The sequence below is a fragment of the Staurois parvus genome, unplaced genomic scaffold, assembly GCF_062004578.1.
Source record: "Staurois parvus isolate SC_StPar_1 unplaced genomic scaffold, SC_StPar_1.0 ptg000262l, whole genome shotgun sequence".
NCBI classification, from domain to species: Eukaryota; Metazoa; Chordata; class Amphibia; order Anura; family Ranidae; genus Staurois; species Staurois parvus.
This window is the reverse complement of record NW_028318058.1, coordinates 4,376,412-4,444,188: the sequence shown is the minus strand read 5'-3', so window position 1 is coordinate 4,444,188 and position 67,777 is coordinate 4,376,412. Positions and strand designations below refer to the sequence as shown.

Sequence of the window (67,777 nt, the reverse complement as noted above, 5' to 3'; positions counted from 1 at the left end):
GACTTATGCTCAAGAGAAAATCAATTTTTTGGACATCAACATCTCTAAGGGAATGGGTGGACAGTTACAGAGAGTAGTCTTTTTAGGAAGGAAACTTCCGGCAATACTATTTTGCATGCTGACAGCTTCCATTCAGAACCTTTGAAGAGACCTATTCCATACAGTAAATTTTTGCGCATCAAGCGAAATTGCACAGATGATCATATATTCCAGAGAGAGGCAAATGAGCTTACCAAACGACTACTAGCATGAGGGTATACAAAAACAGGTCTTAAAAAGACCTTTAATCGTGTAAAAAATTTGGATACATCTAAAGACCATCAAAAGACCAACAGGGAGAAAGTTACGGTAATTCTAAAATATTCCAATGACCATACCAAAATAAGAAAGATATTACAAAACCATTGGTCTGTTTTGGCAGAAGACCCAATTATTAGTAAATTAGTGGGTGATAATCCTTCAATCACCTACAAAAGGGCAGGGTCTTTAAACGATTCTTTAGTACAAAGTAAATACAAGGGGGATCAGAGATGTGATTCATGTAAATATGTTGGCACCTTTCCCTGTAGGAAATGTGCACATTGCTCCTTTTTGAGAAAAAAAACAATTTACTCTCCCGAATGGAGAGAAATTTATCTCTAAATATGTTGTTAATTGCCAGACCAAAGAGATAGCATACCTTATGCTATGTGAATGTGGATCTTTTTGCATGGGTAAAACACATCAAGAATTGTGGAAACGCATTTATAAGCATGTTCATGTTATGAAAATAGGTAATCTTTATTTACCTCTGGGAAGGCATTTTGTCAAATTTCACAAATATAGGATGCCAGAGGTGACTTTTTCAGCTCTTGATAGAATACACATTCCTACCAGGGGTGGCGACTGGAACAAAGTACTATTCCAGCAAGAAATACGCTTGATTAGATGCCTTGATGCCACTCGCCCCCCTGGTGTGAATGAGTCTGAAAGTTATAGACCTTTTTTACAGGGCTTTACTTCTGGAAAAACAGATTGAGAATGTGTACTGTAGATTGAGACATACTGTATCTTTAAGAAATATGTAAAGTGATGTGCTGTCCGGATTGTATGATACATTTATTGTCATATTTTTGCAACTTGTTTGTACAGATGTCTCCTATGCAGGAGTTTTTCTTTGTCTTCCTACTGGGGCCATCCTTTATTGTGTGTCCGGCATGGAAAGGGTCTCTCACATCTCTCACATCCATTTCCACAGTGGGGGACCCATTTTTTGTCTTTGTAGAGCAATAGGGGAGGCCTATGTTCTTCCCCCTTGTTCTCATTTGCCTTGTGTGCAGGCCTTATTGTTCCATGTCAGCGACGGTCTCCAAAATTGCTCCCACACGGTCACTGGAAGAGTGTCACTCTGTTGATATTCATGCTTATTTTCTGCACTTCAGTAGTTATTTGTACTACACCTGAGCCCTTACATTTTTGTTGTTTTTTTGGTCTAAATTTTGATGCTTTCCTATGTAGTACTAACTGATGGGAGACAAAAAAAATTAATTGGAATGTTTGTCCCCTTGAACACTCAATAGAAGGGTGTATATATTGATATGATCATTTTCTTTCTCTCTCTCTCTCTCTCTCTCTCTCTCTCTCTCTCTCTCTATTTCTACCAATTTATACATACCATTGGTTTATTCTGATGATATTCTTCTGTATTTTTAGTCCTTCATTATCTATCATTACATAAGTTGTTATATCTATATATACACTTTATTATGACAGGGGTTCTAATGTGGCACCCGTGGTCTTTGCACATCAAAATGATGGCCTCATTTTGGAGGGGATTCGTCTCCTGACATAGTGGAGCTTTGAATATTTGTGGTGGTTATGTAAGTTGTTTACCTCATACAGTTTAATTCAGTACTAAATAGTTATGACAATGTTTGCTAAAATTGATTATTAATTATTATTATAGAGTGGTATCATATCCCTGAAGAAGAATCTGTTAAGCATTCGTTGCATCCCAGGCTGCAGTCATATTTTGAGGTTGCAAGATGGAAATCAGCTATGGGGGATACCCCGGATATATATTGAAACATACCATAATTTGCAAAGTGAATGAGTAGTCTGAATTGCTGTGCAATATATTTGGCAATATGCAATAACCATTTTGTACTTTTGATGACATGTGTAAATAAAATGTTGATTCTCTTTTTATAAAAAAAAAAAGAGTGGTCTCTCTTGTACAATTTAAGGTTGCCTTTAAAATCCCATTAAATGTAAGATATAATTTTTTGTACTCTGGAAATAGGGATGGTGACAATCACACCCTAAGCTACACTGAATTAGCTTAGGGGAGAGTGGGGACAAAGGGAACTTCCATGATGGTTTTACAGGAGGGGAAGTCCTTTATATTTGAACCCTATTCAAACAGCGCAACACACCCTAAAATAATACAATAATGCTCAAAATAGTTGCCTCTAAAACATTGTTTGTTATTTCACAACACCTGTAGCAACATGAATAACAATACAGTGTAGCATGACAAACTAGTATCTCATATAAAAATAAATCAAAAACAATAATTCATTCCCATGAAAAAGTTTCTTACAACACCACTGTGTAATGTGTATAAAATAAATCTTCTCTCTACTTCAGTTCCAACCGTGCCACCACCATTAGGTGAAAAACCTGCTCACCTCACTTTATGACTTCATCAATAGGTCATTATGCGCTCAACATATGTACACACTGGTGTACACCCCTTGTGGTCTTCCTCCAGCTCCTCTCCAGTCACCGCCACAGTATACACTCCTCCAGCCAAGGCTCTCATATAATATGTATTATGGAAAACAGAAGTGTGGAACTATAGTGCTCTCTATTTATAAAATGATTTATTAGCACCCAGATTTTAAATATAATTTTTATCATTTTTTTTTTCATCGTTTTCAATTTTAGCGTGTCCCCAGCTTTGAGGCATCAGGTTTTCCCCACTTCCAGGTCCATAGGTGTCCCAAGATGGCCAACAACTTAACTTTGGGGTTCCGAAGTGATCCAAGATGGCCGATTAAATCACTTCCGTTGGCCAGGAATTGATGTCATTTCTGGGGGTAGGGAAAAAAGATACACGGGTTATTTAAGTGCTCCACATTTGCCAGCTCCCCGTCTACTGAGGAAGCCCAAATCTGGGGCATAACATGTGTAGGTGGAAGGAGCTGAGCCCTAAACATTTTGAATTGATGACCATCTGGGAGAGCAGGATGGTGAGGCATGTAATGAAATGTACATTATATGCTGGCTTGTTTCTTAAATCTTGTAAGTGTTTTTAATCTGGGCACTAATAAATAGTTTTATAAATAGAGAGCACTATGGTTCCACTTTTCTGTTTTCCATAATACAGTTTTCTATGGGAATTGTAGTGTAAAGGGTCCATGAGTCCCATTCTAAGTCTGCTGTCACTGACTATAATCCCCATGATCCTCATCATTCTATATAGAAGTCTATGGGCTTTCCTGGCCATAGCTTTCCCCCTACTGACTGGAGGATATAGTGCAACACAACATCCAGGATAGCAGTATAAAGTGAAAGTAAAACTAAATATAAAGAGGACAATGTCTCCTTCTCCATGCTTCTGTAATCCAGCACCTAGCTACACAGTGTAAAAAATTAAAGACCTTTTCTCAATGAAGGAGAAACGAGGAGGGAGCAGATCCCTGCAGACCATCCTCACTGCTGTTCTGCCTGTTTATAATATTACTACTACTACCACTAATAATAATAATATGTAGGGAAAAAATAAATATATACAGTGAAGGAAATATATATATATATATATATACAGTTGCAAGAAAAATTATGTGAACCCCTTGGGATTACGTGGAGTTTTGCATGAATTGGGCATAAAATGTGCTCTGAACGTCATCTAAGTCACAACAATAGAAGAACACAGTCTGCTGAACATAATACTACACAAACATTAGATGTTGCAATGGTTTAATTGCACATAACATGTAAACATTCACAGTGCAGGGAGGAAAAATTATGTGAGGCCCTAGCTTAATGACTTCTCCCAGAGCTAATTGGAGTCAGGAGTGAGCCAACCTTGACTCCAATCAGTGTGATGATATTGGATGAGTTGCTGACAGCTGTCCTGCCCTTAAAAAACACACACCTGTTTGGGGTTTACTGGTTTCAAGAAGCAATGTCTGATGTGAACCGTGCCTCGCAGAAAAGAGCTCTCAGAAGAACTACGATCAAGAATTGTTGACTTGCATGAAGCTGGAAAGGGTTACAAAAGTATCTCCAAAAGCCTTGATGTTCATCTGTCCACAGTAAGACAGACTGTCTACAAATGGAGAAAGTTTAGCACTGTTGCTACTCTCCCTAGGAGTGGTCGTCCTGTAAAAATGACTGCAAGAGCACAGCGCAGAATGCTGCATGAGGTAAAGAATAATCCCAGAGTGTCAGCTAAAGACCTACAGAAATCTCTGGCACATGCTAACATTTTTGTTGACACATCTACAATAAGGAAAACATTAAACAAGAATGGAGTACATGGGAGGACACCATGGAGGAAGCCATTGCTGTCCAAATAGAATATTGCAGCACGTTTGAAGTTTGCAAAAGAGCACCTGGATGTTCCACACCACTACTGGCAAAATATACTGTAGACAGATGAAACCAAGACTGAGTTGTTTGGGAAGAACACACAACACTATGTGTGGAGAAAAAAAGGCACAGCACACCAACATCAAAACCTCATCCCCACTGTAAAACATGGCGGAGGGAGCATCATGGTTTGGGGCTGCTTTGCTGCCTCAGGGCCTGGACGGATTGTTGTCATTGATGGGAAGATTAATTCCAGAGTTTATCAAGACATTTTGCAGGAAAACGTACGACCATCTGTCCGCCAACTGAAGCTCCGCAGAGGATGGGTGATGCAACAGGACAATGACCCAAAGCATACAAGTAATTCAACAAAACAATGGCTGCAACAGCACAGAATACGCCTTCTGGAGTGGCCCAGTCAGAGTCCTGACCTCAACCCGATTGAAATGCTGTGGCATGACCTTAAGAGAGCGATTCACACCAGACATCCCAAGAATATTGCTACACTGAAACAGTTTTGTGAAGAGGAGTGGTCCAAAATTACTCCAGATCGTTGTGCAGGTCTGATCTGCAACTACAGGAAACGTTTGGTTGAGGTTATTGCTGCCAAAGGAGGGTCAACCAGTTATTAAGTCCAAAGGTTCACATACTTTTTCCTCCCTGCACTGTGAATGTTTACATGGTTTGTGCAATTAAACCATGGCAACATCTAATGTTTGTGTAGTATTATGTTCAGCAGGCTGTGTTCTTCTATTGTTGTGATTTAGATGACGTTCAGAGAACATTTTATGCCCAATTCATGCAAAACTCCACGTAATCCCAAGGGGTTCACATACTTTTTCTTGCAACTGTATATATATATATATATATATATATATATATATCAGATCTCAATGGGGAAAAATATCATGCTGGATGTCTATACTGATATGGACTGGGTAATGTGTTAGGAATGTAAGGATGCCTCATCATTTGATGGAAATGAACATTATCAACCTACAAAGGAATTAATTCTAAGACACCCCGAAAATCAAAGTGAAAAAATGATGCAGCAGGCTAGCCCATTTTGCTGAAATTTCATTGCAGCAATTCAGAATGGTACTCAGTAGTTTGTATGGCCCCCATGAGCTTGTATGCATGCCTGACAATGTCGGGGCATGCTCCCAATGAGATGACAGATGGTGTCCTGGGGTATTTCCTCCCAGATCTGGACCAGGGCATTACTGAGCTCCCAGATAGTCTGAGGTGCCACCTGGTGGCTTTGGATGGACTGAAACATGATATCTATTAGATTTAGGTCAAGCGAACGGGGGGGGCATTCAATGGTGTCAATTCCTTCATCCTCCAGGAACTGCCTGCATACTCTCATTATATAAGGCCAGGCATTGTTGTGCAAGGATTTCTTTCCAATACCTAATGGCAGTCAGGGTGCCATTGTCTACCCTGTAGAGGTCTGTGTGTCCCTCATTGGATATGCCTCCCCAGACCATCACTGACCCACCACCAAAATGGTCATGCTGAACGATGTTACAGGCAGCATAACGTTCTCCAGAGTTTCTCCAGACCCTTTCATGTCTGTCACGTGTGCTCAGGGTGAACATGCTCTCATCTGTGAAAAGCACAGGACGCCAGTGGTGGACCTGCCAATTCTGGTGTTCATTGGAAAATGCCAATCAAGCTCTGTGGTGAGAGGCAGAGAGCACAGGGCCCACTAGAGTACATTGGACCTTCTGGCCACCCTCATGATGTCTGTTTCTGATTGTTTGGTCAGAGACATTCACACCAGTTTCCTGCTGGAGGTCATTTTGTAGGGCTCTAACAGTGCTCAGCCTGTTCCTCCTTGCACAAAGGAGCAAATACAGTTCCTTCTGATGGGTTAAGGACCTTCTATGGCCCTGTCCAACTCTCCTAGAGTAACTGCCTGTCTCTTGGAATCTCCTCCATGCTCTTGAGACAGGGCTGGGAAACACAGCAAACCTTCTGGCAATGGCACCTATTGATGTGCCATCTTGGAGGAATTGGACTGCCTGTGCAATCTCTGTAGGGTCCAGGTATTGCCTCATGCTACCAGTAGTGACACTGACCCTAGCCAAATGCAAAACTAGTGAAAAACAGTCAGAATAGATGAGTAGGGAAACAAATGTCAGTGGCCTCCACCTGTTTTGGAGGTTGTCTCATTGTTGCCCATCAGTGCACCTGTTGTTAATTTCATTAACACCAAAGCAGCTAAAACTGAATATCAACCTCCTCTGCTACTTAACTGACCAGATCAATATCCCAGGAGCTTAATTGACTTGATGCTATACTCTGATTAAAAAGTGTTCCTTTCATTTTTTTGAGCAGTGTATTTAATTTAAGTCAATTTAAATTAATAAATTATGCAATTAATGAATTTTTTTTGCTAACAAATATGCTGATTTTGTAAACAAGCAATAAAACATATAAAGCCTTTAGACATTACAGAATCATTATATTCATTAAAAAAATAATAAATAAGTAATGCTTATAAAAATGTGAGTGCTTCATTTAATTTATAAATAATACTCAAATAAAAACATTAACAAATTCTAAAATGCTACATTTGTCTTTATTGTGTTTGATGACATCAACATGCCAGGTACATGGCTATTCACAAGGTGGCAATATTGTTATGTGTAAGCACTGACTGTCAAAGCATATGTTCATTTTCATGCACCACACCTGGTCATGATACACTGCTTCTAAACCTAGAGCACTAAGTGTGTCAGATTTCACAATCACACAGAGACCTATGTAAAACTGGGCGGACTAATTTGTATGAGACAAGCCTGCCACTGAATATTATACAGTATGCTTTTCAATCTAAGAAAATGAATCCTATCTTAAACAAATACTCTGACCAGGTGACTCCTTCCACAAACAGGAACACAATTTCCAACGCTAATACTAATAGAATTACCTTCTTCACATTTTGTGTTTCGCTTTCTTCCTTTGTAACAAAAATGTAATGAGCTAATAGAAAGTGTCAATATCATTTTATGTGGATAAGATGGTGCTTCTTGAAATCATTTTTGTTATATTGCGCAGAAAGCCTTAATTACTGCTTGAAAATGGAAATACTTCACATTCTTGTTCTACTAATGACTCTGAAAAGCACAAGTGGAGGCTCCGATATAACTGCAGGGATCCCAGAAAATTCAGAAGTAGAGGAAAGAATACATGCCTTTTCTGTGGATTACAGCCTGGTCCAAATCCCTTATGAAATCACTCTATGGATCATCCTCGCTTCCTACGCTAAAATTGGTAAGTTCCTGATATGAGCATGTCCTACGTAACGTTTTTGCCATATTTTACAATGTCTAGCATTCATAACATTAATCATATGCACTGTCAGTATGTATCACACACACATACAACCACGCACACATTACAGTACACAATAGGGTTGATTTACTAAAACTGCAGAGTGTAAAATCTGGTGCAGCTGTGCAAAAAAATGAATCAGCTTCCAGGTTTTTTTTTTTAAAGCTTAAACAAGCTGAAGTTAGAAGCTGATTGACTACACCAATGTTTTTTACAGTAGGATGCTGCATCCAAAGCAGGCATTGTTATAAAGTCCACACATGCTACAATCTGATTGCACAGTTTACTAAAGCCAGCCATACATGGGTCAAATTCCAAAATAATTTTCTTTCAAAAATCTTTTGTAAGAATTGTCATTCGAATTTCGTATCATTAGATCAGGCATGTTGAATTTAAAAAAAAAAACTAATGAATTTCTAATCAATGATGTGAGAATTGTGTGAGAAACGTAGTTGGACAGCACAGTGGCTAAATGGTTAGCACTTCTGCCTGGCAGTACTAGGTTTGTTGGTTCAAACCCCAACCACAGCACCACCTGCCTGGAGTTTGCATGTTCTCCCTGTGCCCAGGGGTGGACTGACCATTTGGAAACTCGGGCACTGCCTGAGGGCCCGGGGTCAGTAGGGGGCCCCATGAGATGCCCCTGGTACCTTTTTTCATAGTTTTTTTTTAGTTTGGGCAAGGACACAGGGGCCCATGATCCCCTATTGCCCGGGGGCCCCATGAGTTGTCAGTCCACCCCTGCCTGTGCGGGGTTCGTCTGGGTACTCCAGTTTCCTCCCACACTCCAAAGATCTGCTCATAGGTTAATTGAATCCTGTCTAAATTGGCCCTAGTATGTGTATGTATGAATGTTAGGGACCTTAGATTGTACACCCCTTGAGGGTTAGGGACTGATGTACAATATATATGTAAAGTGCTGTGTAAATTGACAGTGCTATATAAGTACCTGTAATAATAAATGAAAATGAAATGAGCATGAGCTGTGACCTGGAAAGAAAAGAAAATTCTTGGCCACAAAAATTATTTTCTGTAGCAACATGAGGTGAAATTAAAGGCTTAGAAAAAATATGTATACGAGCGCACCTAATTGCAGCAGCTATACATCAGGTTACCATACACCTTAAAAATACCATAAATCAAAAATGTAGCGCTACAGACCCAAGATATTCCAATGAAGACAGATAGGCAATTCATATGAATAAACAAACATAACAGTTCATAAAAAGGGTGACTTTTAGTGATTTCTTCTCTGTCCTGCACTTCTGGTGCTCAGGCGTTGTGCAAAATAGTGCTGAGAGAATGCACACTCACCAGAACGCCCAGGAAAATGAGCGTTTAGTAATTATATTCCCCTTAGAGACATCAGCCGGTCGGGATAGGATAGTATGCTAGCCTCCCTCTAGAGCTCCTGGAAGTTACTGTGTGATCCCTCGGTAGGTGGCCTGTGGACTTCTCCTTGAGGACCACATACGTTCCTTACCCAGCGATGGCTGCAAATGAATACTCCCCAAGGGAGTCAAAACAAGGACGCCTCCATAGTGTAGTAGGTGATAACAGAGGTTTTTATTGCATAAAGCATCCAAGGTACACAGCGGTGTATACAAAAAACGGACTGACCGTCCAGTGGTAAAGATGGCCGCCGGAGCTCCACGATGCTCCGGCGGCGTGACGTCACGGCGTTCCTGGCTCCTCCTACGCGTTTCGTGCACACGCACGTCGTCTGGGGGGATTTGGCAAAATCCCCCCAGACGTTAGGTTGGAAAACGTTATATGTTTAGATATGTGAATAACAGCAACACAGCGACCAGTTCCCTTGCATTTCACCACAATTGTTAAAGTCGAATCGCACAAATGCAAATTTACTCATGATTCCAAAGTAATTGAAGCCACCATTCTGAATTACTAATTCAAAGGACAGGCATACATTTGGTATGCAATGTGATATATATGCACACCCTTACCCAAGGTTCACACCTAAGCGTTTTCCACAGCGTTTTGCAGAAATGCACTACAATTCATTTAACATGATTTCCTATGGGACACATTCACATCTCCGTGTTTTCAACCGGTGCATTTTTTGGAAAGGGTCAAGGACTTTATTGAATGAAAAAAGTTGAATTTTTTTGTTCTATAGACTTCCATGGAAATGCTGCAGAAAAGCATGTAGTTCGTTTTTGCTGCGTTTTTGCCACGTTTTGAGTTTTAAATCTACCTAGCAACAAGAAAAAATACTAAAAATGCAAAGCGCATCAAAAACACAGCAAAACCACACGTGCAAAAATTAAAAACACAACGCAAAACGCAATGCAGAAACGAGTCAAATGCAAACTGCTTAGGTGTGAACCTAGCCTTAAGAAATGTTTTAAGAAACAGCAGAGCCTCAATATATTTTATACAGCTTACAGGTGACCAGCTGAATGTCATCAGAGGAGAAGAAGATATGGGTTGGCTCATGCAGGAGAGGGATACTTATATTATTTACATTTACATACAGACTGATCTGATGGCCAGATCATCTGTGCACTGCGGTCCTAATTCATTAGCTCCAATGTATTTTGCATGCTTGCTCCTTGTATCATATATCCCTTCCTGTATTATGGGTATTCATATTATATCCTTCCTGTACTGGCTATTTTTTATTTCATTTAAGTCACTTAAAGCACAACTCCAGGCAAAACTGTTCTTACTCATTGAAAGCGCAGAAAGTTTTCATTGTTTTATTGCGGTTTGTGCCTGTGTCAGACCGAATAGGGCAGCCTTTCTTAACTTTTTCAACATTGAGGAGCCCTTGAAATAACCTTCTGGTCTCAAGGAAACCCTGCTAAAAATTATTATATCTACAACTCAGGATACATTAGTGTGATGGTCAGTGGGAAGAATGCTCCTAACATCTGTGGTCATTGGGAAGAAATACCCCCTAAGTTTTTCCGTTTAATTTTGGAGAAACGCACATCAGTCAATTTAACATGATTTCCCATGGGACACGTTCACGTCTCTGCGTTTTCACCTGGTGCGTTTTTTTGGAAAGGAGACGCTGTAGAAAAGCATGTACTGCATTTTTGATACGTTTTTTTTTTCTGTCCAGCAACAAGTTGGGAAAACCCCCCACAAAACACATCAAAAAAAGTCAAAAACGCATGTGGAAAAATACAAAACACACCGCAAATAGCACTGCAGAAACGCATCAAACGCAAACTGCATAGGTGTGAACCTAGCCTTACAGATACATAAAATGATCAATGGTGTCAGTGACAACTTATCTGAGAGGGAGAAATTGCTCATTTCTCTAGGAACCCCTAGCAACCTCTGGAGAATCCCTAGGGTTCCATGGGCCCTGGTTGAGAAACCCTGGAATAGAGGGTAAACAAATCCTGGCTGTCAAAATTTAAACGTTTCATTCAGAAATTATAACATTACTGATACATTGTATTTACTTTGGGGGGTTTTTCAGCTGCAGATCAAATGAGTGACCTTCAATTTGAATATGATATGATATCAATCAGTAAAAAAAAAGAAATAAAATGTGTTCCTATTGATCCCTGTTAATTCTAATAATAAATCAAACTCTCACTAAAAATACCCCCAAGAAAAGTCACACTTTCACCCATTCTTAGCTCTAATCAGCCCTAATTATGCCCATTAGCATTCTTTTTCTGCTGATTTTTTTTTCATTGTATTTATCTGTAATATATGAACTTTTTTTTTTTCGTTTACATACATTTTATTTATTTTTTTAAATACTGTACATAAAAAAAAATGGAAAATAAAATGCAAGACAATATCACCAAAAAAAAGCCTTGCTTGAAAAACAACAATGATAACAATGTTATTGCCAAATCAATAGGCCCCTAGCAGTAATGTAAAAATTACTCTGATGCATAAGGAGTACAGAGGTGTAAGAGCTGAACTGGTTGAACTGATGTTTTATACTGTGCTGTTACTATATGTATACAATCTTGTTTAACCAATAACATTTAATACACAGCAAAAGATACCTAGATCACATTGGTTTGCACACAGCCCCCTCAATACTTACCTGAGCCTCATTGTGATCCAGCGATGTGAATGATAACCTTAACTCTCTGCCTCCTCATTGGCCGAGGAAGCAAGTGGGAGCCATTGGCTCCCGCTGCTGTCAATTACCTCTTGCTGGGGTAATAGGTCTGACAAGGCTTGGAATGTGGGTTGAACAAAACTCAACTTACAATTTCCCTATCTGACTAGAGAATGTGCAGCCTAATTCAGTTCAGCACCCTAAAAGGACAAAAATCATTACTACAAGAGATAACAGGTAAAGCCAGCTCAGAGCAGATTTGAACCAGTGGCTGAATTATACAAAAGGCTGATACACGTAGGGCAAATAGGAGCCGGTATCGGCTTCAACAGAAACCGGCTGACATTCAGTCAGTGTGTGTGGCAGCCTGTCCGACAGAAGTCGGCCTGACGTCTGGCTTCTGTCAAATGGACATGCTGGAGCAGCGAGTAAGATGGGCCAAGATAAGGATCAGGTACACAGGAGGAAGGAACAGGTGGCAAGTTTAGAATCAACATTATAGCTTTCCAGGAAAGAGAGCATGGACACATAGGCTAAAATACTGAGGCACTGAAAGATTCTAGATGAGGAGTTAAATACCCTCCCAGCAGCCAACATCAGGTGAAGACTAATTCTGTGGACCTGCTGACTGCTAGGAAACACCTGCTAAAATCATTTACATAATATTGTTTTGTATTATTCCTAAAGAATATCATTTTATTCCATAGGATTTCATCTGTACCACAAACTGCCAGCAATAATGCCCGAGAGCTGCATTCTGATAGCTATTGGTGTACTACTGGGAGGAATCATTTTTGGGACAGATCACAAAGCACCACCTGCTATGAGAACTGATATTTATTTCCTTTATCTACTGCCTCCAATTGTGCTTGAAGGGGGATATTTTCTACCTACGCGCCCTTTTTTTGAAAACATTGGAACCATTATTTGGTGGTCTGTGATGGGGACGCTTATTAATTCCTTTGGAATTGGTCTTTCTCTATATGCCATCTGTCAGATTGAAGCTTTCGCATTAACTGATATTAATCTGCTACAAAATTTGCTCTTTGGAAGCCTAATATCAGCAGTTGATCCCGTGGCCGTCCTTGCTGTCTTTGAGGAGATATCTGTAAACGAACAGCTATATATGGCAATCTTTGGAGAGTCTTTGCTGAATGATGGCATAACAGTGGTAAGTCATTTGTTTTATTTACCTAAATGGTACACAGACAAACAAGAAAAACATGCAATGACCAATCTTGTCATCTGTATAGATCAGCGGTCTCCAAACTGTGTCCCAGGGGCTAGATGTGGCCCTTTGCTTGCCTTTATCCGGCTCTTGGGAGACTGTTCATCCCACTGAAAGGAGACACTATTCTGCCCTCTGACACCAGCACTGGAACATAATTCATGCCACTGACATCACCAATGAGGCACTATTCCTCCTCCCCCTAATACTAAAGATGGGGCACTGTTTACTCCCACCTGATACCAGGAAAATTTCTATTCTTGCTGGCCACAGTCCAGCCCACCTAAAATCTAAAGAACAGTAAACTGGCCCCTTGTTTAGAAAGTTGGAGACCGCTGCTATAGATATACCATCCAGCTTTTTGAATCAAAGGATCTTTACCTTTGCCACCACATAAGCCATATTTGTGTAAATGAAATAAGCCTCATTTATTATAATGTAATAAGAAATCAAAACTGTCTGTATTTTTCTATTGAATTTAACTCTACACTATAAAATGACAGTGGAAAATGAAAGTTTAAATTTGACTGAACATATGGTATAGAGTTTAGCACAGAAATGAGACCAATGCGTATAACAAATGTAAAAGATTTTGTAAGGAATATAAATATTTCAGTGAAGTGATATAATAAAGTCAAAATGTGTTAAAATGTTTTTAAACTGAAGAACAAAAAATGAGTATATACTTTCTGCCCTAAGGTGATATTGACCTGTTTTTTTTGGGGGGCAGGGGGGGTAATGAGAAATGACCCTCCTCAAACAGGATATTGCGCTAAACCTGTAGGTAAATAGGAGAACCAGAACCTTCCCTAAGTGGAAGATTGAGTTTGATAATAAAGTTGTCAGTGCCTCCATCCACCCAGGACCAAATTGGTGGAAAGTTCCTTGTTAGGGTTTACATACACTTTAAGCTTCCTAGTTACTGGATATTCAGTATATACCATAACTGACAAACGAGTAGTGAAAAATGCCAAGAGCATTGTCAAATATATTTGAGATTTACATATGGCTTATGAGCTACTGGTTGAGCACAGTAGCAATCAAAAAGATGCTTGCTTCAGGCAGCAAACTACAAAGCTAGTTTTTCAGTCAGCTGTCAGCTTATCAAAATTGAAACAAAAAATATATTGTACAAGGATTCTTCAAAAAGTTTCTGCACTTTTTAAAAACTCTATTATATATATAAAAGCGCAGAAACTTTTAAAAGACCCCTTGCACTAAGTTACTTTCATACGTAAAATGTTAGAAATAACTTATAGTGACCCAGTACTTAGCCTATGCTGAGCAAAATAACTTTTTTCAGTAAAGCAGCAGCGGGATATGGTAACCTTTAATTCTCTTCCATGCCACTCTGATCCACCACTGGCTCACCCAACAATGCCTGGTACTAACAGTGTGGGAGAAAATGCAACACTTCATTTGTCCCAACAGTACAGTAATTTGTAGCTGAGCAGCCACTTGTAAGGCTCAAGGAGGATTATACACAGCCTCTATCTCTGTTTGCCCAGCAAGCCGGACTTTTTGCAGGCTTCTTGGGAGGACTGGATTGAAGGCAGTAAAAGGTATGTATACCCTTCTAATGCTCCATTATTTAAAGTCTAAAGTATGATGCTCAGTTCTGCTCAGGGGCGGACTGACAACTCATGGGCCCCCCGGGCAATAGGGAATCATGGGGCCCCTGTGTCCTTGCCCAAACTCAAAAAAGCCTATGAAAAAGGTACCAGGGGCATCTCATGGGGCCCCCTACTGACCCCGGGCCCTCAAATGGTCTGACCATTTGGAAGCCATTTGGAAGCCCGAGCTTCCAAATGGTCAGTCCGCCCCTCGTTCTGCTTAACTTTAAGATTGAGTCAGCTCTTTAGTAACCTGTATGCAGGGGCGGACTGACCATTTGGAAACTAGGGCACTGCCCGAGGGCCCGGGGTCAGTAGGGGGCCCCATGAGATGCCCCAGGTACCTTTTTCATAGGCTTTTTTGAGTTTGGGCAAGGACACAGGGGCCCCATGATCCTCTATTGCCCGGGGGCCCCATGAGTTGTCAGTGCACTCCTGCCTGTATGTGCTCTTTTCTCTCTCCGTAACTGCTTAGAGTTGATTAAAGAGGAGTTCCAGGCTCCTTTTCAAAAATGGAAAGTCAGCAGCTACAAATACTGTAGCTCTTGACTTTTAATATGACAGGGTTCCAGGGGTTCTTTACTACTCTCCAGGTTCCTGGCGCCGGCATTGCAAGTAAGAGAAACCAGAAGTGAAATCACAGCCGGTTTCCTACTTTGAATGCACAAGTCGTGCTGCGCCTTCTGATTGGTCCCGTAAACTTCTGGGATCTGTGAAGTGAGTTGTATTTTTAGTGGTGTTTGTAACATGGAACATGATTTGGCACTGCTGGAAGATAGGTCAATCAACAGAAACTGCAGTTTAACCCCTTGGCACTGGCACAGGGGCGGGGTTTCTGATCATGTGACCACCACGATTGGCTGTCACAGCAGTCACATGATCAGAAAGCTCCCGACTGCAAGTAGAGATCAGGAGCTTTCCTTTAGCCATCGGTAATTTTGCACATTTCTGTTTTTTTTAGGTACACATATATTACAATATGTTAAGGTCCACCCACCAAGAGGCCACATGTGTGCGGACGGCCAGAGGGAAGGAGTTAAAATTTCTAAATACAAAATAATGTATTTAAAAGAGAAAAATAATCCTTTGACAGAGTACAATATTGGGGATACAGTGTTGCCCAGAACTACAGAATAAGAAGATGTGGGTGTGCTTATTTTAGATGATTGCAAAATGGGCAAAAATTGTGACATGGCAGAGGGGAAAGTGAGCAAATGTCTGGGGTACAATATTGCAGGGATCAGCAGCAAGAAAAGGAGATCCTGATTCTCTTGTATACACTAGATCTTTAGAATGCGTCCCCAGAAGTGTACACCTGGCTCTCTCTATGATCGCTGTGTCCTTTGGACACAGCTGATCACATGGCATGGTAAGGGGCCAATCACAGCGGCCCTTTTCCACATGATTATCTGTGTCCAATCACAGCTGATCACCATGTAAATACACTTTCCATTTATCGGCAGTTCTTCCCTCATGCTGTCACAGCATGAGAAAAGTATTGCCGATAATCAGGAAGTCTGAAAGGAGACATCTACACTGATAATCAGGGCACTGATTATTAGTGCCCTGATTAGCAGTGCAGTCCCAAAAGTGCTCAGCAGTGCTGCCAATATGTGCCCAGTAGTGCCTTTAATTTGTGCTCAGCAGTGCTGCAGATCTGTGCCCAGCAGTGCTCCCAATATATGCCCGTCAGTGCTGCCAGTCTGTGCTCATCAGTGCTGCCGATCTGGGCCCATCAGTGTTGTCAGTCAGTGCCTCCTATCAGTGCCGCCAGTCAGCACCGCCTATCAGGGCCCTTCAGTGCTGCCTGTTAGTGCCCATCAGTGCCCATCTTTGCCACCTATCAGTGCCCATCAGTGTCGCATATCAGTGCAGCCTCACCAATGCCTCCTCATCAATACCCACCAGTGCTGCCTCATTGGTGCAGCCTATCAGTGCCCATCACTGCTGCCTATCAGTGCCACCTCATCAGTGCCCCTCAGTGCTGCCTATCAATACCCATCAGTGCAGTCTATCAGTGCCCATCAGTGCAGCCTAATCAACGCACATCAGTGAAGAAGAAAAATTACCTTTCTGCAAAATTTGATCATAAGAAGTAGGAAAAACTTTGTTTTCAAAATTTTCGGTCTTTTTTCATTTGTTTAGCAAAAAATAAAACACCCAGTGGTAATTAAATACCACCAAAGGAAATCTCTATATGTGTGAAAAAAATGATAAACATTTCATTTGGATACAGTGTTGCATGATCACGCAATTGTCATTCAAAGTGTGACAGTGCTGAAAGCTGAAAATTGGCCTGGGCAGGAAGGGGGTAAAAGTGCCCAGTAGGCAAGTGGTTAAAGGATAAGTGCATTTTAAGATAAATTGCACTTATCCTTTTTGCTCCTTTGCCCTGACATGATCTAACTCACCCCTTTCTCCTTCCACAGATGCATACTTACATCCATCTGCTGGCCACTGCTTCTGTGTTTGTTTACATCCATTTGCGCAAGTCTCATTGTCCTGGATGCGGCTGTTCATTACAGCCCCATAGACATCTATGGCACCATATTCCTTTTTTTTTCAGCATCATAACACAGCCCCATAGAAGTCTACGGATTCTGAAATGCCTAGGCATTGCCAGGACAGAGCGATTTGGTGCGCTGGATGTAAACAAGCAGCAGAGTCAATGACTTTCAGATTGAGGTTAATATACATCTGTGGAGGGGGAGGATGGGTTAGTTAGGTCAGGGCAAAGTGGCTAAAAGGATAAGTTCACTTATTCTTAATGTGATGAAGCTAAGATCAAGAACATAGAGACAGGATCTAAAACTAACAGGAAAAAAGTTCAAGACTGCCCTTAGAAAATATTCTTACATAGAAAATGTAGAGAATGCTTGGAAAAGACTTCCAGCAGAGGTAGTAAGTCAGTTAATGGTAAGTGAATTTATATATTACCATTTGGTCTTTTTCTGCTATCACTATTTGATGTTTCTATGTTAAAGGGAGTGCCCAGCAAACTTTTAACCTAGCCTGAAAAAAAACTAAACTGTCTCAACTTGAAACAAAGGCTTTTAGTGCATATGTTTGCAAATAAATATTGAAACCACACTTTCACTCCAAGACTAACTTTTTGGATCCCCAAGTATTAACTATTATAGCAGTGTACAGATTAACAGCAAGTTCACCTAGAAGAAGGTCCCTTGGTGTCTGGCACAAACACACACACATAGAAAGTCTTCAACTGCCTATATAGACATCTGGGTTTTGGTGTCATTTTTGTTGTAATTTTAAAGTGGAACTTCACTGCATCTGAGCAGCACAAACCAAAAACGCTGTTTAATTCATTTTAAATATTCAAAGCAAACTCACCCATCTATCCATGTCTCCATGCTTTACTTTGACAAGAAATCACATTAAAGAACAATCCCTAGCATTTCTGGCCATGGCCATCTTGAATAAGGGCAGAAGATTAATGTAGCATTTAATTTGTGGAATCAGTCTGCCCTTAGCTCAGGCATGCAGGCAGGAGGGTGCGCTTAGCTAAGAAAACCCCTGCCTTCCTGAAGACTCCTGGGATGCATGACATTATTTGCCTAGGCATGGAAACCAAGAAGCAATGGAAGAAATGTTAAAAAAAGTTTAAAACAACTAAGTATGATATACTTTCCTATCTATTTACCAATGCTAGAAGCATACGGATTAAAAATACTCAGTGTTGACTGAGAGTGAAGTTCCGCTTTAAGGAGGAAATGGCTGCCTCCAGGTAGATGAAACAGTTCAGTTAGGTTTTTTTTTTGCTGGCTTGCTTTAAAAAATGCTGGAGAACTTTTAAATTGTTTTGGGACCTTATAGTCATCCACCAAGGCTTCATCTCTTTACAATGGACAGTAAGTAGGTGTGCAAGTTGAGCAGAATGGTGGCATTTCATGGTCCATGACTTACCCAGACTGCCCTGTCTCCCTGGTGCAAAAAGGTGACTCTGCTTATCCTGGGTTGAGAGTTGCCCCATAGACCTGGTGCTGTTTCCTCTTAGCTTACAACTGTAAACATATTGCAGATTTTGTGTAGAATCAGAAATGTGGTAGTGGGAGAGGAGTTAAGGATGTCATTAGCAAAGAGTAGGCATTTGTGCCCCACTTCTCCACTGGTCACATTGTTGATGTCTGGACCATTTTGGGTCATCATGGATTACATTTTAATGGACAACATAAATAAGGAGATATAGTTCTCTTTTAATAATTGGGAAGCTGTAGCTTTTATATAGATGGAGGCAATGATGGTGGCATATTGGGTTTCAAGAAATTGTAGTCCAAAACCACAGAAAGTGTTTTATTTTTTAAAAACGGTGAATGGGTGCAAGGGACAATAGGAAAGGGGAAAGCTTTGCTTGGAGATAGGTATTGATAGATAATATAATTACATTAGGCAGTAAATGATGTTAAAGATACTAGTGCAATATATTCAGAAAATACATTGTAGCACCCCCCTGGTTTAGCTAGGGGGAGCTAGACCCTGATGGCTAGTGAGGAGCATATTAGCAGATCAGGTGAGATAGTCGGAGGGTTAAATTCTGGTCAGGACTGAGAGATTCTGCAGGCCAGCCCCTTTGGAAGTTCCCCCTGCTCTGGGGTTTTTGGAGGAGGGCCTTGGAGGTAATGGGTGGATCTGATGAGTTGTTGGCTGCAATTTTGAGGGACCTTAGCCAATCCCCAATAGAAGGCTTGGGCTGGATTCCCCTAAAAGTGTTGGATCCTGCTCAGTTGCAGGAGAGTTAGGTGGAAAGAGAAAGGTAGATGTGAGGTTGAGGTGGAAAGCTGCCAGGAGGCCCGGTGGGATGAGGCCTGCCTGCGAGCCTGGAGCTGGAAAAGAGGAAAACTCTGGACCCACTGGTCCCCTGAGAGAGGACCAGCTGTATGTCAGTAAAGGAGCTGATAGGCTTGATAGCAGCAGTCATTCCGCAAACATTACAGGAGAGGATCTGAATGAGTAAACCTGCACCCCCTGTGCGGATAGGTGAAGGAGCACTTTGGTAGGAAACCAAATTAACCCTCTGCTAGTGACTGTTATCCATTTAAAGGAACAGGAGCCAGATCCACTGCTCAGGAAGAAAGTCTCCAGATTGCTAAAGGGTGAAGAGGAGTTCATATAGAGTCCGGGGTAGTACAATTAGTATCTTCTGGTAGCACTCCAACAGAGACTGTGTCAGAGAAAAGAAGCTGTGAATAGTTCAGGAAGTTGTCCTCAGATTTCGGTTCCCTTGGGCATCTTATATACCCCTACCCTATCCAAGTTTAATCCCCTCAATAAAATAACAAAACCAACGCTCAAGACCTAATTTCTATCCATGAATGAAAGCTAGTGTGGAAAATGCTAACTGACTGGCTGTGCAGGACTATAGGGGGACCCAAATTCAACAGCAACCCCTAAGGGAGTAGTGCAACAACAATAATTTTTACATCCATATGTATTTTTTAGAAATGTCATAATGGCATTAAAATCACGATCATCATATACAATATTAATGCAACTGCACCTTTAATGAGTTTATCCGCAGGAGAAAACATTGGAAGATGAGCAGTGCAGACAGAAATGTTTTTGCATTGTTACAAGCCAAAATGGTTGCTCTGTAAATCACTAAACAAGCTAAGTGTATGTGCAGAGTTCTTTTAACTATTGTTCTGTGAGATCAAAGAACGTGCAGTGCAACTAGGAATGTCAGCTTTAATGTACATAATGAACAAAAAAAGGTGATGGTTGGTCAGTAGGCAAATCACAGTTGCTGTTTGCATTATATAGTTTCTATGTCCCCAGGTAATTTGTGCCATGCCACTTATTTTTTTGTAATTCCTTTATTTAGCAAAGGTCAGACAAGTTACGTAGGCTGACAGTACACAGTCGCTATGAAAAGACAGTTCCATGTTGGGTAAAATGACAATGACATCTAGGTCAGCAATAATATAACCCAGCCTTTCTCAACCAGGGTGCCCAGGCACCCTGGGGTGCCTTGAGGTTTCTTTAGGGGTGGCAAAATGTCTAAAAATTGCCCCAAACTTTTATACAGGCCAATGGGGGGAGCAAGCCTGCCTTTTAGTTACACAAAGTCACAGGTCTTCGTTGTGCACTATTAGCCACCTGATAATCAATGACATCATCAGTTGATAAGGAGGATGTCAGCTGCCAGCACAGCATCCTAGATTAACTCTCCCCTGCCCCTCTCCATCAGTGCTGGGGTCACATTAGCTCAGTGATGGCGAAAACTGAGGGAGAAGAGAAACACTGGAATACTAATCAGTACCAGTGTGCAAAAGTGTGTTTGCTTTGAAAGAATTAATCTCCTCTAATGTTGGATGTCCTATGTGTGTGGATGTTGCTGCGTTATATAAAACTATCAGAATAGTTTTTCACATTTTAGAATGGGGTGCCCTTTTAAAATTTTGGACAGTCTTGAGGCACCACATTTTAGAATGGGGTGCCTCAAGACAGTCCATTATTTTAAAGCGTGCCTTGGGACTTTCCATAATTTTAAAGGGTGCCTTGACTGAAAAAAGGTTGAGAAACACTGACATAACCTAGCATCATCAAACTGCAATACTGGAGTGAATCCAAACACAATCATTGGTAATGATATTTCAGATATTAAGGTAAAATCCAGTGGCAAATATTAACATGAAGGGTAGCATATGCTGCGGTATAATGTAGGCTCACAAATCAGTTTGTCTGCACCTGTGGTAGTGAGCCCTTGTGGATACTCAACTTGGGGTTCCCCTGGGCACGGAGTCTAAGCCCCAGCCTGCTTCTTCACCAGAGCCCCTGATGGTGGGGATGGACTTGCAGCAAGCTGGGACCAGGTTGCGGCCCCCGGGTATGCCCAGCTGAGGATGAGGAGACCTTTCACGGGAGCAGAGTACAATGGGAGGAGACAAACAGAAATCCAATAGACTAGCCGAGGTCAGGACAGGCAGAAAACAAGCAAACTCAGAGAACGAAACCGGGATCGGTACACAAGTAGTCAATGCAGGATACAGGCAATAGCAACACACAGGAGCTCCGACAACTCAGGCAAAGTGGCCTAGACTGAGCATGTCTTATATAGGCAGGCAAACAAGGAGGCGGGCCTGGAAGTGATGGAAGGGAAGGAAATAAAACCCAGAGGACAGCAGACGATGCCCATAGGTGCGCACAGACAAACACACATGTGAAAGGGATCAGGAACAGCACTGCAGCAAGGAGGTAAGAACATAAACAAGAAACTGCAGGCTAACTTGTGACACAGATATTTAAAAAACTAGGTAGAGCGATGCTGCAGGTGGTTTCAAAGGGGGGGGGGGATAATGGGCAATGAGTGACAAGAGAGCAGGAAGGTCCTGCAGGTGAGGGGCCAAGTTGTGCCCTGAATGATGGGAGGGAAGAGGGGTAGGTAGGGTTTGAGATTAAGGAGCTGTGATAAATGGGGAATAGGAAGGAAAGAAGGAGGTAATAAGAGGAAAGACTGGAAGGGCAGGATGCGGATGGAGGAAAGTCAAAAGACACCCCTCTCCCAGGTGAGATGCTGGGAGATGGGAGGAGTCACAGAGTGGTGGATTGCTCATTGAGATAGGTTTCAGTGTATATAAAATAGTGCCAGGGTCACCAAGTTTTGGTGAACAACTCCGTGTTGCGATGTGTAGCCGTGAAGTTTTCCATGTACCAGAGTTCATTTACTTTTGCAAACCACAGAACTTTTGCCTGCGGGGTAACGGCTCTTCAGTGGAGGGAAATACAGGCCTTAGCAGCATTTAGGAATAGTAAGGGAGGCCTTGTACTTTTTGACACATCTCTGTTATATGAAGCAGGCAGTGCCATGCCACTTCTACATTTTTATTAATGATTTGGTTAGTATGTTCAGGAACAAAGTTGTATATTATTAATGATTTAGATTGTATGTTCAGGAACAAAGTTGTATATTATTAATGATTTGGTTAGTATGTTCAGGGACAAAGTTGTATATTATTAATGATTTAGTTAGTATGTTCAGGGACAAAGTTGTATATTATTAATGATTTAGTTAGTATGTTCAGGAACAAAGTTGTATATTATTAATGATTTGGTCAGTATGTTCAGGAACAAAGTTGTATATTATTAATGATTTGGTTAGTATGTTCAGGAACAAAGTTGTATATTATTAATGATTTGGTTAGTATGTTCAGGGACAAAGTTGTATATTATTAATGATTTAGTTAGTATGTTCAGGGACAAAGTTGTATATTATTAATGATTTAGTTAGTATGTTCAGGGACAAAGTTGTATATTATTAATGATTTGGTTAGTATGTTCAGGAACAAAGTTGTATATTATTAATGATTTAGTTAGTATGTTCAGGGACAAAGTTGTATATTATTAATGATTTAGTTAGTATGTTCTGGGACAAAGTTGTATATTATTAATGATTTGGTTAGTATGTTCAGGAACAAAGTTGTATATTATTAATGATTTAGTTAGTATGTTCAGGGACAAAGTTGTATATTATTAATGATTTAGTTAGTATGTTCAGGGAAAAAGTTTTATATTATTAATGATTTGGTTAGTATGTTCAGGGACAAAGTTGTATATTATTAATGATTTGGTTAGTATGTTCAGGGACAAAGTTGTATATTATTAATGATTTGGTCAGTATGTTCAGGAACAAAGTTGTATATTATTAATGATTTGGTTAGTATGTTCAGGAACAAAGTTGTATATTATTAATGATTTGGTCAGTATGTTCAGGAACAAAGTTGTATATTATTAATGATTTGGTTAGTATGTTCAGGAACAAAGTTGTATATTATTAATGATTTGGTTAGTATGTTCAGGGACAAAGTTGTATATTATTAATGATTTGGTTAGTATGTTCAGGAACAAAGTTGTATATTATTAATGATTTGGTTAGTATGTTCAGGAACAAAGTTGTATATTATTAATGATTTGGTTAGTATGTTCAGGAACAAAGTTGTATATTATTAATGATTTGGTTAGTATGTTCAGGGACAAAGTTGTATATTATTAATGATTTGGTTAGTATGTTCAGGGACAAAGTTGTATATTATTAATGATTTGGTTAGTATGTTCAGGAACAAAGTTGTATGTTATTAATGATTTGATTAGTATGTTCAGGAACAAAATGGTATAATAGTTGCAAAGCAAAATAAAAAACTACACTACTGCAAACATGACAAATTTAAACACTACAACTAGCCTTTGAAGGTGTCGTTGACTAATAGTATCATCTGTGCAATATACATAATTGAACATGGATATACTCAGCACTAATAGAAAATGACAGATATTTGCAAAGATTTATTAAAAACACTTGCAAACGGTTACACTCTAAATCTGGTGCAGCTATAATTTTGTCTCAATAGGTCTCTTTAAAATGTGCCTGTACTGATTTTCTAAAGGAACACATTTTCATATAGCTTAGTGAAGCTGTATTCATTTCACTTATTCAATCTTGAATAGGGATGTGCAAATATGTCTAACCCCATTAAGGTCTTTGGGACTGAATCTTCTTATTTAATTTTGGCCAATTAAAAGGTAGAACCATACACTAGGGAGAAGAACTTTGCATGTGGCTTTGATGATGCCATTGAAATGACACAAATCCTTTAAATCACAAGCTTGGAGCATATCTTAAACCTGTTCATGTTGTTACAAAACACAATTTTCACATGCAGTCTCAGCAATGGCATAATCTGGCAGCACATTTTAGTGTTCTTTTACAATTGGCTTAGCTTAGTTCACATACAGCAGCAACTCAGTCTGAGTCATTTTTGTTTGAAAGAAAAAACCCTTTTTCAGGTCGTTTTAGCAGTGACACAAGCTTTTTCATCAAATGGTAATAACCTTCACTAGCGTGAAGAAATTGGCCGCTGAGGATGTCCCTGTTCTCGCAAATGTGAAACTGTCTCGCCAATGGCCAATTTCTATCAAACTCCCATTAAAAAACAAAGAGACGGCAGATAATAGAGTACTGTAAAATTGGCCAGCAGCAGGACATTTGTTTAATGAGGGAGAATTGGCTGAACGTACAGGCCGACAGTGCCTCCAGGAATATTTCCTTTCTAAATCAAGAGATCTCCTGGGATCTGTTAAAAAGGATTTTTTTGTTAAACAGATGAGTGTATTGTATGGCGCATATGCAAGATGAGGCATCTGATGTCAGTGCCTCATCTGACGTGTGCTGTACCTCATTACGTTTGTCTATTTAAAAAAAGCCTTCCCCTTAGGATCTTGTAAGAGTTTGAAAAATCTAATGAGATCTCAAGGCTTTTTTTTTCGTAGACTAAAGTAATTGTACATCACATGTACAAATTGAGCTGATGTCATTGGAGGGACCACAGAGAATGAGTAAGCTGAAGCTGGTCACTGATGGTGTTCTTTTTTTACATGGCAGAGTGAGTTTAAGACCCCGGGAGATTAAAGACCAGGGAGACTGGGCAAAAAATGAAATGTAGAGGCAAGTAACCATGACCAACTTTATTGTTTGCCACAACACTGCACTGTTGTTGTCAGTTATAGTAAAGGGGGAAGAAAGCTTTAAAGTGTTACTAAATCCAGGACCCTGCATTCACTCTATCAGGTCTCCCACAGTGCATAGTGCATAGAAATACAATTATTTTAGTAAATATAAATTGATAAATACCTTTTCTCATCAGCAGTTAGAGCAGTCTTGTGACTTCTAGCATTGTCCAGCTGAGCACTGGTTAAAGCTTATAGGAGGAGTTTTCATTCTGATCTAGGAAGATACAGGACCCCTGACCACTGTCTGGACAGTGTTGGTTGGCCCTGTGCTGATCACATGCAGTCTCCCAAGGAAAAAAAAAAAACCTCTCTAGCAATACACACCAAACTGAGCATGTTCAAAGTGACTCCACACGATATGTCTTATCAGGAGATAAGAGGGGGAAACTGGAAGAAGGGAAGGATCAGAGAAGGATCAAACAGTGTTCTTACACAATGCAGAGGAATAACCCCTTAGGTTCCACAGCGAGAATAACAAGTATGCTTTACTGCATATACAGAGTGATTTTACTGTTGTGGGTTTAGTAACACTTTAAAGCAGTATTATGACTGTGGTAGGGCTGTGCTGTTCCTATAAATATTAGGCCCTATTTAAAACAGTTTCTCATTTAGAAGATGATGCAAACTATTTGCCTAGAGCTCCTGAGTATTTCTTATTCATATCAATAAAGCACTATCACTCATAGAACAATCCCTGTGTATATTTTGATATATATACTCTGGGCAATGTCCTGTATTTTAATATGAGCACATTGGTTTGCACTTTTATTGACAGAAAAAAATATTCTAATGAGAAAATCAGGAGCCATAAACAACCTTTTCGTGGCTTATTATTATTAGCATGCACTGCATAGTGCATGCGCACGTTATCTTTGTCATCCAATATCCTTGAGGTGTGGTCATAATTTAGAATATATAGTTTCAAATACCCTGATACAGTCAGAATAAAGTCTAGTGGAATGGTGAAAAGTATACTTACTAATATGTTTTCTTATTTTTTCATTATATGACTCCACCTATATATTTTCAGAGATGCTACAAAGTTAAATGACCATGATCATGAATGAAAATAATTAACCACTTTGAAATTACCAGACATATGTTCAGCTTTTGCACACAATATAAATCCACATTTTAGTTCCTCCCCTACCCTTTCCCCTCCTCCCCCTACCCTTCTCCCCTTCTCCCCTTTTCCCCTTTTTCCCCACTGTACGATTTTTAATACAACTTTATATACTGTAGTAAAAATGTTATTTTTTTTTTACTATCAGGTTTCATACTATTTCTGTTCCCTCGTGGATTGGGTTAGCATTTTTAATCTACTGATGATTATCATTATCTCTAACTCATATATGATCTATGTCTGAGATCATAATAACTTGCCTGTTTGCTCATTTGATAATGGGTTATTTTAAGATTGTTACTTGGATGCGGAATTCCAACTTTCTGTCATATTGATAGTCTATGAAATATCTGTTTGACTGTTCTAATTGTACTTCTGCAATCTCTTAATAAAAACATTGAAATATAAATGCACATTTTAAGCCTGAAGATTAGCTACATTCCACAAACAATATATATTTTCCAAAAGCAAAGACCCCAGAGAATAAAATGGTGGCAGTTGTAATTTTGTATTATATTAGTGTAAATGTTTACAAAATACTAATTTTCTGTAACAAATGTACCAAATTTTAGTGCACACACACAGAGTATTACCAAATTTATTTTGGTAAAGTATCATAGCATCCTCATAGTCAGGCTGCTATTATTATAGGTACATTTAGTTTTTTTTATCAATAATAAAAAATAGTGTGGCACTAAATCCAAAAACTAAAATAGTAAAAAAAATATAATATGTTTTTCACTATTTTAGTTTTTGAATTTAGCGATGCAATATTATCTATTATTGATTGTTCACTATTTTAGGCTTAGTATCACAAATCTGCTGAGTGTCTGCAGCTTTAGGAAGTGGGCAGTATATCTTTAAGCGCAGAGGTTTCTTTTACAAAATTTAGTTTTTTGGCTTCCCTGTAACCAGTGTGCAGTGATCATTTGCTTTTGGCTTTCTAGGTTCTGCTGGTACAGGCTCAACTACTTTCCCCTGCATCCCACTGAATTATGCGATATAATAGGTGGGAAAGTTTGACCCCAGCCTGCATATTCATGCACTCTCAGCCAATCCCTGGTCAAACCTGTACCCTGAGAGCCAAAGCCAGCTGTCAATCAGATAGCTGGGAAGATCCAGACAATATGGTCAGGATCCTTCCAGAGCCTAGAGCAGCTCTGAGACATGAACTGTTGGCAGACAATAACCCTCTTCCAGCCAACTCTGGGTCACAGGAGTGTACTCCTATGACCCACAACAGAATTATATCCAAAAAGATTCAACCATACTTCTCTTTTAAAAGTCTTTAGGGTTTATCAGTTTACAATCAACCATAAATGATGGCCATAGAATTATTGCTCTCACTCTGATATTCATGGCCATACCTGAGATTTTCTTTTCATATGTAGGAGTCTCATGTTCTGTATGTGTACGTGGGTGTGGGGACTTTAAACCTTTTTTTGTGTTTTCTTTTATTTATTACTTGGTTACTTAATTTTTTACACACACACACATATATATTTTTTTTTCTTACACCTAATATGTAATGAGAATGCAGCTAATGGAGAACAAATCATGCTCCATTAACTGCTTTCCTGGCCCCAGCAGCCAGGTAAAATATTAACCTAAACCATAAGTGACATTCATTCACTGGAGGGGAAATCAATGAATGAATGTTCACGTATCTACCTCTGTTTCACCTGCCCACACATGCTACACCAGTTCCTGGTCCATAGGTGGGAGCAGTCAAGTGGAGGGGGAGGGGGGGTGGAACTGTCCGCAGGGTGTGGAAAAGATTGTCCAGGCCAAAACGCCCATCGCTTGCTGAACAAATTTAAACACACTCCCAGAAGTGTGTTTAAAATGCATATTACCAGCCACCATTCATAAATGGTACTGGTAGACAAGTGGCTAGTAGAAAAATCTCCACGGGCCTTTCTATATACAGTAAGTTGTTGGGTCTGTTAACCATTAATGGATATCTGACGTAAGAACGCTTATTACATTTTTCATTTTCTTTTTGATCCCAAAGGGGACCAGGTGCCTATAGCACAAATGACATGTGTTCCTGTGGGAGGCATTGAAGACAACACTGAGCCCCGCCCCCTCTCAAAGATGACTGTTATTTTTCAAATTATGAATGATAAATCAGCGAGACCCTGGCAGTATTGATCATTTATTCATAATAACAAAAGATCATCCAGCTCTGCTGTTCTGTGGGTCTAACTGCAACTTGTGCACCCATATAGCCCTGGCCAGTAGCTCACACAGCCCATACTGATTTCTCACTTTTATGAATGAATGATCAGTGCTGTCAGGACTGGAGCAGTGTAAGGCACAGTCCAGCAAGGCTGATTGTTCATAACAGTGCTGCGGGGCTGTGTGATCCATTACCCAGGGCTGTGTATGCCTAGAAGCAACCACATATAAATAAACACAGTACCGCAGGCTATCTGACCATTTGTCCTGGCCTCCAGAGAGGATCTTGCCTTAAGAGACCAGCGCTGTCACTCACAAAAAATGTGTGTTCTAGCAGGGTGATTGGATGAGTGGGATAGTGTTCAACCAAGCTTCTTAGCAGCGGCAGGATAGATTTCCACAGGACCAAGTGCTATATTCACTTGGTCTTCTTGGGGCTTGAATACAAGTTTTAAAAGTCCACTGTGATGTCTTCTTTGAAGCTGAATTCCTCTCTATAGTACAATTCACACTTACCCACAGTTATTTAGCACATACGTATTGACAGAGAATAATGACCTAATCAGTCTGCCACTGCTCTTTTATTGTCCAACCACAAGCTTTGATGAAGGAGATGAACCAGCAGGAAAATCAGGCCATGCAACCTGGCTGTGATTTCTGGAAGTGATGTGCATATCTCAGGACTGGTAGGGCAAATCATTTGGTATATAATAGTATTCCCATATACACTGCTCAAAAAAAATAAAGGAACACTTTGAAAACACATCAGATCTCAATGGGAAAAAATATCATGCTGGATATCTATTCTGATATGGACTGGATAATGTGTTAGGAATGTAAGGATGCCCCATCGTTTGATGGAAATTAAATTTAGCAACCTACAGAGGACTGAACTCAAAGACACCCTAAAAATCAAAGTGAAAAAATGAAGCAGCAGGCTAGTCCATTTTGCTGAAATTTCATTGCAGCAACTCAAAATGGTACTCTGTAGTTTGTATGGCCCCCATGTGCTTGTATGCATGCCTGACAACGTTGGGGCATGCTCCTAATGAGACGATGGATGGTGTTTTGGGTATTTCCTCCCAGATCTGGACCTGAGCATCACTGAGCTCCTGGACAGTCTGAGGTGCAACCTGGTGGTATCGGTTGGACTGAAACATGATATCCCAGAGGTGTGCTATTGGACTTAGGTCAGGCGAGTGTGGGGGCCATTCAATGGTATCAATTCCTTTATCCAGGAGCTTCCTGCATACTCTTGCCACATGTGGCCAGGCATTGTCATGCATCAGGAGAAACCCAGGACCCACTGCACCAGCGTAGGGTCTAACAATGGGTCCAAGGATTTCATCCTGATGCCTAAAGGCAGTCAGGGAACCATTGTCGAGCCTGTAGAGGTCTGTGTGTCCCTCCATGACGCCACTGACCCTAGACAAATGCAAAACTAGTAAAAAGCAGTCAGAAAAGATGAGTAGGAAACAAAATGTCAGTGGCCTCCACCTGTAAAACCTTTCCTTTTTTGGGGGTTGTCTCATTGTTGCCCATCTAGTGCACCTGTTGTTAATTTCATGAACACCGAGCCATCTGAAACTGATTAACAACCCCCTCTACTACTTAACTGACGAGATCAATATCCCAGGAGTTTATTTGACTTGATGCTATTCTCTGATTAAAAAGTGTTCCTTTAATTTTTGAGCAGTGTATTTGTTTCAATATAGTATGTATCTGTTTACCTGCTGTTTATCTTTAAACTGGCAACTCTATGCCTACAGTGCCATTACATCAAACCTGCACTACATAAAAAATGTATGAAACTACAAGAAAAATAGTTCTGAACAATTTTCAGAGCCTGCAACACATCTAATAGACATATTTATAATAGAATACATAATTCCTTGCACAAGATTAATGTGGAAAATTATAATTTAGTGATGTCACTTCATAAACAATGTGCATTGTTCTGCTTTTCTCTTTCATGGTTAATTAGCAGTGTTGGTTTTTGCTGCATATGGGCTCAATTACTGTCTTTCTAAATTAGTTACTAGCTATTATTGTAGGTACTTAACTATGAATGTTTCCAAAATTCAGCAAGCTCTGATTTACTAGTGTATTTACAGAAAATGACTCAGGCTTTATAAGTAAGAACCAGCTGAACCACCTCTAGTTTAGAAATATTCTTCCTCATTTATTAAAATATATGCATGGAAATGTGATGGCATTGACCTTAGTGACAAAGCACATTGTCTGTTTTACTTTCCAACTATTCAATGTGAGACTGCCTGCTCTGGCCAAAATAAGGTAAATCAGGACTATTCCCTGTAACTGCTATTGTTTTTACCTTTTTTAAAAACTTTTGTGATGATCTGATATACTAATTTTATAGGTTTTCCTGGACTCTTTAAATGAGCACTTCATTTTTAGCAGTTGTCCATCGAGTACCCCCCCCCCAATCCCCCTGTATACAGCTTGTAGACAGGTGCACTTGGGGCATGGGAGCTAAACACCCCTTGCCAGCACAAATGTAATCAGCACATATGAGCTCTGGACAGGGTAGGAGGCTGGGGAGGAGTAGACCTGCACCCAGGAGAGCTGGCTGGGGCTAGGGCAGATTGAAAAGACCTTTTAAGCCAGGCCAATTGTTCCCTAAGCGATGCCCATTTATTAATATGAATGAGTCATACTCATAGTGGCCCCCTAGCCATTCAGCAGAGTATCACTCATCTATATGACTGACTGGGGCCATGGGGTACATGTAGAGTAGGAAAGGAACCCACCCAGGACATTTCTATGTCAGAAGGTTGTTAGGTACTGTATGTTTATCCTACATAGATCTTTCTACACAGAGGGAACCTTCCATCAAATACCACCCCCACTTTTAGTGCAACCAATGACCACGATGTATATTTTTACCTGCAGTTCCATCTTAAGGAGAAATCAGTAATTTTGGTATAATCACTAACCATGCATATTCCCAGGACTCTATTTGGAGAACAATGCATACGCAGTATGAAAAAACTATTCATGGGTAGTTTTTTCTTCCCCATGTTTTCTGTGCTCTTGGTTATCAGAAAACTTCCAGTCAGCCAGCAACCATGACTGCTTTCATTAAATGCTGTAATACCAAATTATCTGAACTTCCAACTCTTTGATGATAGGAGTTTTACTGATATGAATTCACAAAACCAAATAAGCCAGCATTACAAAGGATGTGGTAGGATACCAAACTCCATAATTTTAAGAATACAGTGGAGAACTGGTATTTCTACACTCCACCTTAATCCATGACACATTTTTCTAAAATAGGTTGTGACTGTTAAAATTATATATGGATGTGGAATATTATAAACATCAACTGGCTGAGCTTGTTTGCTTGATTCTGTAATTTTATATTTCCTGTTTCACAAGCCATTATAGATATAGAACTAATTATACATCCATTAATCTCTGGTGAGCAGATACTTCTCCCACTTAACACTCCATGTCCACAGGTACAATCACTACTCCTCGCATTCAAACCCACTACTATAGACAAGGCTGCTACTTTTTTTTAACGCCCACCTAACCACCTGCCCCCTGGACCCTGTGCCATTGAAAATGCTATGGTTACCCTCTGGCTCTATCCTACACTCTCTAACTCACATCTTCAATCTCTCCCTCCCTTCTGGCATCTTTCCCAACTGTCTAAAACACGCACTAGTCCCCCCCATACTTAAAAAGCCCTCACTAGACCCCACCAATCTTAACAACCTATGACCCATCTCCTTACTCTCCTTTTCCTCCAAACGCCTGGTCTACAAACAACTGAGCGACCATCTCACTGAGAATAACCTTCTTGATCCCCTTCAGTATGGATTTCACCCTCAACACTCTATGGAAACTGCTCTCCTTAAACTCACAAACAACCCACTAATGGCTAAAACCAATGGACAGTATGCTGTACTCCTACTCCTGGACCTCTCTGCTGCCTTTGACACAGTGGACCACTCCCTCCTCCTAAAAAAACTCTGTTCCTTTAGTCTTCGCGACTGTACACTGGTTATCATATTACCTATCCCACCGCACCTACAGTGTCACTCACAATTCTACTTCCTCTTCTCCTCTTCCTTTCTCCGTTGGCGTTCTCCAAGGTTTTGTTCTTGGACCCCTCCTATTCTCAATCTACACCTACTCCTTGGGTCAGTTGATTGCCTCCCATGGCGTTCGATACCTATGCTGATGACACCAAAATCTATCTCTCTACTCCTCAGCTCACTCCATCAGTATCCACGCACATCACGAATCTATTAACAGCCACTTCCTGAAAATCCATCTACCCAAAACCAAGCTGATAATATTTCCCTCTCTATGTGACCTTTCCCCAACTTTCTGTCAAAATCAATGGCTGAACCATCAACCCGTCCCCGCATGCCAAGGTTCTAGGTGTAATCCTGAACTCTGAACTATCCTTTCAGCCCCACATCCAATCACTGTCCAAAGCTTGCCTTCTCAAACTCCTTAACATCTCCAAGATTCGCATCTCCCTAACCAATGACACCACAAAGCTTCTAACTCACTCACTGGTCATCTCCTCTCTTGATTTCTGCAACTCCCTCTTTGCTGGCTTACCTTTACATAGGCTATTCTCCCTCCAGTCCATCATGAATGCTGCTGCCAGGTTCATCCACCTTACCAACTATTCAGTGTCTGACACCCTTCTCTGCCAATCCCTCCACTGGCTTCCATTCACCCAACAAATTAAATTCAAGAGACTCACAACAACTTATAAAGCAATCCACAACTCAACTCCCAGCTACATCACTAACCTTGTCTCAAAATACCGACCAAATCACTCTCTTCACTCCTCCCAAGACCTCCTGCTCTCTAGCTCCCTTGTCAACTCCTCCCTTGCTTGCCTCCAGGACTTTCTCCAGAGTCGCTCCCTTCTTCTGGAACTCTCTTACCAATGTGTCTGACTATCTCCAACTCTGTCCACTTTTAGACAATCCCTAAAAACACATCTCTTCAGAGGGGCCTATCCTACACCTACCTAGTAACTGTACATGTATTTTCTCCGTCAGCTCATCCACCACAGTTATTACCTTTGATATCAATTGACCCTCCCTCTTAGATTGCAAGCTCAATGAGCAGGGCCCTCTAATTACCCCTGTATTAATTTGTATTGGAATTGTACTGTCTGCCCTTATGTTGGAAAGTGCTGCACAAACTGTTGGCACTGCATACATCATGTATAATAATAATAATAATTTCACACGTACTCGTATATTTTAGTTCCATATATGAACCCTTATTTTTTGGCCTTTACACTGAAACATTATGTTAGCAAACACAACATATATTGTTCACCTTGTAGATCAGTAGCAAAATTATATTTGAACATGCCATGCACATCCTGTTGGATGAATTCATGGCTATTTAAAAATATTCTGCTTTGCATAGTACATTGTGTGTACTGTTGTATTTGCAAACAAAGTAGGAAGATATATTGATTTTGGTAAAATACTTCCTTTGGCTGCGCAGTCATAAAAGGAAAATTGATTGGCTATTGCTTTCCATCATAGCACAAAATGTCATTGCTTGACTAACAGTATAGCAGGTATGCATGTTATATGTACTAAAGGAGAAGTAGGGCCACAGCTCTTTTGGCCCTATGTCTCCTATGGAGCACAGGAGCGCACTTTATTCTGCACTCCTATGACCCTTTTTCAGCCAACAGTGGGCAAAAGCCCACTGGTGGGTTACGGCACAGAGCCGGTCCGGGCTCTGTAAGGATCCTGACCATATTTTCAGGTTCCACCCAGAAGCCTGACTGGCAGCTGGCTCAGCCTCTCAGCATGCTGCTGAGAGCCTGAGCCCGCCACTTACACAACCTGTACAGCCTAGCGCTCCAGTGAACACTGGAAGGGCAGAGCAGAGAGGTGAAGACTATAAAAGGATATACGAGCGCTGGGTAGTAAATGTTATAAGCAGCTAGCATAAAGGTGAAACCCCTGAACTTTCTGTACAAAACGAAACAACAAATGCAGCGCTAAGGTACTGTATAATATATGATGAAAAGTAATGATGAAAATTTTGTACATGCGCTGTGGAGCGCTCTGATGTGTAAAGATACATAAAACGTCTTAGGAATGACATTTAAAGTGCAAAAGTAACATATAGAATAAAACACCAAAAAACAAACTATCAAAGTCCAGATATGAAAAATAAAGTGAATTCCGTGACTCCAGTGATTGTAAATGAGTATACATTGCACTAACCAGATAGCGCAAAATAATGCGCATTTGAGTAATCAGACCACTAATGTACGGAATTTTCATCATTACTTTTCATCATATATTATACAGTACCTTAGCGCTGCATTTGTTGTTTAGTAGAGTGGTGAAGACTGACAATCACTGGCTCTTTGAAGAATAAAGACCGTGAACTGAGCGATCAGGGGTGTTTGATTGCTCAGTTATCGGTCTTAGAAGCAGAGGAGACAAATGCAACAATGAACCAATGCTACATCCACCTAGGTGAGTATGTTTTTTTTTTTAAATCCCAAGCTTCTTTTTGAATTTAAGTCTTACGTCAAGCTGAATAACAAGTAAAGAATACGGTAACCAGTCACAATTTTACTCCACAGCTGAGATTACAACACTACCCAATTTTAAAATCTTAATTTTAAGATATGTCCTATGCTGTCAACACCAGCAAAATCATCTGTTAATTCAAAGTGCAAGTCAAGCCAAAAACTTTTTTTTTCATTTTGGAGGGGATGGGGGAATGATAAGAACATCTGTAGGCTTTTTACTGCTTTCCAGGGGTCCGTTGGAGGGATTTCCTCTCACTTGCTGTTATGCTGATAGTGGTTTCACTAAACAGGAAGAGAGGGAAACTCAATTCTAAAACTTATGGTAGATACACTGTATATCTAAAATTTGTATATAGCTGTTTTCCTGTAGTCACGCATTCATTTGAATGACAAATCAATTGCTCCCAAAATAATTTTGATTGCATGTTTTATTTATTTCATTTTTATTTTTCCTTTACAGGTGCTGTATAATATTTTCATTTCATTCACACAAATGCACACCTATGAAAGCATTGAACCCATAGATATTTTTGCAGGCATCGGACGTTTCTTCATGGTTGGAATTGGTGGTGTGTTTATCGGAATTATATTTGGCTTCTTCTCTGCTTTTATCACACGATTCACCAAGAACATAACTTCTATTGAACCCCTTCTTGTTTTCATGTTCAGCTACTTGTCATACCTGTCTGCTGAGGCCTTCTACCTCTCTGGAATCTTGGCGTAAGTACCACTAAGCAGTTTTTATTATGTTGTAAATACAGTTAATTTCCTTTTAAATGTTCCACAGTAAAAATTGCTGTTTGTCTCAACAACATGTTTGATGGTGAAGAAAGATACAGTTTTTTATCAAATGTTTGTTTCATCTAAAGGGAGTATTCAGTTTTTATTTTTTTTATTTATTAGCTTTCACATTTTTCTGGATAAAGGGCACTAAGCAACTGCTACAGTTTCTTATCATTGAACAGATGTTTTATTCATATAACCAATAAATGCAACAACCACAACAACAAACATAACCATATATGTATATGCACAAGGCTGAAAAGATCTAATAATTTAACCACATTTTTTAAAGAGGCTGGGACTTTAGCCATGTGTTGTGTACCGTGTGGTTGCATCATCAAGTGCAATTAGACATCTAGTATTAAAAACTGCAGGGTTGGTGTTCATGCATTCAGTAAAAAAAAAAACAAGTCACAATAGTCATTAATGCATCCTTGATGCCTTGTTATCCACAATAAGAGAAGCTGCACATAAAGTGGATGGTTCATATCTGGGGAAGAGACTTTAGCCCTTGAGTAAGCAAAAAAAGTGGACCAGTGAAGCACTTTCAAGAAACCAGGTGTAGAAAATAAAAATGGATGAGTTCCAAAGAACACAAAGGGCTCTGTGTATAAAAAAATTGTATTGCAAACCTTTCAGCATTCACTCCAAAGTCACAAATAATTTGTAATTTCAATCTGTATTTGTTTGCATTCACTGAGTGAATGTAACATTCCTAACATTCAATCCTAAAAGAAAAAATCTTGAAGAACATTTGACCAGAAGAGTTACAAAAACATTCAGCCAATAGGGAAAATAGCCTGACACTAGGCCAGAAAAGAAATCATGTAACTGTATGCAAAGTGTATGGACATTCCTGTGCAAACAGCCGAAAGAATAGGTATTCGGCAGGGCGAACCTCCAGCTGCACTGTAAAGTGAAACATTCATTAGTAGTAGTACTACCACTGCTAAATGTGACAGCTTACTGCACAGGGCTGCTGGTTGTTAGGGAACTGGCACCTGCTGGCTTCCAAACAAACATTGACTCCTCCATGGGCAGCACAGTGGCTAAATGGTTAGCACTTCCACCTGGCAGTACTAGGGTCGTTGGTTCGAATACCAGCCATGGCGCCACCTGCCTGGAGTTTGTATGTTCTCCCTGTGTCTGCATGGGTTTCCTCCGGGTATTCCGGTTTCCTCCAACACTCAAAAGACATGCTGGTAGGTGAATTGGATCCTGTCTAAATTGGCCCTAGTATGTGTATGTATTAATGTGAGTTAGGGACCTTAGATTGTACGCCCCTTGAGGGTTAGGGACTGATGTGAATGTACAATATAAATGTAAAGCGCTGCGCAAATTGACGGCGCTATATAAGTACCATAAATAAATAAATCCCCGCACAGCACATTCAGCTGTAAGTTGTCAGGTAAATGTGAACAAAGGGGTAGGAATAGTGAAACAATGGCATGGGGTCCTTTCAAAAATTTACACAAGGTTTTGTACAGATTATAAGGGACACCCCTCCAAAAAATGGAGTGGGGTCCCTTTGACATCACTGACCAATATGGTCCATTATTTGACATTGTGCCCAGCAGTGCCATCCACAAGTGCTCAGCAGTGCCACCCACCTGTGCCCAGCAGTGCCACCCCCCTGTGCCCAGCAGTGCCTAGTAGTGCCACCCACATGTGCCCAGCAGTGCCACCCACCAGTGCTCATCAGTGCTGCCCATCAGTGCCGCCCATCAGTGCCCAACAGTGCCGCCAGTCAGTGCCGTCAGTCAGTGCCACCCATCAGTGCCCATCAGTGCTGCCTATCAGTGCCCATCCTTGTTGCATGTCAGTGCAGCATCATCAGTGCCAGCTCATCAGTACCGTCTATCATTGCTGCCTATAATTGTTGCCTATCAGTGCCCATCAGTGCTACCTAACAGTGCCCATCAGTGCTACCTATCAGTGCCCATAAGTGCTGCCTATCAGTGCAGCCTCTTCAACACACATCAGTGAAGGAGAAAAATTACCTGTTTGCAAAATTTGACAATAGAAACAAAGAAAACATTTTTTTTTTAATTTTTGCTCTTTTTTTTATAGCACAAAAAATAAAACACCCAGCGGCGAGTAAATATCACCAAAAGAAAACTCTATTTGTGTGCAAACATTTTAACAATTTCATATGGGTACAGTGTTGCATGACTGCGCAATTGTCATTCAAAGTGCGACAGCGCTGAAAGCTGAAAATTGGCCTGGGCAGGAAGTGGGTATAAATGCTCATTAGGCAAGTGGTAAATCTCTTCTCAAAAGAGAATCAATTCAGTTCCTCTAATCTTTCCTCATAGCTGAGCTCCTCCATGCCTCTTATCAGTTTGGTTGCCCTTCTCTGTACTTTCTCCAGTTCCCCAATGTTTTTTTTGTGAATTGGTGCCCAAAACTGAACTGCATATTCCAGATGAGGTGTTACTAATGATTTGTACAGGGGTAATATGATATCTCTCTCTCTGGAGTCTATACCTCTTTTAATACAAGAGAGGATTTTGCTCGCCTTAGAAACCGCAGCTTGGCATTGCATGCCATTATTAAGCTTGTGATCTACCAGAACTCCCAGATCCTTCTCCACCATTGATTCCCCCAGTTGTACCCCCCTAGTATGTATGATGCATGCATATTCTTAGCCCCCAAGTGCATAACCTTACATTTATCAATATTAAACCTCATTTGCCACATACAGTTGTGTCCAAAATTATTCAACCCCCAATGCTGTAAAGGGGTTTAGGGACTATAGTGTACATTTGGAATTGTATTCAGAATCAAATCCTACAAGGACGTTGTAACTACCCAAATGCAACTAAAATGACATCAATTGTTTATGTAATACAGTAGTAAATGGTTCTTATGTGGTTTCTTCATTGCCACAATTATTCAACCCCTTAAAGACTACCACTCTGAAGAACAGAGGTTCATACAGGTGCTTTCCATCAGGTATTGAAAACACCTGTGGATGTCACCGAGCAGCAATCAAGCATAATAAGCACCAATTAGGCAGCTTTAAAATGACTGTGATACTCAGCTCCTTCTAGACATTTACTGGTGTGGTTACAAACATGGTGAAGGCAAGAGAATGGTCCAGGAAGACAAGAGAAGAGGTGATTTCTCTTCACAGGAAGGGCAATGGCTATAAGAAGATTGCAAAGATGTTAAACATACCAAGAGACACCTTAGGAAGCATCATTCGCAAATTCAAGGCAAAGGGCACTGTTGAAACGCTACCTGGTCGTGGCAGAAAGAAGATGCTGACTTCGACTGCTGTGCGCTACCTGAAGCGTAGAGTGGAGAGAAGTCCCCGTGTGACTGCTGAGGAACTGAGAAAAGATTTGTCAGATGTGGGTACAGAAGTTTCAGCCCAGACAATAAGACGCACACTGCGTAATGAAGGCCTCCGTGCCAGAACTCCCAGGCGTACCCCCTTGCTGTCTCCAAAGAATAAGAAGAGTCGACTGCAGTATGCCAAAAGCCATGTGGACAAACCACAAAAGTTGTGGGATAGTGTTCTGTGGACTGATGAAACAAAATTAGAACTGTTTGGGCCCATGGATCAACGCTATGTTTGGAGGAGGAAGAACAAGGCCTATGATGAAAAGAACACCTTGCCTACTGTGAAGCATGGTGGAGGGTCAATCATGCTTTGGGGCTGTTTTGCTTCTGCAGGTACAGGGAAGCTTCAGCGTGTGCAAGGTACCATGAATTCTCTTCAGTACCAGGAGATATTGGATGGAAACGTGATGCAGTCCGTCACACACCTGAGGCTTGGGAGACGTTGGACCTTTCAACAGGACAATGATCCCAAGCATACCTCCAAGTCCACTAGAGCATGGTTGCAGAGGAAAGGCTGGAACATTTTGGAGTGGCCATCGCAGTCACCAGACTTAAATCCGATTGAGAACCTCTGGTGGGACTTAAAGAAAGCAGTTGCAGTGCGCAAGCCTAAGAATGTGACTGAACTGGAGGCCTTTGCCCATGAAGAATGGGCGAAGATACCCGTAGATCGCTGCAAGACACTTGTGTCAAGCTATGCTTCACGTTTAAAAGCTGTTATAACTGTAAAAGGATGCTGTACTAAGTACTAAGATTGAATGTCACTTGGGGGTTGAATAAAACTGATAATGCTGTGAGCACAGAAAAGACATTTGTGGTTATTTCATTATAACTGTTATGTTATATTTGTCTGACCTACAAGTGCCTCTTTAATGTAAATGTAAGCAAGATGACTGAATGATCAAAAGCAATGTCAAACTGGCCAAAACACTCAATTTCAGTGGGGGTTGAATAATTTTGGACACAACTGTAGTTGCCCAATTAAACAGTGCATTGAGGTCAGCTTGTAAGTTGGAGACATCCTGTGAGGACGTTATTCCACTGCACAGCTTGGTGTCATCTGCAAAGACAGAAATGTTCATAAATCAGATACGTCTTTCCCTTTTTCTTCTGCATGAACCCATGGTATTTTGCTTCTATGATTTTACATTTGGTCATTGAATCCTTCCATAGTAACATCTGATAAATCTATTTTTAAAAATGTAACCCAACAAGAAAATGTAAATATCACTCCATAAAAACAGCAACTTGTCCAAGTTTGTTTCACACATATCTAGGTTAACAAATCAATATTTTAGTATATAGACACAGGTCCCTTACATTTTCCATATGGAGTAATTATCTTTGTGTGTTCACCAGTATGACAGCTTGTGCAATGACTATGAAGAAATATGTGGAAGAAAATATTTCCAAGAATTCAAGCACAACTATTAAATATTTTATGAAGATGTTGAGCAGCGTGAGCGAGACTCTCATATTTATCTTCATGGGTGTTACCACAGTTGGAAAAAACCATGAATGGAACTGGGCTTTTGTCAGCTTCACTTTACTCTTTTGTCTGATATGGCGAACACTAAGTAAGATTTTTATATGTTTAACTCTTTATTATCCGTGCTCAGCTTAAAAATAGCAGCCCGATATGTCCTAGGTGAAAAAGGTTGATGGAATTGTATCATTCATAACTATTGACATAAATTAACGTTTGTACGTTTCAGTAATTCATATCAAAAGGGTTTATTTTCTAAGATGTTTGTATTGTTACACTTTAAATGGATATCTAACCTAATAATATTTTTTTTTCATGAAAATGGTTAAATTCTCAAACATATCTGCCACATAGGTATAGGATCATATATTTTCCTCCTGGAAAAATATTTACTGTAGAAAAGTCCTCATCACTTGATCCATCTGATCAGCACAGTAAACATAATTAAACTATTTCTAACACATAGATTAAAAACAAAGTTGTGTTATATATGTTTGCAAAATGTGAAGTTATACTGCTGCTCCAAGCCGGAAAAAAGTGTATCTGCAGAGCTCCTCTAAGTGTATCTGCAGAATAGAGGAGCTCTGCAGATACACTTTTTGCCGGCTTGGAATTATTCTTATTTTCATCCTACTTCTTCTTCTTCTTCTTCTTCTTCATCCTCATCCTCATCCTCAGAAGAAGAAGAAGAGGATGAGGATGAAGAAGAAGAAGAAGAAGAAGAAGTAGGATGAAAATAAGAATAATTCCAAGCCGGCAAAAAGTGTATCTGCAGAGCTCCTGTAAGTGTATCTGCAGAATAGAGGAGCTCTGCAGATACACTTTTTGCCGGCTTGGAATTATTCTTATTTTCATCCTACTTCTTCTTCTTCTTCTTCCTCTTCATCCTCATCCTCATCCTCTTCTTCTTCTTCTGAGGATGAGGATGAAGAAGAAGAAGAAGAAGTAGGATGAAAATAAGAATAATTCCAAGCCGGCAAAAAGTGTATCTGCAGAGCTCCTCTATTCTGCAGATACACTTAGAGGAGCTCTGCAGATACACTTTTTTCCGGCTTGGAATTATTCTTATTTTCATCCTACTTCTTCTTCTTGTCACAGAACTGTCAGAAATAGGCTATTTCTGACAGTTCTGGGACATTCACTCCATACAGCGGTTGAAACATTGTATCTATTTGTTTCCATAAATGGATCCATTTATGGAAACAAATAGATACAATGTTTCAACCGCTGTATGGAGTGAATGTCACAGAACTGTCAGAAATAGGCTATTTCTGACAGTTCTGGGACATTCCCTCCATACAGCGGTTGAAACCGCTGTATGGAGTGAATGTCACAGAACTGTCAGAAATAGGCTATTTCTGACAGTTCTGTGACATTCCCTCCATACAGCGGTTTCAACCGCTGTATGGAGTGAATGTCACAGAACTGTCAGAAATAGCCTAAGAAATAGCGGAGCTCTGCAGATACACTTTTTGCCGGCTTGGAATTCTCCTTCTTCTCATCCTTCTTCTTCTTCTCATCCTTCTTCTTCTTCTCATCCTTCTCCTTCTTCTCATCCTTCTCCTTCTTCTCATCCTTCTTCTTCTCATCCTTCTCCTTCTTCTCATCCTTCTTCTCATCCTTCTCCTTCTTCTCATCCTTCTTCTCATCCTTCTTCTCATCCTTCTCCTTCTTCTCATCCTTCTCCTTCTTCTCATCCTTCTCCTTCTCCTTCTTCTCATCCTTCTCCTTCTCCTTCTTCTCATCCTTCTCCATCTTCTCATCCTTCTCCTTCTCCTTCTTCTCATCCTTCTCCTTCTCCTTCTCCTTCTCCTTCTTCTCATCCTTCTCCTTCTTCTCATCCTTCTCCTTCTCCTTCTTCTCATCCTTCTCCTTCTCCTTCTTCTCATCCTTCTCCTTCTCCTTCTTCTCATCCTTCTCCTTCTCCTTCTTCTCATCCTTCTCCTTCTCCTTCTTCTCATCCTTCTCCTTCTTCTCATCCTTCTCCTTCTCCTTCTTCTCATCCTTCTCCTTCTCCTTCTTCTCATCCTTCTCCTTCTCCATCTTCTCATCCTTCTCCTTCTCCTTCTTCTCATCCTTCTCCTTCTCCTTCTCCTTCTCCTCCTTCTCCTTCTCCTTCTTCTCATCCTTCTCCTTCTTCTCATCCTTCTCCTTCTCCTTCTTCTCATCCTTCTCCTTCCTCTGCTTCTCATCCTTCTCCTTCTCCTGCTTCTCATCCTTCTCCTTCTCCTTCTTCTCATCCTTCTCCTTCCTCATCTCCAAGGGCATTTAAATTAAAGGTACAGTGTTCTGCACTAATTTAAAGGCTCTCTGAAGCCTAGAAACCCTTTTTATAAGTTAACTTCGTAGCGAATAAATTCGCATCGAATCGAATTTCTTCCTGAAATTCGGCGAATCAGCCGAATCGAATTTTTGAATAATTTGCTCATCTCTAGTAACAAGTGCTAAAATATAGCATGATTTAGAAAAAAAAATGCAAGAAATGCCATATTTACATAAATAAAATGCGGTATTACCTTTTAAAAGTCAGACAATAAGATATAGGGGGAACTATGGGGTTGATTTATTAAAGGGAAATAGACTTCATGTCGCAAGGGAAATTTCACTTTTCAAGGGAATTTTCTTTAAAGTTTAGTGAATGTGGTGAAATTTTACTTGATAAAGAATAACCAATCACATGCAAGAAAAATAAAAATACAGCGTTTCCACTTGCTCGTGATTGGATATTGGATTCTGCAAAGCGTCATCTTTTTCACTAAGCTTTGATAAAAACTCCCTTGCAAATTGCACCTTTCCTTGCGAAATGAATAGACACTTTGTCTTTAGTAAATCAACCTCTATGTCACAATAAAGCACATAATGCAAACCATAGAACTCCCTATGAATTAAAGCGGAGCTCCACCCAAAAGGGGAAGTTCCACTTTAAGCCTTTGTCTTCCACTCCCTGTTAAGGATTGGCACCTTTGGGGAGCGAGGGTGGAGGAGGTACCCAAATTTAACAGCTACACGCTCCCACTTCCGCTGAGATCACATCGCAATCGGAAGCAGAAGTTGTCCTCCCCCTTCCCTCCCTGTAGTCTTCTGGGACATGTGACAGGTCTCAGAAGACTACAGGACCATTCACAGCTGGATGTCCACACTGAAGAAGCCGGCGCCAAGGAGACAGGACGGTCGGTCAACCCGGCCATTGTGAGGATACCGTGGGATTGTGGGACAGGTGAGTATCCATTTTTTTTAAAGTCAGCAGATACAGTTTTTGTAGCTGCTGACTTTTATTTTTTTTAATTCTGACTGTACCTCACCTTTAACTCCAGTGATATTAATGGTTACTACATAGCTACATTGTAAGATCCTCACTATAAAAACAAATATTGGGAATTTCTTAAAGTGGTTGCAAAGATGCATGTATATGGATGAAGGTAAAAAACCTGTGTGCAGCAGATACCCCAGCCCCCCTTATGCTTACCTGAGCCCCATCTCAATCCAGTGATGTGCATGAGAGCCTCGGGATCTCCCTGATCTCTCTCTCCTCATTGGCTAAGATAGCAGCAGAAGCCATTGGCTCTTGCTACTGTCAATCACAGCCAGTAAGCCAGTGAAGAGAGAGAGCAGGGGGCAGGGCCTAGCCACAGCTGTATGTCAATAGACACACTGAACTGCGGCTCGGGAACAAGCCTGCATGGTGCAAGCTGCTTGCTGTAGGGGCACTTGGCAGGAAGGAGGGGACAGGCTTGCAAGTGGGGGCCCAAGAGGAGGATTGGGGCTGCTTTGTGCAAAACCACTGCACAGAGCAGGTAAGTATGACATGTTTGGTTTAAAAAAAAATTCCTTTACATTCGCTTTATAGAAGATTTATCATTACAAATTTTTTACTCTATTCTAACCTGCATGTGACAAAGTACATGTAGAACTTTAAACCACATAGTTAGGTGCTTCTTAAATGTAGTTCCCTCCTTGTGTGGCAAATCCGACAATGAATATGAAGGAGATAACTTACTGCAGCATGTCTCAGCTTTGACACTCTCAAGATGAGACAAAGTCTAAAAACTGACTTCTGACTCCCTTTTAGATGTGTTCTACTCAAGCAGAATTATGCTGACCAGAACCAAATTTACCAATCTTTGGCTGCTAGGACAGGACATCTAAGCAGTTTCCTATCTTCAACTCCCTCAGCCCAGTTACTTACCATCTCTCTGAAGTGGGGGAATACCACAAGTGCTTCCTCAAAGTTGAATTTCCTTCTTTTTCTTAAGTAGGTCTGCACCTTGTAGCAATCTTCCACATGGCAGGGCTCCTCAAACACACAACTCTTGGGCTAAAACCCAAGGGTTGCAGAAATTAGCACACCATTCCCATGGGGTGGAACCTAGGAAACCAAAAACACTCTGGAAAGGTGTCCTTAAAAATATATCATCTCTCTAGCTTAAGAGAGGCTCCTTGGTGGATGGATCTACTTATAAATATTAGTACAAAAAGAAGGTAGACATTACAGCTACAATACAATTTGGCACAAGAGGAAACAGAGTGCTTGTTACAATCTAAGAACAAAGGTTGAGTGATACAAAAGGTGATAGCTGTGGGGGATGAGCTGATGGAGGAAATAAAAAGCAGTTTACTAGGTAGAAGCAGGATAGGCTTCTTTAAAGAGAAAGGTTTTCAGGGATCATCTAAAGGTGGATAGATTAGGAGATAGTCTGACAGATTGGGGTAGGGAGTTCCATAGGATGGGAGAAGCTCGGGAGAAGACCTGGAGGTGAGCATGGGAGGAGGTTACACAGGAACAAGAGAACAGAAGGTCTTGGGAGGATCAAAGAGAGCGGTTTGGTTGATATTTTGAGACCAGGTTGGTGATGTAGCTGGGGGCAGAGTTGTGCATGGCTTTGTAAGTTGTTGTTAGTATTTTGAATTTTATTCATTGGGCGAATGGAAGCCAGTGGAGCAATTGGCAGAGAGGGGTAGCAGACACTGAAATGTTGGTAAGGTGGATGAGCCTGGCAGCAGCATTCATGATGGACTGGAGGGGATAGCCCATGTAAAGGTAAGCCAATGAGGAGGGAGTTACAGTTGAGGCAAGAGATAACCAGGGAGTGAATTAGAAGCTTTGTGGTATCATTGGTTAAAAAGGGTAATATTCTGGAGATGTTTCAGGGGTTGAGGCAGCATGATTTGGACAGGAACTGGATGTGGGCCTGAAAGGATAGTTCAGGATCCAGGGTTACCCCTAGTACCTGGGCACGTGGGGATGGGTTGACAGTTGTGCTATTGATCTTGATGAGAAATCAGGGCCTTAAACCTAGAAGCTGATTAGTTGCTGTGCACAGCTGAACCAGATTCTGTGTACACCCATGTTTAGTAAATCTACCCCTCACTACATAAAGCAAGGTCCCTACATATGTGTATTTTATTATTTTTAAATTATTATTTAAGATGATGATTATTATTAAGAATTATAATAATAAGTTTTATTAGTAGTAGTAGTAATAGCATCTGATAATCTTAATCTTGTGTTTCATACAATTCAGGTGTTTTACTTCTTTTTCCGTTAATAAATCGTTTCCGGACACACCCATTCACTCTTAAAGACCAACTCATCATTGCATACAGTGGTTTACGGGGAGCCAGTAGCTTTTCACTTGTATTCTTGTTGCCTGTTCTCCTATTTCCAAGAAAGAAATTGTTCATCACTTCAACAATTGTAGTTATTTACTTCACAGTGTTCATCAAGGTAAGAATGTTAACTGGGAGAAATAAGTCCTTCCATTTCTATCTTTGTCTGGCTCCCTGCCCTTAATTCCAATAAGGTTCTTAGACTCTTGGGGTTCATAATGTCTGGTATACTGTTTTCTATTGCACTTTGCTGGATATTTCTCACTGTTTTACAAAGTTACAGTCAACTTCTATATGTCTTAACTAACTGCCTGTGTTGTCAGTTTTCCTTGTTCAAAAATCTCAATAAAAAATATAATTATAACTGGGAGAAATACCGGTATATATTTTTTCAATGTGCAAATAGTTTATGTGGGTGCTATTTTTTATTGAAAAAAAAAAACAGGTTAGTAAATGTGCGTTTAAATTTAGGGACTGACTATTGGACCTTTGGTAAGATATCTGGATGTGAAAAGGATATCGAGGGAGCAAACTGTCAATCAGGAAATTCATACTCGGGTAAGTGATCTTTAATTTTGCAAGCTTTTATGCTATTAAACTCAAGTAAACATATACTGTGGAGCTAAATGTAATGTGTGATCAATTGTCTTTAGATCATATGTACTTTTTCCACTTGGAAAGATAGTATAATGCAGTTTCTTGGCATAAAACAAGTACAGATTATAGAGTAGTATGTACTGTATATAGCAAATTGGCATTGCAAAATGTATAACTTTACACATTTACAAATACTGTTTTCCATCTGGCTACTGAATCGTTTTATAAGGTCCTGGCTAGGTTAGAACCTCAGGGCTCAGTTGTGCTTACCTTGCTTTTTTGGATGGGTTTTCGAAAATATGGGATATGCCAACCTGTTACCCTCTTTTGTCCTATCTGTGTCTGTCTCAGTCTTTGTCTATTCCCTGTTCTCCCCTATATGTCTGATTCTTTTAGCAGCCCATTGTCCCTTTGTTTTACCTGTTGCATTTCTCCAGTCATTGTTTTGTTCATCCATGTTCCCTGATGCAGATGGGTACTACTATATGGATTCTAGCTTTCATTTCCTGTCTGCCAGGTTTTGATAATGAGGCAACTCAGATAACCACAGCATGGGAGTGCCTTGTAGCCCAAATCCATCACCACCATCAGGGGCTCTGGTAAAGACAAGTCACTTCTGGGTCTTGTGCTTTGATGAGTGCATTCTGCTGCCTGTTGCTAATAGGAATTTCCACTGTCACACTTTGTTTTGATTATTCTTCCTCTATTATATTTGTCTTGTCATAGGCTGGCACCTTTTAATGACCTTGGCAATAGTTAGCTGCTCTTTCTGTCCCCAAAGTCTTTACTTCTGAGTTAGCCATGCTGTTACATCTCATTAATATTATTACAATATATACACAGTTTAGTACTACAGTACTAATGCAGCTTGATATGCTGGAAAAGAATAGAGCTAGTGAAAAGTAAAGCACTTTCAATGATATGTTTCGAATTGCATATTCTGACAACTCATGATTAAAATTGTGTAACACTTCTTTAAACAGTTAATGGGTCACCTGAAGACAGGAATAGAAGACATATGTGGCCACTGGGGACACTATCAGATGAAAGAAAAGTGGGTATTTGTCCTTTTTAGAATACTTTCTGTTCTATATTTCACTGTTAAACTAAATAAACACATCAGGGTGAATAAAATAACATATTGCGATGAATTGAATTAGCAACACAGACTGATACAGAAAATCGCATCAGTCACTGATATCTGTAGTTCATATCCTGAAGACATACAGTAGGAGCAACCCTAAAGTGATATTCAGCCCTCAGTTTGTTAAGCACTTTCAGCAGCGGATTTCATGACTTATGGTGCTTACAAATGATCAGAAATTCGTATAAAAAATGTCACTTGCAAAGCGATTGTATGATAATCTGATTGTTAGTACACAGCAATCATCTGAAAAACCAGATCGTACGATTTACATTTAACCAGTACAGTTTTGTCCAAAAATACAATACAAATACATTACAATACATTACTTCCGAATTTTTATTCTGTCGTACAAGACTTTTCGTAACTTTAGTAACCTCTTCACTTTCAATATGACACTAGCATGCAAAAAAAAACAATAATAAAAGGGATGATGCATTTGCCCAATATTTTCAACGTGTATACAGAGATTTACTGGGTATGGAGCTTGTTTATCTTTTATTCCTTGTCTTTGTTCCAGTTTAAGCTGCTGCTACAACTGCTGCCCCAGGTTTCCTGTTTCAGGGTGGCTTTACTGTCTTGCAGCATCCTATGGAGCCGCCCTTGCATGTACGAACTAGCCTAGGATGGCAATGCACTCCCCTGCTCCTCCCTCCTCCTAACCTCCTCCTTCCCTTCTCCAAGCTAACAAATTAGCTTAAGACTGCACTGTCCACTGTTAACTCTTTCATGTAAAGACTGGAAGTTCAGGGAAGAAGCACTGAGAGAGCAGCTGTCAGCAGCATTGAAAGTTGTAAACTGCAAGTGATGGGGTAAAATTTTAGCAAACAGTTCACTGGGGAATGTTTATTTTAATATGCTCAATATAATAAAATAAAAATACAGAGGGTTTATAACTACTTTATTGAGTATGTAAAAACAGAAACTGGACATTCAATTTTTTCTAGTATTCAGTGACTGCTATAAATCTAAGAGGACCCCTGTGAGAAGAAACAGCTTGAACCACTTTGCAATCGGGTACACTCTTGTATTAAAAATGTAACTACATCCTATGGATGAGAGCTTGACATCACTCCTTTTTGTTTCCTAAACCTCAGCTTTGACTCATTATTATGATGGATGTCTTCACTGCCTAAAAGTGGATCAGGAGGGGGGGTGGACCAGCTCTTGATTAAGGAAGACAGTTGAACTTTGTACAGAGCATCCCAGTTTTCAGAGCTGCAGAGAGGCTCACTAGGAAAGTTAAAGTTGCATAATAATAGTTCATTAGCAATACAAATCTGACTTCAAATACATTTTAACCCTGTTTAGTTATAATGATGTACATTACGGAAATGTTCCACTGAAAATTCTCATTGATTAAAATAACTATTGTTTCCATACTGTGAGAAAAGAGGGGGGGGGGGGGGTTAGTAAAACTGGAGCACACAACAGAACCTGGAGCAACTGTCCATACTAACTAATCAGCCTCTAGTCTCAGCTTGTACATTTAAACTTTGCATAAAAAAGTTATGAGCTGATTGGTTGCCATGTACAGCTGCTCCAAATTCTGTCTGCTTTAGTCTTACTAAATTCCCCTCTGTGTATTTGAACACCTTTGCACACACTATCTACAATTATAAAATATGGTGTATGTTTTGTTCCAGATTTAAACAACTTGACAACAAATTTCTTCGAAAAGCTCTTATCCGGGAACATCAGCCTAAGTCAAGTATTGTTTCTCTGCATCAAAAGCTAGAGATTAAACAAGCCATTGAAATGACCAGGATTGGAATGAGCAGAGATACTTCCTCATCCTCTCTGCAGTAAGTGTTCTTTTATCATGTACAGCAACTATGAGTTTGGGCCCAATAAAGTTAGCCTTCTAGGTTGTGTTCTGACTAAATTTTTTAACACTACATTGTGATTTTTGTTTTATCTTTTGCAGAAAAAGAAAAACTTCAAACACATTTTCCACTGAAGAAGTAATTCACATGAAAGATATATTAACAAACAGCCTCTATGGAGTGCGCCGCAGGGTAAAGTGTATTAAATTTCATAAAATGTTAATGATTTAAATGAAATGAAATTTAAATAATAGTTCACAATAGTCATTTGGTGCAAACATAGGTGATATTATTTAACTGTGTAAATGTGTGAAAATTGCATGCAAATATTACTTTACTTATACTTTAGGCTGTGAACATGTGCTGGTGTAGTCTACAGACTTAGAATTGCTGCAAATACAGTAAGCATTACTAAATAGGATCAGCACCTGATCTTAACGTGGTTGTAAAGGAAATGTATTTATTTATTTTTTTATAAAAAAGAATGTTGCAACTTACAAGCCGACCTCAATGTACTGTTTAATTGGGAAACTATGTGGCAAATGAGGTTTAATGTTGATAAATGTAAGCTTATGCACTTGGAGGCTAAGAATATGCATGAATCATACATACTAGGGGGGGTACAACTGGGGGAATCAATGGTGGAAAAGGATCTGGGAGTTCTGGTAGATCACAAGCTTAATAATGGCATGCAATGCCAAGCTGCGGTTTCTAAAGGGAGCAAAATCCTCTCTTGTATTAGAAGAGATGTAGACTCCAGAGAGAGAGATATCATATTACCCCTGTACAAATCATTAGTAATACCGCATTTGGAATATGCAGTTCAGTTTTGGGCATCAAGTCACAAAAAGAACATTGGGGAACTGGAGAAAGTACAGAGAAGGGCAACCAAACTGATACGAGGCATGGAGGAGCTCAGCTATGAGGAAAGATTAGAGGAACTGAATTTATTCTCTCTTCAGAATTGGAGATTAAGGGGGGATATGATCAACATGTATAAATACATCAGTGGTTCATATAGTGAACTCGGTGTAGAGTTATTCACCCTGAGGTTGTCACAGAGGACAAGGAGGCACTCTTTACGTCTGGAGGAAAAGAAATGTAATCTCCAAACACGGAAAGTAAGAGCTGTTAAAATGTGGAATAGACTCCCTCAAGAGTAGGTTCTGGCCAGCTCAATGGATTGCTTTAACTTCCCTAGCAATCTGATTATGTCCATATTTCTGTGCTCAAAGCAGTAAATTTTTTTGCATGGAAATATGTAGTTTTTTTATTGTAGGCCTTTAATTTTTAGGAATAACTCACTGAAATCTGTCCGAACAAGAGTCTAGTAAACATCCCGGGTATGTTAAAATTTGAAACACGAAATCATAAATTATGATTTAATAAATAATCATAAAAAATAATAATATAACAATAATAAATTTAATTCAATAATATAATCAAACCAAAAACACTGAAATTTGAAATGTAGCGCCAAGTTTGCACATCACTGAGCAAAGTCTCAAAATCGTTTTCAGTGTCTGATGACGAATTTCCCCACGAATCATTATCACTCAATTCTGCAAGTGGTTCTAATTTACTATCGCTGTTCTCTAGAAGTCTCTAGTAGTCTAAAACTACTTTTGACCTAAAGGGATGCTTTTTGGACGCCATGGACATTTCTCTGTTTCCAGGCAGAAAGAACAGTAAAAATGCAGGCAGGGCACAGGACAAAGCACTAGGGACAAAATGTATGTGAAATGGTTTGATACAGTAATGTTTTACTATGTGATTTTAGTGAATTTAGTGAATGTCACTTTTACAACTTTCAAATTTCCCACCAGTTCCTTCCCCATACATCCTGACGTCGCAAGGAACGGAACCCAGAAGACAGATGCCGGCATCGGCTGGAGGACATTGCAGGGGACACTGCAGGAAGGACATCGCGGGAGCGAAGGACAAGGTAAGTGAAGAAGAGATCCCGGAGCAATGCTGCAAGGTATTCCCGAGTGTAGCTCGGGGTGACCGCTTGTGGTGCTGAAACTTTACCCCGAGCTACACTCGGGAATACCTCCAGGGAGGTTAAAGCTGAAGTCCACTGTTTGTTTCAAGCATGGACTTTGTCATATCTTCTCCGAAAGAATACCTAAGTCCTCAACTGTACATAGTTTCTGGTTTTGGAGTATCCCGCCTAATTCCCTCATCCCTATCCAAGTTCTCTACACATAAATAAAGAACAAAAACAACACCCCCAGACTGGTCATTGAAGAAATGTCTGAACAAGCCTTTCTGCCGGGCTGCAGGGTAACTCTTTTGGGGAAGACCTGGACAATATTCCAGCAGCTCCTATGGGAGTAGCGCTACATCAGCTTTTATGTACCTCCTTCATCTATGAGAGAAAATGGTGAGAAGAAATAAAAAGCAAGTCCAGTAGGCCTTGCCATTTCCTACATTCTAAAAAAATGTACACAGGATGTAAATATCACAGGACCAGAATTCTTTATCTGCAGAAAATAACTAGTTCATTTTAACCCAGACAAGTGGGTTGGTTGTAGCAAAAAATGAAAGTCTCACTGAGATATAAAATAGCAAGTGGCAAAGTAGTGCTCTGGATATAAACCAAGCAAACAGAATGAAATGTAAATCCATGAACCTATGATGGCTTACAGTAGGTGTCCAGCATGAGAACAACTACGTAAAAGATTAAAAGAAAATGCAGGAAAAGATTAATTCAACTGCATTTTCAGATGCTTTATTGACATGCTGAAAAGTTACCTTATAGTAATATTAAATCCAAAACCAAAAATTGATTATACTGCAGTTTACTAATCCTAGTGGCTCCATCAGTTTAATTTTTTTCCCTTCTGTTTATACCTGGTGAACAGGGGTGGACTGACAACTCATGGGGCCCCCGGGCAATAGGGGATCATGGGGCCCCTGTGTCCTTGCCCAAACTCAAAAAGCCTATGAAAAAGGTACCGGGGGCATCTGATTGGGCCCCCTGCTGACCCAGGGCCCTCGGGCACTGCCCGAGTTTCAAAATGGTCAGTCCGCCTCTGCTGGTGAACAGTCCATTAACATGCTTCCTGTATTAGGGTGCCTACACTCTGGGTGAAGGAGCACAGAGACATCTTTGGACAGCAATATTGTTAATCTGGCAGGGAGGGTAGTGATAAATGTCCCAAAAGGAAAAAAACACAGTTGCTGTAACTGTTCAACTTCAGTTTACATACACTAACAAATTGAAGTTGAACTCCAGCTAATACTTTATAACCATTTACAGCAACAGTGTTTTTTTTTTCCTTTTGGGACAAAGGTTTTATATAAATGAATAAAAGCAGACCATTGTAAGCACAGCTGTCAGTGGTAAATGGTTTGTCTCAACCTTGATTGCTACATCTGCAGGACAACGTGTTCTGTGAGTGATGTTGTCTTACAAATTTGAAACTTGTATTGCACTCAGTCTTGACTTTCTCTTTTAGACATCTTCATATGTAAAGTATAATTTACCAAAAGAAGATAATGAAAGACAAAACAGAGAAATCCTCACTCGTCGCTTCTCAAGTATGAGGAAAGGAAATAGTTTGCCATGGGGAAGACAGGTGATGGACACATAATTTTTACATATATAAATTGACCCACAATAGTCGTTTATGGTATATTATAGTAAATGCTGTTTTTGACTACTTTGTTTCTTTTCAAGTAAAATATATGTACCTCTATAATTAGATGGGTGTGACACACACTAGCAAAAACTAATCACTATCATAGGATGTACGTTTTGTGTATATATCTTTAAATTATGCAATAATGATTAGCACGACTAGCCTTGATTAGCACGACTCAACAGATGCAATGAAAATATACTTTGTCATGTAGATATTTGTAAGGGCCTCAGAAACATATATTGGAAAGATGCACACAGGGGCGGAGAGATCATTTGGAAACTCGGGCACTGCCCGAGGGCCCGGGGTCAGTAGGGGGCCCCATGAGATGCCCCTGGTACCTTTTTCATAGGCTTTTTTGAGTTTGGGCAAGGACACAGGGGCCCCATGATCCCCTATTGCCCGGGGGCCCCATGAGTTGTCAGTCCGCCCCTGGATGCACATTCTGTGTCGAGCATTGTCAAAAACGAGAACCAAAAATTGGTGTCATTCTAGGCAAGCAAACATATTTTGCATAGCCTCATAGAGTTTTTTTCAAACAAGGTTCAAAAGCACCAGTGAAAGAAAGCCTTTCATCTTCTAAATAAAGACATTACAAGTTGGGCTACTGAATAGTAGATTAACATGCAGTGACAGTTTCTCAGTAGGGATAAATTCAAATCCTGCATCATCCCCAACAATTGCTAATGCGCAGACTGGAGACAATAAACGGCCAGATTTGGCTATGTTTGCCTACCTGAACCTCATATTGGTGAAGTGGCAGGAAGAAATTTGTTTAGTGGCAGTATTATTTCTGCTACTATATAGCAACTTCCCACTTTGATGGCCATAGATGTCTTTGATTGCTGGGATGCAAGCAGCTGCACAGAATCATTGGTTGCTATGACACAGGTGTCCTAGCTGCTAAGGATCCTGAAGTCAGGCAGCATTACCAGCTGACTTGTTGGTATTCAGTTATGAGTTGAAGTGACAGTCTGTTGGTAGAAGATTATTGTGTTTATGCTAGTGGGTCCTTGGGAGTGTCATTTATCATCATCAATACTGGATCCACATCATTGCACAGTGTGATTGACAGTGGCTTAACACCATGGGACTTTATATTGGCACGTATGTAAAATTAAATCTTGTTGTGAGTGAATAACCAAGAGTACTATGTGCCCCCATCAACATGGGCCCATGGTGCCTTGCTGAGAGATGGGGGACCTGGTATGCTTTAGGAAGGGGGGAGAGAAAACTTGCTGCCCCTCTCTTTCCTGGCCAGCATGGCTGGATACTATGATAAGGATCTGGAGTGGATTTCATTTTTTTGGCCATTTTTGGTCATGATCATATTTGGCCAGTGATCTCACCCAATAACCCCTGGCCACTTTGTTTTACAGGAACAGGCTGGGGAATGTAAATGCCATCTAGAGATATTTTTTTCTTTCTAAATGTTACTTGCTTTATTACATCCTACATGTGTACCACTTCATGTGCAGATTCAAGGCATACCCCAAGCATAGTATTTAAAGGGATTGTGCATTGTTGATGTTTCACTTTAAGCCTCATTGAAAAACCTGCTCCTGCCTAACTGTATTTTTAAACATTTTATTTTTTTTGCATTGGTACATATCCCTCATGGCAGTGAATAGCTCTCCATGCTCTTTGTTTGACAATTCCTTGCCTATTAGCCTTGAAGATGGACAGAATGGAGATTTTCAAAATGTAAAATTTTTAAATATTCCATTGGACATTTACAATTGTTGTAAACCTCAGACATGGAAATGTACCAAAGCGTATCATTTTATAGTGTATACTTGTATCAATTTAAAGCACTATGTGTCATTTCTCTCTCCTTTCTCCTTTCTCTCTCCTTCTCCTTCCTGTCTTCTTCCTATGCTGTCTTCATGGGCTACTTCTATCTGCATGATTCAACACCATACAATCTTGGGTGATGGCCACATCCTCTCCAGCACACAACAGGTGATTGGACATACTCAGATGTCCATATTTCCTAATGACAGTCTGTAGAGGGGGTGTATGTCCATTCCCTCCACTCAGGTTTGACATTGCACTGAGCTCTATGTTTTATGCTGTGCAGTGTAAGAAGCCAGATCCCCACCCCCTGCCTTCTGGAGATGAGAAAAAGTATTTGATCTATGTGCTTTACATGGCTGTACAGGAGAGTCAGCTGCAGGTAAACAGGTGCAACTTATAGAGGAGGATTTGATTCATCCATGTGTATCACCTGAAGCTATTTAATTCACTGGATGTACGTAAGGGTTTACAACCAAGTTAACAAATAGAAGGTCTATTTTACTCCAAAATTAATCAATCTCGCACAGTCAAGAATCTGAGAATTACAAAAAAGGTATGAACTAAACTGTTACTAAAAGTGTTTGTAAACCCTTACATATACCCATTAAAGTTATTGGCCTCAGGTGATATACAGAGAAGAAACAAATCCTCCTACATAAGTTGTACCTGTCTGTCTACATCTGTCTGCTCCCTACATAAATTCAAAGTGCAGAATTTACACAGGATCCCTCATCTCTGAAAAGCAGAATCAGAAAGTTGAAGTTACAGTGGGCAGATCTCTGAGAGCTGATTGGAGAGAAGGGACACCCCCCCCCCCCTCCACACAGCACACAGAAACAGAGCTGAGGCTGTCAATCTGCTCGAGGTCCCTCCCCTGTCACCTTTTTTTCTATTGTTGTCAGGAAAACTTGTCAGAAGGGACTTGTGCTGATTGCAGAGGAACAAAGCAGCAGACAGAAGTAACACTTACTGCACCAGATTGAGACAAGTACATACTATAGAGGGATATGCTTTGTTCATATTTCATGTCTGAGATTTACAACCACTTTAAGTATAAGAGTAGGTAAAAGTGTCAGTTTTGCAGCTCTTTGTACTAAGCTTATTAATCCGTCAGATAAATCTGTTGCAGACTAACCTTATTAAGATAGAAAACCGCAAACAAATGTTTCTTTACAGTCCTTTATAATTTGTTTTCATTGTCCTAACTTTTATTGTGCAGACAAATGTCCGGAATGTACGCTATTTATCACTGCCCCATGACTGTTATAAAACAAGAGAAGATTATAGCTCGCAATTTTTGCAAGGTAATCTCTACAATAACAAAACATTATTAAAATTATTATGTTTGACTTTCTTATTTTTTACATAAAGCATCCTACATTTACTGCAGTTTTTCTACATATTGTGTAATTGCAAACAAATCAGGTGTGGCTCAGTCAATGAAGTTATATTTTTCATGTAGGAAACAAATGCTAGAAAATATATACAGAATAATCATGAATATTTACAAGGTGAAAAAGAGCTAATTGCAAAAAATACTGCAAAGGCTAGTGAGTAGTGAGGTGTTAATAGTTTGTGGCAAATTAAAAGGCCTTATATTGATTTTGTCCCGAAATTGGTTATTAGAGATAAGCACTATATTTTATATGTGTTTACATTCTATATATATATATATATATATATATATATATATATACTGTATATTTACAACATGCATTTTTTTTTGTTTCAGGTCAAGATAATGATTCTGATTCTGATTCTGTATTTTTGGAGACAACAGGAAACTTAACTAGGTCTGTTATGAATTTACCACTATCACCTTCACAAAATCTTACAGAAAATGAAGAAATGAGGGAAAGTGGAGCAAGGACTAGAAAAGGAACTTGGCCAATCAAGAAGAATGAGCCCCAGAAACAGCTCACTGCAAGACCAATATATCATCCAACTAAAAAGAAGCCATATTTTGATATAGTTCTTGAGGAAGATGATGACCATGTGGATAGCCATGACATCCTATAGAGATAGATTATTGCACAGAGACTTGAAATAAGTACTGTATGTTAAACATTTAAAAAATGGCAAATACTAAATTTGGAACATTGAACACAGTACTAATGTGAGCATGTGACAGAACATTGGAAGAGAGAATAATAACAAAGACATTTGCACACATGCATGCTATGTCTGCTGGCTACTTCTTTAAGTGGTCAATTTGTAAATGTTTTCACCCAAGATCACCCAGTGTTCACCCAAGATTCACACATTTAACTATTTGGATTGGAATGGAAATTTGTGACTCTTCAGTGAACATTGTTTAAATCTCTCATGAAAATGTTTATGATTAGACCCCTAAGTGTGTGCCAAGATCGCAAAGATGTCAAGCAAAAGCAGTCAATAGGTTGCAGTTGAAAACTGACACTAAACTGCTTTTAAAAATCTATTCTAATATGTATTCTTAGAGCAGAACACCAGTCAAAATTTGTATTTTCTCATGCAGTGGGGCTGTGCTCGCACTGCAGGGGTTAGCTGCCCGTTTTGCCCAGGGGCTCTGGGAAACGCTATATTTACTCTTTCTCCGATCCTCTAGAAAACAGCACTCCCCCACATCCAGCAGTGGACTGTTCCTGCTGTCCTCACATCCAGAGCCAGTCTATAAGCATGATGACGTCGGGAACAACCCATTCACAAGACCACTAGCATGCGGGGGGGAGCGGTGGGGACAGTAGGGGGCCCCATGAGATGCCCCTGGTACCTTTTGCATAGGCTTTTTTGAGTTTGGGCAAGGACACAGGGGCCCAATGATCCCCTATTGCCCGGGGGCCCCATGAGTTGTCAGTCCGCCCCTGGGTGGGGACTGGTCTTGCACTCGGAGGATTGGCGAATTAGGTAAGTATATTTCCGCTTGCCAAACCCCAATACAAAAATGAGCATTTAACCCATGCAGTGTGGACACAGTCCCCCTGTATGGGAAATTAATGTTTTTCCTGGAATTCTTCCTTAACCTTAAATAGTACCTTCTATTGCTCGCAGCCTCCTTCAAATCTCCAAATTAATTTTTTTACTGCTCTCATTTGACATCCAACATCCAGTTAGAAGGTGGCTAAATGGTTCCAATGCATGTAGGAATGTGACCACCCTCTCTTGCTTCATACTGAGATGGACTAAGGACTCTGGGACTTGTAGTTTACACAGAACAATGCCCATGACCATAACTAACTTGCACTGATCATTCCAAACAAACAGAAGTGAGGGGGAAACGAAGAGGTCCAGGAGCTCAAGAAGGCAGGATAAACACAATAAGAAATTATTTCATGGAAACTGGATTACAGAGCCATTCAGTAGTGGATGTGTATGGATTATTTTTGGAGAACAAGTATGTTGTTTACTATCACTTTATTGTCAATCTGACCTACAAGAGATACTTAAATTTCCTGACACTCATATGACCAAGAAAGCATGTGCTATGCAGCAGCACCAAACACCAAGGATAATGAAGGATGACTTAAACATTTCCAAACTGACTCATTCTGACTTTTACAAAAAGGTCTCCCAAGATTGCCTTTATCATTAATAGGCACCCCAAGCACTCCTAGAAAAATCAAAGGTATCAGATAACTACAGTGTATTTTCCGTGGGTAATACGTGATATATTTATGTACCTGCCATTGCAAAACTTGGAACTGGAATATTATTCTGTTAAAGGTTAAAAATGTATTTTGATTGTAATTAATTTATAATAAACTTTAAAACTGAATTGTTTCTTCAATGCTTCTAACTATGCGTGTAGAAGCCACCTTGATCTTCTGAAATACAGGCCTTAATCTCAGAAAGGCCAAGTAGTTTAGGGCCTAAAAAGGACACTATTACAAATCAGCAGATGAGTCCTTAATTCTTTGTCTTATCTTATATCTTTTTTATGTAAGTTTGCAGGAAAAAACCGAGGTGAAGACTGGAATGACGACACCAGGCCAGTGCTATTAATATTATACTGTATGTTGGGTTGGTGGCCCTGAATGAAGTTCAGCATTTAGATATTGATCATAGCACAACTTGCAGTTGGAAGCATCTGCTGATCATTATGTAGCTACCTGCTCCAGACTTGCAATCATAGCATCTAAAGCTGCCCATACACTATGAAATTTTCAATCGAATGCTTGTACAAAAATTCTCAGTTTAAGTAATTGACAAATGTTGTACGAAAAAACTTCAATATTTTCTTTGGTTTCAACATTTTGGAATAAATGCAATTTCCCAATCAAAAACAATATAAACAAATTTGTTCATTTAAAGAAAAAAATTTCATTCTGCTCCTAATTTTTTTGTCACTGTATTTGAAAATGAACGTCAATGTGACCCCGTTAATGATTATAGCAGCAAACAAACATTCTTAAAAAGAAAACATTGAAAAAAATTATATTAGTGTATAGTCAGCTTAAAGTGATTGTAAGGTTTTAAAAAAAAATTATTTTATTAAAACAAAAAACATGTAATACTTATCTGCTGATCCTCTCTTTCTCGGGTCCCCAGCCAGCACTCCTGACACCTCCTCTTTATCCAGTGCTCCCTTAGGAAGATGCTTCCTATGAGATGTACTCACGTGGGTTTGCTCTCGAGCCCTGCTGATGGCGTCCATAGACATAGACACCAGGGCATGGCCCCGCCCCACCCTCGTCACAGAATTTGATTGACAGCAGCGGGAGCCAATGCACAGCGCCAATGACTCCCTAGCACAGCACTGGTTTGCAGTGGGGCTCAGGAACATATAAGGGGGCTAGGTGGGATCCCAGACACAGAAGGTTTTTTCTACCTTAATGCATAGAATGCACTAAGGAAAAAAACCTTAAAGCAGAACTCCTGTCAAAATTTATATTTTCCCATGCAGTAGGGCTGTGCCCGCACTGCGTGGGTTAACTGCTTGTTTTGTCCAGGGGCTCAGGGAAAAGCTATATTTACCCTGTCTTCCGATCCTCCAGTAAATAGCGTTCCCCCACATCCAGCGGTGGACTGTTCCTGCCGTCCTCACGTCCAGAGCCAGTCTATGGGCATGATGACGTCTGGAATAGCCCATTCACAAGACCACTAGCATGGGGGGGGGGGGGCAGGAGCAGCGGGGGTTGGTCTTGCGCTCAGAGAATCAGCAGATTAGGTAAGTATTGCTCTACTTTCCAAACCCTTAGACAAAAATGAGCATTTAACTCATGCAGTGCTGGCACAGCCCCATTGCATGGGAAATTGAAAAATGTTTCCGGAATTCTTCTTTAAGGCTTTACAACCACTTTAAAGTTAGGTTATTGTGACTATGAGGAACTGCTTCCATTTCTCCATTATTAGTTCATATATACATTTTGTAAGTTCCATTGTTTGATCAATTCTGAAGTTATTGATTAGAAATCCTCCTGCGCTTCTATGGACAATTCCCCTCCTAATAAATAAGCCGCTGACACTCAAACCAATACCCTAATCAGTGTAAGAACTATATATAAATTAGTGTAGCGCTTAGGAAATAATAAAAAATACCTTAATTGTAAAACTATGTAATAAATGTGACCAGTGCTATAATTTTCACAGTGCTCTTATGCCACTAATAGCACTTAAACATAAACAAAACCATCAATATCAGAATATATAATATAATAAATGTGACAAGTGCTGTGGTCTTCTCAGTGCTCTAATACCACTGAGTCAAACATAAGACCATAAATCATTAATGATTAGTGATAGTGACACTTCAAACAATAAATAAATCAATAAATCACAGGTGACAGTGCCACTTCAACTCCATTCAATGTCCAATATTCTTATTGACATTCATCTGTTCAAAGTGTTCTTAATAGCCATGCATAGTGTGTATAGATAGTGCCACACGTGAACCAACACACTCCTTATCCACTTTGGCTGCAATGCCTGCTCACCTCCTTCCTGCGACCCCAAGGGGCCCACAAGCCTTTAGGATCAACCTGGATCCTCAAGATTCCTGGTATTGGCACCTTCCTGATATTCCTCCTATCAGGTCTCCTCCACTCCTTCACTGCTATGCCTCCCAGGCTCCTCACCACCGATGGTCTGCAAGCTCTCTCTCACAAAGACAGTGAGTGAAAAAACAGATCCTCCATTGTGTAGTATTTCCAATCAATAGGGTTTATTCATAAATCGCAATAACAGGTGACTTACATTCGATTGTACAGTAACAGTGCGTTCCTCTCTGGGTAAACTGCAACCTCTGATAGTGACTTCCTGATAACCAGGAAAATGGCGTCCCACACCGGAAGTGCGACACTCCGGATACCGGAAGTAGCGTCTACGTTTTGCCTACGCGTTACGTCACGTACCTCGTGACTTCTTCTGGGTATCGCTATGGAGACGCTGCCTTCTTTTATAGTGCGGTGGAGTCAACTATCCCGCCCTTCAATCCCCATTCAAATTGCGGCCGCCATTTTCTTGGAGCCTGATTTCCAGGGACAGACATAGTAATCCTCTACTAATATGAAAAACCTCTTGTAAATCCTATGATCGTAAACTAACACCTATATACAGGCTATCTACTAAAGATTCGCCACTTCCCCACATATCTATTAAAAAACTTTAATCAAAATACTTAATTAAAATCCCTTTAGAATATAAAATACAAATATTAAAAGAAACCCCTATTATCATGAAACTGAATGAGAGACCCATAATCCACCCTGGTCTCCCCATTCAGTACATTGCCCAGCTCTATATAAAAGAGTAACTCCTATACTAAGAGCTCAAGATAATGAGAATACATAAAAATGGTATAAATTAAACTCAGCTCATCTCTCTATATACCATATAGTTGATAAAATAAGATGTGAGTAGATACAAGTGCCTAATATAATAAGAACATCTTATAAAATATGTATAGAAAATATAAAATCTATATAAAAATAATATTAGTGCACAATATACTCTTCTCACTAAACAGCCAATCAAATATACACGAAATACCTGAGTATGCAGTTTCCCCATAAATTACAGTAAAAGGTATATAAAATTAAAATAAAAATAAAAATAAAAATAACAGTCATGTCTTAAAATCCACCAGTCTAGTCAATTTAATAATCATTGATAAAGGAATTAAGATCAAACTCAACATTTAGGCCTCTCGGGACTAACGTTCTCATGTCATGTATCCAGCGTGACTCAGCTTGGCTGAGTTGTTTTATCTTGTTTAGAGATGAGCGAATCGAAGTATCCGAAGTGGAATTCGAGTCGAATATCGGAAAAATTTCGATTCGTGCCGAATCCGAAAAACAGCCTAATTCGGACGCGCGAATCGAAATTTTTCCGAAAATGGCGGCTGACATGTGCGGCGACGGAGCGGGGATGTCGGGGAAGGCGCGCAGACAAGGCGCGCTGCCCCATAATGCATTCCTCAACGACATGTGATCGCATCAGCCAATCAGCAGCCAGCCAGCCAGCACTGTGTAATGGTCGAGGTATATATAGCGGCCATTTTGGAAATCTTCATTTGCCTGCAGTCATTGAACAGAGGCAGACCGCTCTGTACTAGGGACAGGGACAGAGTTAGGGCCACAGAAACGAGAATTGGGGACAGAGAGAAGTTACTTAGGGACAGAGAACCATTACTCAGGGACACAGACTTGTTAATGAGGGCCACAGAATCGTTATTTAGGGACAAAGAAACGCTAGTTAGGGCCACAGAATTCATACTCAGGGACAGACAGAATTGTTACTCAGTGCCAGAGAATTGTTACTTAGGGCCACAGAAACGTTATTAGGGCCACAGAATTTTTACTCAGGGACAGACAGAATTGTTACTGAGTGCCAGAGAATTGTTACTCAGGGACAGACAGAATTGTTACTGAGTGCCAGAGAATTCTTACTCAGGGCCACAGAATTCATTCTCAGGGACAGACAGAATTGTTACTCAGGGACAGACAGAATTGTTACTGAGTGCCAGAGAATTGTTACTCAGGGACAGACAGAATTGTTACTGAGTGCCAGAGAATTGTTACTCAGGGACAGACAGAATTGTTACTGAGTGCCAGAGAATTGTTACTCAGGGACAGACAGAATTGTTACTGAGTGCCAGAGAATTGTTACTCTCACAGACACAAAATTGTTACTTGCACAGACACAGAATTGTTACTTGCACAGACACACAATTGTTACTCAGGGCCACAGAATTCATACTCAGGGACAGACAGAATTGTTACTGAGTGCCAGAGAATTCTTACTCAGGGCCACAGAATTCATACTCAGGGACAGACAGAATTGTTACTCAGGGACAGACAGAATTGTTACTGAGTGCCAGAGAATTGTTACTCAGGGACAGACAGAATTGTTACTGAGTGCCAGAGAATTCTTACTCAGGGACAGACAGAATTGTTACTGAGTGCCAGAGAATTGTTACTCTCACAGACACAAAATTGTTACTTGCACAGACACAGAATTGTTACTCGCACAGAGACAGAATTGTTACTCAGGGCCACAGAATTCATACTCAGGGACAGACAGAATTGTTACTGAGTGCCAGAGAATTGTTACTCAGGGACAGACAGAATTGTTACTGAGTGCCAGAGAATTGTTACTCTCACAGACACAAAATTGTTACTTGCACAGACACAGAATTGTTACTTGCACAGACACACAATTGTTACTCAGGGCCACAGAATTCATACTCAGGGACAGACAGAATTGTTACTGAGTGCCAGAGAATTCTTACTCAGGGCCACAGAATTCATACTCAGGGACAGACAGAATTGTTACTCAGGGACAGACAGAATTGTTACTGAGTGCCAGAGAATTGTTACTCAGGGACAGACAGAATTGTTACTGAGTGCCAGAGAATTGTTACTCTCACAGACACAAAATTGTTACTTGCACAGACACAGAATTGTTACTTGCACAGACACACAATTGTTACTCAGGGCCACAGAATTCATACTCAGGGACAGACAGAATTGTTACTGAGTGCCAGAGAATTGTTACTCAGGGACAGACAGAATTGTTACTGAGTGCCAGAGAATTCTTACTCAGGGCCACAGAATTCATTCTCAGGGACAGACAGAATTGTTACTCAGGGACAGACAGAATTGTTACTGAGTGCCAGAGAATTGTTACTCAGGGACAGACAGAATTGTTACTGAGTGCCAGAGAATTGTTACTCAGGGACAGACAGAATTGTTACTGAGTGCCAGAGAATTGTTACTCAGGGACAGACAGAATTGTTACTGAGTGCCAGAGAATTGTTACTCTCACAGACACAAAATTGTTACTTGCACAGACACAGAATTGTTACTTGCACAGACACACAATTGTTACTCAGGGCCACAGAATTCATACTCAGGGACAGACAGAATTGTTACTGAGTGCCAGAGAATTCTTACTCAGGGCCACAGAATTCATACTCAGGGACAGACAGAATTGTTACTCAGGGACAGACAGAATTGTTACTGAGTGCCAGAGAATTGTTACTCAGGGACAGACAGAATTGTTACTGAGTGCCAGAGAATTCTTACTCAGGGACAGACAGAATTGTTACTGAGTGCCAGAGAATTGTTACTCTCACAGACACAAAATTGTTACTTGCACAGACACAGAATTGTTACTCGCACAGAGACAGAATTGTTACTCGCACAGAGACAGAATTGTTACTCAGGGCCACAGAATTCATACTCAGGGACAGACAGAATTGTTACTGAGTGCCAGAGAATTGTTACTCAGGGACAGACAGAATTGTTACTGAGTGCCAGAGAATTGTTACTCTCACAGACACAAAATTGTTACTTGCACAGACACAGAATTGTTACTTGCACAGACACACAATTGTTACTCAGGGCCACAGAATTCATACTCAGGGACAGACAGAATTGTTACTGAGTGCCAGAGAATTCTTACTCAGGGCCACAGAATTCATACTCAGGGACAGACAGAATTGTTACTCAGGGACAGACAGAATTGTTACTGAGTGCCAGAGAATTGTTACTCAGGGACAGACAGAATTGTTACTGAGTGCCAGAGAATTGTTACTCTCACAGACACAAAATTGTTACTTGCACAGACACAGAATTGTTACTTGCACAGACACACAATTGTTACTCAGGGCCACAGAATTCATACTCAGGGACAGACAGAATTGTTACTGAGTGCCAGAGAATTGTTACTCAGGGACAGACAGAATTGTTACTGAGTGCCAGAGAATTGTTACTCTCACAGACACAAAATTGTTACTTGCACAGACACAGAATTGTTACTCGCACAGAGACAGAATTGTTACTCAGGGCCACAGAATTCATACTCAGGGACAGACAGAATTGTTACTGAGTGCCAGAGAATTGTTACTCAGGGAAGACAGAATTGTTACTGAGTGCCAGAGAATTGTTACTCAGGGACAGACAGAATTGTTACTGAGTGCCAGGGAATTGTTACTCTCACAGACACAAAATTGTTACTTGCACAGACACAGAATTGTTACTCGCACAGAGACAGAATTGTTACTCAGGGCCACAGAATTCATACTCAGGGACAGACAGAATTGTTACTGAGTGCCAGAGAATTGTTACTCAGGGACAGACAGAATTGTTACTGAGTGCCAGAGAATTGTTACTCTCACAGACACAAAATTGTTACTTGCACAGACACAGAATTGTTACTTGCACAGACACACAATTGTTACTGAGTGCCAGAGAATTGTTACTCAGGGACAGACAGAATTGTTACTGAGTGCCAGAGAATTGTTACTCAGGGACAGTCAGAATTGTTACTGAGTGCCAGAGAATTGTTACTCAGGGACAGACAGAATTGTTACTGAGTGCCAGAGAATTGTTACTCGCACAGACACAAAATTGTTACTTGCACAGACACAAAATTGTTACTTGCACAGACACAGAATTGTTACTCGCGCAGACACAGAATTGTTACTCAGGGCCACAGAATTCATACTCAGGGACAGACAGAATTGTTACTGAGTGCCAGAGAATTGTTACTCAGGGACAGACAGAATTGTTACTGAGTGCCAGAGAATTGTTACTCAGGGACAGACAGAATTGTTACTGAGTGCCAGAGAATTGTTACTCAGGGACAGACAGAATTGTTACTGAGTGCCAGAGAATTGTTACTCGCACAGACACAAAATTGTTACTTGCACAGACACAGAATTGTTACTCGCACAGACACAGAATTGTTACTCGCACAGACACAGAATTGTTACTCAGGGCCACAGAATTCATACTCAGGGACAGACAGAATTGTTACTGAGTGCCAGAGAATTGTTACTCAGGGACACCTAATCGTTGAATTAAATAGTATGTCAGACAACATGCAGAGGAGTGGCAGAGGAGGCAATGTTTTAGGAGCGAGCAGACGTGGCAGCAGAGGAAGGGGTCGAGGCAGCAGTATTCGCAGCCAGAGGCCAGTGCTCCCGGTGTCATCCAGCGGTCGTGTCTCCACCGACAACCCTGCCGTCATTGATTGGTTGGCTCGGTCGTCTTCCTCTTCCCAGGTCACCTCTGACACCTACAGCCAACGGTCGGTGGGTACGTCAGACACAACCGTTAGTTGGCATGGCCCGGGACCAAGCCCACTGAAATCACGTGTCCTCTACCTGCCCCTGTCCTTTGCTGTTCCCTCACCAAGCGAAGTATCGCATGCTGTGGGCTCAGCCCCACTGTACAGTGAGGAAGAGCTAACAGAGGGCGGTCAGGAACGGGGGGAGACATCGGCCTTTTCAGCAGCCAAGCGAACAAGTACTGGCGAGGAGAGTGGCTCGGTAGCCGGTCTAGAGACAGGTCTGTCTCCTGACCCAGACGCAGCCGAGGGGGCTAGTAGTGAGGCGGAGACCCTACTTGATGATGAGGAGGTTGATCGCACTTGGCAGCCTCGTCGTCATCAGGCAATTTCTTCCGCATCATCAGGAGAAGAGGGTGGCAGCTTGGCAGCGAGCAAAACAGTCGGTGGGTTGCCCAGGAGACAGCAGCAGGGTCGCATCAGTGTCAGTGGAGCCAAACGTCCACGGAGTAGAGCACCAGCTCCACTGCAGCCTACCACCACGGCCAGTAGTGGTGCCGGTGCGCACGGAGGAAGTAGCAGTCAGCCAGTGAAGAGTAGCGGGGGCAAAGTTTCCTACTCGGTGGTGTGGCAATTTTTCCTCAAGCCGCCCGAGGAAGTAAACGTAGCCGTATGTCGACTATGTGGCCAGAAATGCAAGCGTGGCCAGGGGGCCCATGTTGGGACTACAGCGTTGCGTCAGCATATGCAGCGTCACCATTCGGTGGCCTGGGAAAACCGTGATAAACATACGGCGGTTCTGCCTGCCCCAGCCCCCGCTCCATCACCCGCTCCGTTACTT

General features: G+C 40.5%; 1 protein-coding gene across 1 annotated transcript; it reads left to right on the top strand.

Annotated features, from left to right (window-relative positions):
• Positions 1-7,579: 7,579 nt before the first annotated feature.
• LOC149459357 (sodium/hydrogen exchanger 4-like) lies at positions 7,580-59,200 on the top strand. The gene is made up of 12 exons (XM_089681248.1): positions 7,580-7,860; positions 12,685-13,148; positions 35,672-35,931; positions 40,702-40,919; positions 46,351-46,553; positions 46,907-46,993; positions 48,016-48,086; positions 49,823-49,981; positions 50,104-50,194; positions 53,467-53,586; positions 56,666-56,750; positions 57,179-59,200. The coding sequence occupies exons 1-12, from the start codon at positions 7,596-7,598 to the stop codon at positions 57,463-57,465; spliced, it is 2,310 nt and encodes a 769-aa protein (XP_089537374.1). The 5' UTR covers positions 7,580-7,595; the 3' UTR covers positions 57,466-59,200.
• Positions 59,201-67,777: the final 8,577 nt, after the last annotated feature.

Excerpts from the sequence above, each read along its gene's own strand:
- LOC149459357 (XM_089681248.1), top strand. The coding sequence starts at position 7,596 with ATGTGGATAAGATGGTGCTTCTTGAAATCATTTTTGTTATATTGCGCA. Across the intron at positions 49,982-50,103 it reads ACTTCCTCATCCTCTCTGCA|AAAAAGAAAAACTTCAAACA; the intron begins GTAAGTGTTCTT and ends TATCTTTTGCAG. Across the intron at positions 53,587-56,665 it reads GTTTGCCATGGGGAAGACAG|ACAAATGTCCGGAATGTACG; the intron begins GTGATGGACACA and ends TTTATTGTGCAG.